This window comes from Geotrypetes seraphini, chromosome 16 (assembly GCF_902459505.1).
Source record: "Geotrypetes seraphini chromosome 16, aGeoSer1.1, whole genome shotgun sequence".
NCBI lineage: Eukaryota > Metazoa > Chordata > Amphibia > Gymnophiona > Dermophiidae > Geotrypetes > Geotrypetes seraphini.
This window is the reverse complement of record NC_047099.1, coordinates 15523702-15595790: the sequence shown is the minus strand read 5'-3', so window position 1 is coordinate 15595790 and position 72089 is coordinate 15523702. Positions and strand designations below refer to the sequence as shown.

General features: G+C 42.9%; 1 protein-coding gene across 2 annotated transcripts; it reads right to left on the bottom strand.

Annotated features, from left to right (window-relative positions):
* Positions 1–13213: 13213 nt before the first annotated feature.
* LOC117350735 (vomeronasal type-2 receptor 26-like) lies at positions 13214–49067 on the bottom strand. 2 transcript variants are annotated; one of them, XM_033925269.1, is made up of 3 exons: positions 48043–48149; positions 17949–18072; positions 13214–14895 (listed from the first exon to the last, which is right to left on the bottom strand). In XM_033925269.1, exons 1-3 carry the CDS (start codon positions 48127–48129, stop codon positions 13976–13978), a joined length of 1131 nt encoding a protein of 376 aa, XP_033781160.1. In that variant the 5' UTR covers positions 48130–48149; the 3' UTR covers positions 13214–13975. The 2 variants fall into 2 exon arrangements, 1 of the variants encoding a protein (XP_033781160.1); XR_004537284.1 differs by lacking the exons at positions 13214–14895; positions 48043–48149 and adding an exon at positions 48718–49067.
* Positions 49068–72089: the final 23022 nt, after the last annotated feature.

Below are 72089 nucleotides of genomic sequence, written 5' to 3'. Positions count from 1 at the left end.
ATTCAACAGAGGAGCAAATGAACTTTTGAATATGTTGGTGATGTAAAATCTAATTAAAATCCTCTGTTCTTATAACTATGAATGATGAATGACACTATGACCTTGAAAGTAGAACAAAACAACTCATACAAATCATTTTGGATTTTACAGAGTTCTTCATGAGAAAGAAATATAAGTAAAGCACCGTCAAAAGCTCCTGCACAATGCATCTCAAAATGCACCAGGAAGGGTAGGCCCACCTTTTTGGAGTGGTGGGCCTGCCGGCTGGAGTGTGTGAGCATCTTTCCATCTGGACTTTCAACTAAAAGTCATGAGGGGTAGGGGTAGAGTTAGGGGTTGGGGGTGGTAGGCCTGCAGCCTTGAGGGTGTCAGGGGGGTTTGGTTTCATGGAATTCATGGAGTTTGGGGGTGGCAGCAGGAAGAAGTGGGCATCTCTCCTGCTGGTCTTCAATAGGGAGGTGAGGGTTTGGTGACAGGAGGGAGTGGGTATCCCTGCATACTGCAAGGGATCAGGGTAGGAAAGAGGGGGACTTCATGGTGAGGTTCTCTGCTGATCATGGCAGGGAGATTTCCTTTCTGCAATCAGCTCAGCAACTGTGTCTATTTGAAATGTAGCTCAGCATTTTGCTAGTCTACATTTCAGGCACCTATTGTGGTCCTATGGAGATGCCTAGGCCAATTTAAGTTCACCCAAGGCCATTTCCAGGAAAAACCAGACATCAGAGGAGGGGCGGGACTGCGGCGCAGGAAGCAGCGCTGAAGCAGCTCAGGGATCGCGATCCCGCTGCCGGCTGCTTCTTGGTGGTGCAGGGAGGCCAGGTGGGCGAGCGGTCCTTCGGGGGTGGGGGGGGACTGAACGGCAAGGCCGGGAGCACCCCCTCAGGGCTTGTCACCCGGAGCGGACCGTCCCCCCGCCCCCCCTTAGTACGCTACTGTCCACAATGAACATGCATGAGAGAGATTTGCATACCAAGAAGGCAGTGCAGGCATATCTCTCATGCATATTCATTGTGGATATCCTGAAACCTGGCCTGCCTGTAGATCTCAAGGATCGGTATTGAGCAGCCCTGCTCTAGGGACACTCGAGGAAGTTACAGAGCAATACTTTTAAAACCAATAGGAGGATAGTTGAGCTCTGAAACATGTTGCCAGAGGATGTGATAAGAATAGTTAATGTTGCTGATTTTAAGAAAGGTTTAGACAAGTTCCTGGAGGAAAAGTCCACATTCTGAGACAGACATGCTGTTGAGACAGACATGCTGTTGAGACAGACATGGGGGAACCATGAGGTATTGAAAATTTTACATGTTTCTGCAGCTTCTGACACTATTTGTCATAGTTTTTTGGTTGATTGATCAAAATCTTTGGGGGTTATATAGGACATCATCAAATAGTTTCAATAAATTCTGACAGCAAGGCCACAAAGCAAGTAAAATTTCAGATCTTCTTAAAACCCCTTGAATATGGGTATGCTCACATTTATCTAATGTATAATAACGCGAGACTACCATTAGAGGTCATCTGTACCATTTTGTATAAGAAGCATCAGAAGGGTGGGTTCCACTAGTGCCTGTTTGCCTGTGGCACCCTGTTCCATCTTTGGGCCTGTCCCATTCTACATCCAGCCCAGTCCCTTTCTACCCCCAGCTCAACCCCCACAAAGCCTCCTTTCATGTTTCCTGATGAGATCCAGCCATGTCTGGAGGGAGCATGTTCAAATGCCAAACAAACCTACTGCACTTCCAGAAGGCCTTTGACAAGGTACCCCATGAGCGGCTTCTTAGAAAACTGTAGAACCACGGGGTGGAAGGGGATGTACACACAGGGCCGGATTTTCCTATAGGCTAACTAGGCTTCAGCCTAGGGCCTCAAGATCAAGAGGGGCCTACATTCAAATTGTTAGCAAAATTAAAATTACACTATTCTAAAAACAGTGAACACTAAAACACTGAACCGAAAATAAGGAGAAATTCTATGTATATGACTAATAAACATAAAAATGTATTGGTTAAGATCAACGCGTTTGGCTCATTGGGTCTGTTCGTTTGTATATACTAGATTGCACCAAAGTATAGTTCATACGTTCACTGATTTCTATGGCAAATATTGACGTGCCTTATGCTACTAAGCTCTGGTTTGTTCTTGCATAAATAAAGTGCAGATTGGTGTAGATTGGAACAGACAAACAAATAGACCTATTGATATCCCGACGTTCGGTTATATTCGTGTTACTTCGATAATATGAAACACGTGTTAATGTTATTAGAAAAGATTCTTATTTCAGGATTGCATATATGATCAAATTTAGGAAGAAGAGCTTCTGTTTATGATGATGTAGTGAAAATATTTTCCTTTCTTGCCGATCTTACATTATCAAAGGTAGAACTTCAAAAAGGTGTTGAGCTGTTAATGTAAGAATACTCAGAAGCTGTCAACCAAAATCTTACTGAAGAACTATTGCATTTCCACACATATGTGAGACAAACACATAAACCTTCAAAAAATTCCACATTGTCGCATACAGACTTGTATCAAATAATATTCAAAGAAAATATTCAAGTGGCCTTCCCCAATGTGGAATCAATCTTAAGGCTGTTTCTCAATTTAATAATCACTAATTGTACTGCAGAAAGGTCATTTTCAAGACTTAAAATATCAAAAATCAATTAAGAAGCACAATGACCCAGACGAGGTTGTCTTCACTGAGTATTTTGTACATCGAAAATGAGACCTTCAGAAAAATAGATTTTGATGAACTTATAGAAGAATTCTGTGTGAAAAAGTTTAGAAAGAAATTCTTCTAATCTACTATTTCGTTTTAAATGTATACTTGGATTGAATCAGTTCTTAAATAAAATAACTATTAACATAAAATTTAATATGATATACAATTTGATATTTTCTTTTTTGTGATCTGGATTTTGTTTGAATAAAGTTCCATTTTTGGTTTAGTTTAAGACTTAAAATTCATAATAATTCATACTTAAACTTTAAATGCGAATTATTATGAAATAAATTTATCTGAATTGAATTTGGTTTAATCTTCAATGCATTGAATATATTTAATTTGATAGAAAATATGATAATTTTTATTGCGTATTTTATTTTCTTAGTCAAAGATTTTCATTATTTAAATTTTGTTTCCTTGTAAATGTTGTTATGTTATGTTTGATTAGTTATTGTTACAAGTACTATATATGGTGCTGAGAATAAATATCCAAATCTATATATATAAAATCGGATGTATGTATGTATGTGCCGCGATCACGCAAAAACGGCTTGACCTATTTGAACGAAACTTGGTATGCAGATCCCTCACTACCCGGGGTGATATGTTCTGGGGGTATCGCAGCCAACCTGCACACCTGGGCGGAGCTACAAACAGAAAATCAGATTTCACCCATTCATGTCAATGGAAAAAATGTAAAAACTGCCTCCGCAAAACCGGCTTGCCCGATTTGAACGAAACTTGGTATGCGGATCCCTCACTACCCGGGATGATATGTTCTGGGGGTCTCGCGGCCCAACTGCACACATGGGCGGAGCTACAAACAGAACTTCAGATTTCACCCATTCAAGTCAATGGGAAAAATGTAAAAAGCTGTGGGACCGATTTGAACTAAACTTGGTATGCTGATCCCTCACTACCTGGGGTGATATGTTCTGGGGGTCTCGTGGCCCACCTGCACACGTGGGCGGAGCTACAAACAGAATAGCAGATTTCACCCATTCATGTCAATGGAAAAAATGTAAAAAGCTGCCATTCTCACTGTGACCAATTTGGACGAAACTTGGTATGCAGATCCCTCACTACCTGGGTTGTTATGTTCTGGGGGTCTCGCAGCCCACCTGCACACGTGGGCGGAGCTACAAACAGAAAATCAGATTTCACCCATTCATGTCAATGGAAAAAATGTAAAAAGCTGCCATTCTCACAGTAATTCAAAAACGGCTTGACCGATTTGAACGAAACTTGGTATGCAGATCCCTCACTACCTGGGGTGATATGTTCTTGGGGTCTCGCGGCCCACCTGCACACATGGGTGGAGCTACAAACAGAAAATCACATTTCACCCATTCAAGTCAATGGAAAAAATGTAAAAAGCTGTGGACCGATTTGAACGAAAATTGGTATGCAGATCCCTCACTACCGGGGGTGATATGTTCTGGGGGTCTCGCGGCCCACCTGCACACATGGGCGGAGCTACAAACAGAAAATCACATTTCACCCATTCAAGTCAATGGAAAAAATGTAAAAAGCTGTGGGACCGATTTGAACGAAACTTGGTATGCAGATCCCTCACTACCTGGGGTGATATGTTCTGGGGGTCTCGCGGCCCACCTGCACACGTGGGCGGAGCTACAAACAGAAAATCACATTTCACCCATTCATGTCAATGGAAAAAATGTAAAAAGATGCCATTCTCACAGTAATTCAAAAACGGCTTGACCGATTTGAACGAAACTTGGTATGCAGATCCCTCACTACCTGGGGTGATATGTTCTTGGGGTCTCGCGGCCCACCTGCACACATGGGTGGAGCTACAAACAGAAAATCACATTTCACCCATTCAAGTCAATGGAAAAAATGTAAAAAGCTGTGGACCGATTTGAACGAAAATTGGTATGCAGATCCCTCACTACCGGGGGTGATATGTTCTGGGGGTCTCGCGGCCCACCTGCACACATGGGCGGAGCTACAAACAGAAAATCACATTTCACCCATTCATGTCAATGGAAAAAATGTAAAAAGATGCCATTCTCACATTAATTCAAAAACGGCTTGACCGATTTGAACGAAACTTGGTATGCAGATCCCTCACTACCTGGGGTGATATGTTCTGGGGGTCTTCCGGTCCACATGCACACGTTGGCCGAGCTACAAGCAGAAAATCGGATTTCACCCATTCATGTCAATGAAAAAAATGTAAAAAGCTGTGGGACCGATTTGAACGAAAATTGGTATGCAGATCCCTCACTACCGGGGGTGATATGTTCTTGGGGTCTCGTGGCCCACATGCACACATGGGCGGAGCTACAAACAGAAAATCAGATTTCACCCATTCAAGTCAATGGAAAAAATGTAATAAGCTGTGGGACCGATTTGAACGAAACTTGGTATGCAGATCCCTCACTACCTGGGGTGATATGTTCTTGGGGTCTCACGGCCCACCTGCACACATGGGCGGAGCTACAAACAGAAAATCAGATTTCACCCATTCAAGTCAATGGAAAAATGTAAAAAGCTGTGGGACCGATTTGAACGAAAATTGGTATGCAGATCCCTCACTACCGGGGGTGATATGTTCTTGGGGTCTCGCGGCCCACATGCACACGTGGGCGGAGCTACAAACAGAAAATCAGATTTCACCTATTCAAGTCAATGGAAAAAATGTAAAAAGCTGTGGGACCGATTTGAACGAAACTTGGTATGCAGATCCCTCACTACCTGGGGTGATATGTTCTGGGGGTCTCGCGGCTCACCTGCACACGTGGGAAGGGTGGGTTCACCCAATAATGTACATGTTCTTGCTCCTGGAGGTGAAACTAAAAATGTTGTTTATAATCAAGTTTTGTGTTAGTTGTATTGTATTCATTTTGTCAAATATTTCACATTATAATTTGAATATTGTACTTTTTATAAAGTAAAAAAATATTTTCATTCACCACTATAAAGTATCTTTATTTGAATCCATTTACAGTGTTATTGCTATAATTAAATACCCGTGCAACGCCGGGCCATCAGCTAGTAAGTGTTATTTATTTATTATACGTGTCACATTTTTTATAAAGGTTAGTACCAATAACAACATGTTTCATTTAACATATTGATATATATCACAGTAATGATGTATTTTATTATCTCTCATGTAATTTATAAACTTAAAAATAGGAGGTGAAAGGGCTTAGTAAGTGGAATAGCCTAGGGCCTCTTTTCATCTAAATCCGGCCCTGTGTACACAGATGGATTAAACACTGGTTAGCAGGCAGAAAGCAAAGGGTTGGAGTGAAGGGCCACTACTCGGACTGACGGAAGGTCAGGGGTCGGTGCTCGGACCGCTGCTGTTCAATGTATTTATAAACGACCTAGAAGCGGAGACGAAGTGTGAAGTTATAAAATTTGCGGATGACACCAAACTCTGCAGCAGGGTTAGAACCACGGAAGAATGTGAATATCTACAAAGGGACCTAAACAAACTGGAAGAGTGGGCAAGTAAATGGCAAATGCACTTTAATATAGAGAAATGCAAGGTCATGCATTTAGGGGAAATAAAACCGATGTTCAGCTACAAAATGGGGGGGATCAGTGCTAGGGGATAGTAACCTTGAAAAAGACTTGGGTGTGCTGGTAGATACTACAATGAAATCAACGGCACAATGTGCAGCAGCATCAAAGAAAGCAAACAGAATGTTGGGTATTATTAAGAAGGGCATTACAACCAGGACGAAGGAAGTAATCATGCCACTGTATCTTGCGATAGTGCGCCCGCATCTGGAGTACTGTGTCCAATATTGGTCGCCGCACCTCAAGAAGAACATGGCAATACTTGAAAGGGTCCAGAGAAGAGCGACGAAAATGATAAAAGGTATGGAAAACCTTTCATACGCAGACTGGTTGGAAAGGCTGGGGCTCTTCTCCCTTGAAAAGCGGAGACTCAGAGGAGACATGATAGAGACTTTCAAGATCATGAAAGGCATAGAGAAGGTAGAAAGGGACAGATTCTTCAGACTATTGGGAACCACAAGCACAAGGGGGCACTCGGAGAAACTGAAAGGGGACAATTTTAGAACCAATGCTAGGAAATTCTTTTTTACTCAGAGGGTGGTGGACACCTGGAATGCGCTTCCGGAGGTTGTGATAGGACAGAGAACACTACGGGGCTTCAAAGAAGGATTGGATAAATTCCTGAAGGATAGGGGGATTGAGGGATACAAATAGAGGTAGAGATCGGTATAGAAAGAGTATAGGTATAAAGATAAGAGGATTAAAGGGCTTAGAAAAGGATCACTTTAAAGGTCATGGGCCTGATGTGCTGCCGCAGGTGCGGACTGCTGGGCGCGATGGACCTCTGGTCAGACCCAGCGGAGGCAACTTCTTATGTTCTTATGTAAATATGTGCAACATCCACACATGCTCAGAGGCCCTCCAGATGTGGCCAGAGCTCATCCAGGCTTTCCAGAACCCTTGAAAACTGCCAGGTTTTGGAAAGTCATCCAGGATCCCATACAGTCCACTAAAAATAGGACATGTCTGGGTTTCCCGGACCTCTGGTACCCCTAGATATGAGCTCATTTTAAGTGACCCAGACTGTAGCATTGAATGGTATTTTGAATCGGAACAAGGTATGCATGTATGAATGAGCCAGTGTCGGGGAAATTCCCTAACTATTTGTGGTTTTAGCAGGATCGGGGGCAGCAAAGAGCTCCTGAAGAAGCCACAAGACCACCAGGGATGATAAGGCACAGCATATGGAGGTCAAGTAAGAATCTAGGAGGGTTCCCTGATCCCCGTTCCCATGACACTACCATGGAACAGGCAACCATTACCACAGTAATACCAGGCAAGATTGACAACGTGTTCCCAGTAACCAAGGAAACAGAGAGTGAGGGTGAATGGACAATATTCAGACTGGAAAAGTATCACGAGTGGAGTGCCACAGGGTTCGGTGTGTGGAATAGACTTAGTAGATAAGGACAGGTTGTTCATCCTCTCCAAGGTAGGGAGAACGAGAGGGCACTCAATAAAATTGAAATGGGATAGATTCTGTATGAACATAAGGAAATTCTTCTACACCCAGAGAGTGGTGGAAAACTGGAATGCTCTTCCGGAGTCTGTCATAGGGGAAAACACCCTCCAGGGATTCAACACAAAGTTAGACAAGTTCCTGCTGAACCAGAACGTACGCAGGTAGGGCTAGTCTGAGTTAGTGTGATGGTCTTTAACCAGAGGGCCGCCGTTTGAACGGTCTGCTGGGCACGATGGACCACTGGTCTGACCCAGCAGTGGCAATTCTTATGTTCTTATGTACAGTGGCGTACCAAGGGGGGGGGCGGGAGGGGCGGTCCGCCCCGGGTGCCAGCCCTGAAGGGGTGCTCCCAGCCTTGCCATTCAGTCCCCCCACACCCCCGAAGGACCGCTCGCCCCACTGACCTTCCTGCACCACCTGTGAAGCAGCAGGATCGCGAGGTCAGCTATCCCTGAGCTGCTTGGGCGCTGCTTCCTGCGCCACGGTCCTGCCCCTCCTCTGACATCAGAAGAGGGGTGGGAACGCGGCGCAGGAAGCAGCGCCTAAGCAGAGCAGGGATAGCTGACGTCGCAATCCTGCTGCGGCTGCTTCATAGGTGGTGCAGGAAGGTCAGTGGGGCGAGCGGTCCTTCGGGGGTGGTGGTGGTGGTGGGGACTGAACGGCAAGGCCGGGAGCATAGGTAGTGCTGCTTCATAGGTGGTGCGGGGAGGCCAGGGAGGCGAGCGGTCCTTTGGGGTGGGGTGGGTGGGCAGGCAGGCAGGCATTCAAGGGGGAGGGGGGTGACAGGCAGGCAGGCCTTCAAGGGGGGGACAGGCCTTTGGGGGGGGTGTGCAGACCTTCAAGGGGGAGGGACAGGCCTTCAAGGGGGGGGCAGGCAGGCCTTCAAGGGGGGACAGGTCTACAAGGGGGGACAGGTCTACAAGGGGGTGGGCAGGCCTACAAGGGGGTGGGACAGGCCTTCAGGGGGGTGCAGGCCTTCAAGGGGGAGACAGGCCTTCAAGGGGGGGACAGGCAGGCAGGCCTTCAAGGGGGGGGACAGGCCTTCAGGGGGGTGCAGGCCTTCGGGGGGTGCAGGCCTTCAAGGAGGGGACAGGCTGGCAGGTCTTCAAGGTGGGGGGACAGGCCTACAAGGGGGGACAGGCAGACCTTTAAGGGGGGACAGGCCTTTGGGGGGGACCCTGGTTTAGAAGTACACGGAGGGAAGGGGGTGTTCAAAGAGACGTGCATATGCCAAACTTTGGGGGGATGAAGAAATAATGGGTCTGAAAATAGAGGAGAGGGAGAGAAATGATGGACCATGGGATTTAGGGAGGGAAGGAACTGAAAGGAAGAGAAATTGGACACAAGGGATGGTGTGGAGGAGGGATAGAGATACTGGATAGGAGGGTAATTGGGAAAAGAAAGGGAGAGATGGTGGACTCTGGGGTGGTGGGGAAGGAGGGAGAGATGCCGGATGAAAGGGTAGTTAAGAAAAGGTGGATCTGTGGAGGGAGATGAAAAAAAGGAAAGATACCAGACTTCCTGGGGAGGGAAGGGAAATGGAAAGGGAGGACAGAGTTGGCAGATGGATGGTTAGCACGCAGAAAGAAGAAAGAAGGAGACCCTGGTAAGCAAGTTATCAGAAGAAAACCAGAGCCTTGGACCAACAAGATTTGAAATATAACCAGACAACAAAAGGTAGAAAAATTAATTTTATTTTCTGTTTTGTGATTATAATATGTCAGATTTGAAATGTGTATCCTGACAGAGCTGGTGTTGGACTGCAAACGTGAGCTAGGATTTAACAGAGAGAGGAAAAGTCCTTTTTGTTTCTTTATTTTATTTACACCACAGCGCCAGTGTGGTTAGGAGAAGCCAAAGGGGGTGAAAAAGCTATAAAACCCACCAGGAGTTTTGAAAAAAATCACCCAACTGGGCAGGAAAATCGAATTGAAAAACCAATTCAATAGGCTTAATCGAATCGAAATTTTTTTTCCTGAATCTGGCAGCATTAGTTTGCGCTACTGTCTTAGACTTTAGGACCTGGGATTGGGGAGAGATGGCATCCTCAGTACTTTATAATGCAAGTGAAACGAGGATTTGGTCAGACTTTTGAAGGGTCTGCAGAAAAAAAATATTGTATAGGCTGGGGACATGAAACAGCAGGAAATGGGAACTTTTCTTCCTTCTATTTTTGTGAATGGAAAGGCTGAGGATGTCAGAGAGTTCAGTTAAAATATGTGCTTTATAAGAAAATATAATAATGTGTTTTATAAAGTTTATAGCATAGCTGGCCTACCCAGTGAGGTGTTTCTAGTGGTGGTGGTGGCAGCGTGTCAATGTGTTGAGAGGAAGAGGTGGTCTGGGAAATTCTGCTGAGCAAACTCCGGGCCCATTTCCACCCCCCAGTTAGTCCACTCCACTCAACTGGTTCACACACTGAGTGGGTCTTTGGGTGTTGTGTTGGGATCTCTTCCAGTGGTTTATCAGTATCTCCTTCTGGTCCAAGGAAGGAAACTTTGTTATCCTTAGCATTGACCTACAGAATATGTTTGTAACAGCGCTGCTTGTGTGGCATTAGGCTATGTAGTGATCGAAAGAAAAAAACAGACCTTTGCACATTTTTGCACTATATGGTGGGTGTATGAGGAGATTCACATTTCCTGCACAGCTAAGTCCATGTGAAGTTACCTTGTGCTGTATTTGACATCTAGCAAGGTCTCTGTTTGAAAGGAAAGATCTAAACTTAAAAATGAAGTGGCCAGAAGTTATGGTAAAAGCAGATAGTGTAGCTGGTTTTAAGAAAGATTTGGACAAATTCCTGGAGGAAAAGTCCATAATCTGTTATTAAGACATGGGGGAAGTGTCTGCTTGCCCTGGATCGGTAGCATGGAATGTTGCTACTCTTTGGGTTTTGACCAGGTATTAGTATCCTGGATTGGCTACCATGAGAATGGGCTACTGGGCATGATGGACCATTGGTCTGACCCAGTTAGGCTATTCTTATGTTATGTTCTCATCTGTAGGGGCCTTTGTTTTCACTTCTTATTTTAATGTATTTTTTTTCTGGGAACTTATCAGTGTTTTTTATAATGGGAACAAAAATGGAAGAGAATTAATGTGTATGGGATGAGGGGGTAACTAATTTCTTCAGCTAAATAATTTAATCCACTTCAAACAGACATAGGAGAACTCACACACCATTCACACACCCTCCAACCAAAAACGTCAAAAGAAAAAAACTGTTCGACAACCTCCTAGCCATTCGAGCTGCAACACTCGACCCCCAATCCTACAACCAATTGACATCGACCACATACTGCAAAACCTTCAAAAAGAAATAAAAACCCTTCTATTCAAAAAACACATAAAACCGAATTAACACAATCAGAACTGTCCCAAGCATCACCTGCAACTACTCCATATGTACTTCTGATGTCATGACAATTCAGACATAATTTATGTTATGTTATGTTTGAAATATAAGAAAATTTTCACTGCCTGTTTCTATTCTGACCATTTATTCCATTTCATGGTCATTACAAAAAATATTTTTTTACATGGGGGGGGGTGTCAAAAAATGATGGGCCCTGGTGCCACATACCCTAGGTACGCCACTGCTTATGTACTTATGGCACTCTATTTCATACGTGACTGAGTTCAAAGAAGCGTGGTATGAACACAGAGGATTTAGAATCAGAAAATAATATTAAATATTGAACTAAGGCCAGTACTGGGCAGACTTGCACCATCTGTGTCTGTATATGGCCGTTTGGTGGAGGGAGGGCTTCAATGGCTGGGAGGGTGTAGATGGGCTGGAGTAAGTCTTAACAGAGATTTCGGCAGTTGGAACCCAAGCACAGTACTGGGTAAAACTTTGGATTCTTTCCCAGAAATAGCTAAGAAGAAAAAATTAAAAAATTAAAATTGAATCAGGTTGGGCAGACTGGATGGACCATTCGGGTCTTTATCTGCCGTCATCTACTATGTTATGGCTCTTTCCGTGCTGTTAGGCTTAATTTTTTTGTTTATTTGTTTTATTGTTTGTATTAGGTTTCAACTATAGTTACTGAATAATTATTTTAGGCATCAATGAACTGAGAAAAAAGAAGACACCAAATTAAATTAACACCTTTATATTTATTAAACTCACTTCACGTTCAAAAAAGTAACAGAGATCTCAGAATTACGTCTGTGTTGCACTTTCCAAATCCCTCTAAAGTAAAATATAAATCTATCTTTTCAGCTAGTTTTGCTTATCAAGTTCTCAGTCTCTGGCACACTCTGTAAGCTTTTATTAGCAGTTTCCTGAGTATAAGAAAATTTTTAAAAAACTTTCTGTTTGGTAAGGTCTGGCACAGCACTCTGTAGTTGTGGGTTCAAACCCACGCTGCTTCTTGTGACCCTGGGCAAGTCACTTAATCCCCCCATTGCCCCAGGTACATTAGATAGATTGTGAGCCCACCAGGACAGGGAAAAATGCTTAAGTATCTGAATAAATTCATGTAAAACCGCTCTGAGCTCCCTTGAGAGAACAGTATAGAAAACTGAAAAAATAAATAAATGTAGGGAGAATATTTTCCTGAACTGTATAATTTGATATATGTTTTATATGCTGTCTGAGCTCCCATGGATTGTCTGGTTTTCTTGCTGTATGTAAATTTCTAAGGTATGTTGCAGAATATAAGAAACATTTGTAATGAAATGAAAAACATGTTCACATGTAGTCTTCTCCAGCAGAAAACTATTTTAAATGCTCAGGATTTTGAAGATAAAACTACAGTAGCATATGTACTTGACTGGGAATATTATTCTGCTTCTGCCTCTTCTTTCTACCTAAGCAGTTACAATGAGTCTGTCTTCCCCCATCTCTACAAGCATGATACACTAAAAAAAAAGTGACTGGAATGAATAAGAAATTGGTTCAAAACAGCCTTTTGCGGGAACATGTCGCTTATTTTATTTATTTATTTAAAATTATTTGTAGCCCCCCTACCTACAAATCTAGGCGGGGAACAATGCAAACATACAAAATCAGCAAATGGCAAACAACAAAATGCAATAGCACTGCACATCGAAAAAGAAAAAGAAAAAAGGAAAAGAATATCTATTTCTGTTGCCAAATAATATATACAGTTTAAATGAAGATTGTTTGAACATAGCTACAGTCTAGAGAATTCTTTGTCATTCCTTTATGCATCCTACTGCTGTCTAACCAGCCAATCGGGATGCACATTTTTTTTAAAAACCTACTGAGGCAGGCTACATTGGAGAAGCGCGCAAGCCTGCCTAAGCTTGCCTAAGGCTAAGCATGGGTGTTTGGCCTGGAAGTAGCTTTAGGCAGCCGTTTGCGTCTCCCTAGGCCAGCGGGAGCCGCGTACAATGTAGGCCAGCAAAATGCTGGCCTACATTGTAAGCAGACACAGCCACTGAGCTTATCATGCTAAGGGATCTCCCTGCCATAAGTTTAGTAGTCCTTTTACTAAGGTGGGGTAGTCGATTTAGCGCACGCTAAAATTTAGCATGCACTATATGCTAACGCACACTAACGTGTCCATAGGATATAATGGATGCACTGGCACATGTTAGCATTTAGCGCACACTAATTTTTAGCATATGCGAAATTGGCTTCCACGCATTAGTAAAATGACCCCTTAGTGGCTGCCCATCCCCCCCAAATCATTGCAGCAGGAGGAATGCCCAGTTTCTACTGCCCGGCACCTCCTAACGATCGTGCCAGAGCCCCTCCCCACCCCATAGATCACCAGCAGGAAGAATGCCCAGTCCCTCCTGCCCGACAACCCCCAAAGTGGTATGATCTTCAGGGGGGGGTTCTGGCAGGAAGCACTGGGCATCCCTCTTTCCATGATCGTTCAGGGGACAGGAGTCCACAATCATGGCCGCTAAACTTTTTGTGACAGGGAGATCCCTTGCTGCGATAAGCTCTGAATCAGGTTTTTTTAAGTGGGTTTAGGCGCGATTCGGTATAGGACACCCGTGTATTCTGAGACCGGGGGTCCTATACAGAATCTAGGCCTTAATGTACCATAGGGCTTATGAGACCATTTTAAACTTGATACTATCTGTACAGTGGCTGAAAATGCATGGATAAGGAATATATAAGTTTACTGGTAGCCAGAATATATGCAGAAAATCTTCATTTGAAAATAAGAAACAAGTATGTCAAGCTATTTTAAATTTTTTAATTTTCTATGCGAGAAGGAATATCACAATCAACTGGAAGAAATCTATCTTGTGGCCTTTTTAGGATGTTGTTTTCCAATTAAATGATCCTTTGTGTTCAGGTCAGGTCTGAGCAGAATAATGTAGCACTTGGGAGTGAATATACAGCCCAGCAGTCCACCACTGGAAGTCAGGATGGCAAATATCTCCACAGCCGCAATGTATTTGCCTTTGGTGCTCAGATAAACTGGGATGAAGGACACCCAGACACTGCAGTAAACCAGCATACTGAAAGTGATAAACTGAGCCTCATTAAAACTATCTGGCACTTTCCTTACAAGGAAAGCCACAATCAAACTTAGAAGAGCCAAAAAACCCATGTACCCAATCACAGTATAAAATGCAATGGCAGACCCCTCATTACACTGTGGTATCATCTTCCCTTTCTCTGACTGTGTATCATATTCAGGGAATGGAGGAGAAATGAACAGCCATATAGTACATATGAGAACTTCACCAAAAGTGCAGAGAGAGACTACATAGCTGGACACTCTTGTCCCAACCCATTTTCTTAACCTGCTGTTGGGCTTGGTGGCACTGAAGGCGATGACAACTATGACAGTTTTTGCCAACACAGAAGAAACAGCAATGGTAAAAATTATCCCAAAAGCAGATTGTCTGAGAAGACAAGTCACTGTTCCAGGCTGCCCAATGAATAACAAGGTGCTGAGAAAAGATAACATGAGGGAGATGAGGAGGATGTAGCTGAGATTCCGGTTATTGGCTTTCACCACAGCTGTCTTTCGATATTTAATAAAGATTCCCAGTAATACGGCAGTGATGCTGAATAATAGAAAAGAAATGGTTGACAAAGCTATGCCCAAGGGATCATCATAGGACAGGAAATCAATGACTCTTGGGAGACACCCATCCTTCTTCTCATTGGGCCATTGGTCTTCAGGGCACTTCTTACAGTCATCTGCATCTATGGAATATAATGTATCTTCATTATTACTTTCTACACCTTTTTATACTAACAAACCAGGCTAAATGTACCAGACAAGGACAAAAGGATCAGCTGTTGGTGTAAAAGTTTGATTCGTGATTAGACACGGAAGGTGGCAAAGGAGATGTGAAATACATTGATGATCTAATATGCTCAGCTAAACACAGGTAAAATAGAAAAGGCACAAAATTATTTGAAATGCCTGTGTGTACTTCCTGTATAGCACCTAGAGATGATAAAAATTATTTAGCATGTACTTGTTTGTTTATTTCTCACCCACCTTTATCCAGGGCGAATTACAAAATAAAAGATTTGCATTTATCGTACAAAACACTTCAGAGACACACTTCAGAATCTCTTTTGGTGAATTGTTTGGAGGTTTTTTGATCCAATGTAGGGGATGCCTACTCCCTCCTGCCTGGCTGAATAACCCTACGCCTTGCCACATCCAGATCTGCCCCCCCCCCACCCTCCCCCCACGCCACCGACTTCCCCAAAACAGTTCCCTGGATACAGAGGGAGGTGTGCCTAAGGCCTGATTGACTCAGACACCTAGGGCGGGGCCTTAGGTGACTGAATCAATCAGGGCATTTGGCCCCTACCCATGCATCACTATAACAAATTACATACATATCAAATCAAATTACATACAACATACACATCGCATCAACGACAAATTTTATTTTAAGGCCAAAACTGGCCAAACCCACACATTCATCAACATATAAAATTCCATAAGTCATACAAGATGCCTCAATAACAGACATCAATAAACCAAATAAAACAAACCAGACTATCGAACAGCTCCGTGACCAGCACTCGGTACTTGTTATATTACTATATCTGTAACATTCTGAGGCTATAACAGTGTATTAAAAAAGGGTTTTGAAATGTTTAAACAATTTTTTTTTTTTGGTATCAGTATACCAGTTGTGATCTCTGGAACCATACAAACATGCAGACTAAAGGGATTGGGTCTGGGGATTCATCAACCTGTGGTATCCCAGTAATGCAGATTGCTGAATCCTTGTCTTATTGGATTAACTCTGCTCACAAGCAGCATTATTCCTGTGGCCAGGAACATCAGTTTGTGAATACCAGGCTGAAGGGAAGAATTTTCCCCACCTCCTCCATGAACTGAACCCTTGTTCCTCTGGCCCAATCCCCCACTATGTGGGACCTCCTGGACCCCAAACCTCACTTGGAACTACCTCACAATTGGTTCATGGGGGCTCCATTGGGTTCTGATGCAGTCATCTTTACACAAATTGTATTCACATGTTTTGCTTTCAGTAAAAAAATTCAACAGCAAATCAATTGGAGACAAAATATTGCTAGTTTCATGTCATGATATTACTTAATAGTGTACCACATGATGGCATCATTGAAACCCCATTGAGTAACATGTCCCAACTGATGAATTCAGAACTATTCATGCACTGTTAATCGATAGCATCTTTTCCCTCTTTCATTAGATTCAAAAACTTGCTGAATAATAAAACATCAAATCTGACCAAAAGCATCTTTTATACCTAAAAAAAAGTTGGATCAAGGGAGCAGTGACAGAAGCAATGTGAAGTTTACTGTGATGTTTTTGTTATTTTAAAAAATTGGTGCTGGAGAGCACAACTGGAATATACAAAGAAATTTCAAACAACATTTTGAATACGTTGTTATGGTGATGTTTTGTCCTCTGTGTGCTCCAGATGTGGAGGGGCATAATCAAAAGAGCAGTCTAAGTCCGTTTTGGGCCTAAGCTGCTAGTCACCAAAAGTTGGCAGTGTCTAAAGTCCATTCTCAAAAAATACATCCAAATTAATTTTTTTTCGAAAATCATCTAGCTGTACGTCCAGCTGTTTTAATCGACCAGACTGCTAAGTTGTCTATCTTTATACCCAATTCTCATCCAAAAATTTGTCCCAAGTCAAAAATACCTAGAACAAATACTTTTGGGCGTGGGAGAGGCCCAGCAAAGTAATGGACTGTACACCCAGACATAGCAACACAATAGTGGAGTACCTTATAGGGCACAAAAAGGGTGGCATAAACCCCCCCAAAACCTACTAGACTTGACTGTCTACAACCCCAATAGTCCCAGACTACTTAATCTATCTCTGTGCAGTTCTACTAGGCTTTCCTATGCCAGGTGCTAATTCTGGAGGCAAATATGTAAAGTGTTTATTCCGATTTTTATGGTGGGGAGGGGAGTATCAGTGATCACTGGGAGAGTGTGGGGGTCTGTACTTTGTGTCTGCAGTGGTTATCTGGTCACTTTAGATACCTTTTTGGCACTTAGACCAAGCTCCATCCAGGTAGCCTCGTCAAACTTTCGGTTATACTTTCAGTATGACTAAGTTTAGATCAGCCCATGTCCCGCTCAAATACCACCCTCACCATTCCTCCCAAAACACCCCTTTTAGCTCTGATCTTTCAGCGACACTGAAAGGGCCTAAGTCGTTTTGAGATACGTCTAAAACCCATTTCGATTATCAGCACTTGGACGACTTGTCTTACTGATCGTCCAAGTGCTGATTTAGGACAGTTTTTTTAGACTTTTTTTTTATGAGCCCCATAGTATATGAAAGTGTTTTGAGTTTGTTGGGATTATTTTTGCTAGTAAATGCCACTCAATCAGTGCTGAAAAATCAGTGTGGAGTGCAGTTTCTGAATTGAAATAATTTACAAAATAGTGCTTATAGCTGATTTCCACACCAAACTTGGTCACAAGGACTTGTACCAACTGAAACTGGTGTAAATCCTGGTTAATAATTTTGGCATGGACCCTTTATAATATTGTATTCATCTTTAGTAGACACACCTGACTCATCCATGCTCTTCCCTTGGCCACACCCTCTTTCTTGTGCTGTGATGATGATAACTTGATACACAGAATGCAAATATTATTTTTTACAAACTAATTGGTCATAGCTAGGACATTACCCTTTATTCTCTAGTGTTTTGAATGTAGAATGTTTTGCTATATTTATTCAATATAGTTTCTATGTTTGTAGTATGTTGTATTTTTTGTCTACCTGTTGTATTAGAATACTCCCCTTCAGAACAAGGTACGCAGTCAAAACAGCAGACTGGCTTCTCACGGTCAATAATTTTCCTGTATCCAGGCACACAGATTTCAGAGCACACAGAGAGGGGGATCTGAAGAGACAAAGAAAGAGAGAAATAGTGATATTTTCCTAAACAGCTGTTGCTTCTCCTTATACAGGTATAAGATCCTTTATCTGACATTCCATGAAAGGAAAGCTTTGATAATCAAAATTTGACACAAACAGATGCAAGATCATACATTTGGGCTGTAAAAATTCAAGGGAACGGTACAGTTTAGGAGGGGAAGAACTTATGTGCACGACAGAAGAGCGGGACTTGAGTGTGATTGTATGTAATGATTTTAAGGTGGCTAAACAGGTTGAAAAGGTGACTGCAAACACTAGAAGGATGCTAGGGTGCATAGGGAAGATATGGCTAGTAGGAAAAAGGAGATATTGATGCTCCTGTATAAGACTTTGGTGAGGCCTCATTTATAGTTCAACAGTTTTGAGTTATATATATATATATAAAGAACATTACAAATGTGTACAATTCTGGAGGCTGTACCTTCAAAAATATATAAAAAGGATGGAGTCAGCCAAGAGGAAGGCTACTAAAATGGTGTGTGGTCTTTGTCATAAGGCATATGGGGACAGACTTAAAGATCTCAATCTGTATACATTGGAGGAAAGGCAGGAGAGGGAAGATGTGATAGAGACATTTAAATACCTACATGATGTCACATGAGTCAAGTCTCTTTCATTTACTCTGGAATTAGAGGGCATAGGATTAAGTTAAAAGGTAATAGGCTCTGGAGTTTTCTAAGGAAATACTTTTTTACAAAAAGGGTGGTAGATGCATGGAACAGTCTCCTGGAAGTGGTGATGGAAACAGAGACTGTGTCTGAATTCAAGAAAGCCTGGTTATTGCAGATGGGCAGTCTGGATGGGTCATTTGGCCTTTATCAGCCTTCATGTTTTTATATTTCTATATCTGACGGAAACCTTGGTCCTTTACAGCTCCCTACCAGGGGTTTCAGGAAACCTTTTGATGCATCTACTTTAGGTATAAAAGCAGCTTCAGCGATGTGTTTTTGTTGCACGCTTATGTCCCTCTGAACTGTGTACACTGGAGAGTGAAGCAATGGATTCTCCCCTTCAACTTCTGATAGCTGGGCTATTTCCCCATAATCTTATGCTGCAGAAGGAATCCACTCCAGATTTTTCACTCTGCCTCTGGTATACTTCACTGTGCTGTTTGGCTGTTTAGCTCCCTCTACAGTTAGTACCCAAGCAACGAGGACCACCTAATATACAGTATGTGAAGTTAGAGGAACCTGTAGCAACTGGTAAAACAAATTGTTCTGCTCAAAAGTAACTAAACAGTTCCATTAACCATCAATGTTAAGAATGTTTGGGGTAACACTAGCAAAATGCGAACAGGAAAGGGACTTGGGGGTACTGATTGACAGAACCCTGAAGCCATCGGCATAGTGTGCGGCGGCAGCGAAGAGAGCAAACAGGATATTGGGCATAATTAGGAACGGGATCACGAGTAGATCTGAAGAAGTCATAATGCCGCTTTATAGAGCAATGGTCAGACCACACTTGGAGTACTGTGTCCAACACTGGTCTCCTTATCTTAAGAAGGACATAACTCTGTTGGAGAAGGTGCAAAGGCGAGCCACAAAACTAGTCAAAGGTTTGAAAAAGTTGAGCTATGAAGAACGCCTCAAGAAACTGGGACTGTTCACACTCGAGAGGAGAAGATTGAAAGGCGATTTGATAGAGACTTATAAAATATTAAAAGGATTTGATGACATAGACCAAGAAGCAGCATTACTAAGATTTTCAGATGTGACACGGACAAGAGGTCTGAAACTGGGTGGCAGCAAGTTCAGGACGAATGCCAGGAAGTTCTGTTTCTCACAACGAGTGGTGGGCGCTTGGAATTCTCTTCCTGAGGGTGTTGTGGCGGAGACCACTCTTCGGGGTTTCAAGCACAAGTTGGATATACACCTTCTTGCAAATCATATTGAGGGATACGGTAATTTCAGGTTTTCATAATAGAGAACTAAATGGGCCGCCGCGTGAGCGGATCGCCGGGCTTGATGGACCTCGGTCTGATCCGGTGAAGGCATTTCTTATGTTCTTAACACAACTTCAAAGGAGCCCAGAAACTATTCCCCAACAAATGGAACATATATACAAATTCTTCCCAGCCCTCAATGAATTCAAAGTGTGCTTTAAGAACTCTACGTCGTCTAACATCTTCCAGCAATATGGTGTCCCCCAAGCTTCCATACTCTCACCTCTCCTATTTAATATTTTATTAGCTCCACTGCCCAATCAATGGACTTTACCTGCTTCACCCCCTGAATCTAAGCGATAAATCTGAGATCTTAAAAATCAACATTAAACTAACCACAATCAGTCTGTGGATTCATCAAAATATGCTGGCACTAAATGTCAATAAAACAAAAATTGTTCTAGCCTCTCCTATTAGTAAAGACTCAACACCAGTTCAGATGGACACATAGGTTAAAATACTAGGAGTCATCTTGGATCAAAACCTTACTTTCATGAGCAAATCAGCTCAGTAGTCAGCAGATGTTTCTACAAATTGAAACTCATCCGGTCTATTGCTTCTTTACTCAATCCCCATTCATTAAATATTCTTATCCATTCCTTAGTGATCTCCAATATTGATTACTGCAACACACATTATCAGGGTATCAATCAGAAAAATTTGTAGATTACAAGTATTACAAAATGCAGCTGTAAAACCTATATACCGTGCAAAAAGAAATTGACCATGTCACTCCTCTTCTTTGTGATGCATACTGGCTTCCAGTCCCTCACTGAATAACATTTAAAATTCTACTCCTCACTTACAAAACAAACTAAACTAAACTATAGGTTGTTGGATCTGGATATTTTGTCACCATAGAAGTTCTTCCTTGCTTTTTTTAGTGCTGTATTGTACAACTTAATATTGACTCTCCAGGACTGTCTGTCTATAGGGGATTTAATATTGACTCTCCAGGACTGTCTGTCTGTAGGGGATTTAGATTTTTTCCATTTGCGCTCCAGAGCTCAACATTTCTGTTTTAGATCTCTGTGATATGGGAGGTACCAAGGGGCCTTACGGGAGTAGGAGATGGTTTTAGTGGAAAGAGGGGCGAGTGAGTGGAAGGTGGACTCGGAGAGAGCGACCCAGTTGTGCCATTTGGTTTCTGAGTCTGCAGGCTTAGGAGCAGAGGGGCATAGGCTGAGAAATTTAGTCCAGAATAGATCGCTTGTAATTTTTTTGCGGAAGGTAATTGAATTGGAAGAGCGGGATGGAGCCCCAAGATACGACATGAAAATGGGGAGGCAGAAAGTCCCTAAGATGTGGTCAGACCAGGGGACATGTTCCCAGCGAGTGTCATCTGTTGAAGTTTTGTAAGCGGTAAGATCGAGGAAACTAATGAGGTCAGGTGTGTGTCCCTTTTTGTGGGTTGGGGATGGTGCAGGGAGGGGGAAGCCAAGGTAGGTGAGGAAGCTAATAAATTCAGTCGTATTCTTGCTGGTATTGTCGTCTAGGTGGAGATTGATGTCCCCGATGATCAGTAGTCTTTGAAATTTGAGGAAGGCGTTTGTTATGGTCTCGAGGACGAGTTCGGAGGATTTGTTCCAAGGGGTAGGTGGGCGATATAGAAGCAAGATACCCAGTGGGTGAGGGTGGATTTCATAGTTGACAGAGGCTAGCATGTATTCTAGTGAGGTATGGATACCCTTTTCGAGGAGCTGGACATCGAAGAATGATTTGTAGAGAAATGCCAGGCCACCTCCTTTATGGTTAGTTCTGGGAGAGAAGAGGCCTTGGCAGCAGAGTTCATTTTGTGTGAATAGGTCATCTTTTGTAATCCATGATTCCGTGATGTATAGGAATCCAGGTCAGAATCCTTGAGTAGGTTCTTCAAAATTTGGATCTTGTTGCATGCGGATCTGGCATTGCAATAAAGTGTTGGGACTGGGGTGAGAGAGTCAGAGGCAAGGTTGGGGAGATTGGCAGGGGAAACAGGCTTTAAAGAGGCATGGTTGATTCTTCGAGGGTTTTTTTTTTTTTTTGAGGGATGAATTCTGGTGCGAATCAGCGTGGGGATTCTAAGGCCAGGGCAGATATTATTGACATTCGCGGAATTGAGGAGGTTGGGAGAAGGAGGTATTAAGCAGTAGGTGGTGTTGAGAGAAGAGCAAAGTAGGAGGAGAAAGAGCCACGAGGGTGGCTTCATGGTGAAGGTTGGGGAGCCTTTGGGGGTTGGGAGGCAGGGCCTGTTGAAAACGCGTGAGAGTAATTTCGGAGTGGAAGAAAGGCTCTCCTTAGTCCTAAAACTTAGGACTATGCCCAACTGATATCTGGTAGTTTCATGGGGAGTAAAGCCAGGGAGGATCTAAGCAACTATATAGGGAGAGGACTCAGACAAACTAGCAAAACCAGGGTGGAACTTAGCATAAGGTAAAGGAGACTTGGTACTATGCTCGATCCTTAACATTGAACGCACTTAGCAACTGGATAGTGTCCTGTAAGAACTTTGAACAAGGTCAAGCATAACAATAGGTCCTGTCGAGGTAAATCAAAAGCAATCCTCCATGCTTAAGAGGAGTGAGGCGGAAGAAGGAGAGAACAGGTAGGAGGAGAGCCTACTACCTCCTCTGCCTCGGAGTCGCTGGGGGAGACTTTTGGCGGCCCTCAAAGGGCTGAAGAAGAATCTGACACTGGAGTGAGTCCGACGCTGGAACGGGCAGAGTCAGCCCGAACAGTCCTGCGTAAGCAGGAAGCTTTTTCTGCAGTCCCGGAGGACTGGAGGAAAGGAGGGGCTCTAAGAGGGCAGATGCAGAGCCCTCCTGCTTGAGCGGCGCTGGGCGGATGAAGGAGGGACAAGATGGAGGAAAGCTTTCTCCTTCCTCTGCCTTGGAAAAGTCGCTGGGGGAGAGACTTTCAGCCGCCCTCAAAGGGCTGAAGAGGAATCCGACGCTAGAGTGAGTCTGACGCTGAAACGGGCAGAGTCAGCCCGAACAGTCCTGCATAGGCAGAAAGCTTTTTCTGCGGTCCCGGAGGGAACAAAACAATCAAATCCAATATTCCATCCTTCATAGACAAACATTTAATCCCTTACACAGCAACCCGTAATTTATGCTCAAATCATCAAGATCTCCTAGTAGTTCCTTCCACTAGAGCAATCTTCTATGATACTATTAGAAAGTCTATATTCTCAGTTATGGCACCCTTATTCTGGAATGCACTTCCCCTCCACATTAAACTTATTTAAAATTATGTAGGCCAATACTGAAAGGATGCATATAATTCTTAATACTAGAGCCTCTATTTCCTTCTTTGGTTAAGACTAAGGCCGACCTCCTTATCTCTTTTTACTGGTCATTCCCTCCTCCCCCTCCCATGCCCTCCACTCCCTGGTTTTGCCAAGTCTGAAGTAGGATTAATTTGAGTCCACCATAAACTCAACATTTTACTTCATCAGCCCCAAACTCTGGAATGATCTTCCCCCTTCTCTTCACCTAGAGCCAACATTTCCTAAATTCAAGACCCTACTGAAATCTCACCCTTTATTACAGTTATCAGGCTTGTCTGAACACAGGTATCAAAGAATTGTTTTTATCTTTAGTCTGGAATGAACATGGTCTGCTCTATCCTATCCTTTTTAATGGTGTTCCTTTGACTTATGTTAATTTTAACTCTGTAAACTTCATTGACCCACTCATAAAAAGGCAGTAGTATATCAAGCCTCAATAAACCATAAACCATACACCATGAAAGGTTGTCCTAAATTTATCTACTGCATTAAGTGGACACACGTCTCAGTATTGGCCAGTGTCTGATTCATTTGAGTATGTTTTTAGCAAAGAACAATAATAATTTATAATTACAAAAAATGTGAATGCAAACTTTAACAAGTTCTTTATCTTCCCCTGTTTTTCCTAAACTGCATTCTTTCCATTCTCTACTATAAACAGAATAGAAAATTTCAAGCCTTGTTGAAGGGAGTATTCCATTTCATGGCAGTTTGGTTCACAAAGAGTTGCTTGTCCATGGAAGCTGAGGGGTTGAAACTTCCAACATGGATTATGGAGGATGACTCATTGGAGAACAGATGTAATTGTAAGATGTCATAGTGAGTTGAAGCATGCCTTTTGTCATCAAAGAAGATCTCCTGTCCATCTGGGGCTTTAAAATTAACCTCCTTAAGGTACTGGTTGAGCTAGAAAGATTTTTTTTTAAAAAGATTATTTTTTCTTTTCACTTAGGTATAAATCACTTTTAATTTATCCTACAACATGTGAGACTCAGTCCTATACTGGTTTTACCCCCTTTCATTTTAGTTGCCGTATGTCCTAGATACTTGTATAAACCATAGCAGAAGTCACTCTGAAATCCTTCTCACTGCTCCCCAATGGCACACACAACTTAGGGATGGGAACACTAAAAATATATGTGTTTGTGTTAGTACTTTTTAAAAATTTTCAATAAATGTTCATCATAGCAGTACACACTCTTCTTCAAGAAGGCACGTTTGCCCATATTCTATAAACAGTGTCCCAATTGTAGGTGGCAGTAGACCTCATAACGCTGTCTAAGCAGCCAATCAGGATGCACATTTTTTTAATAAAAACTCCCAAGGCAGGCTGGCTACATTGGAGGTGACTCTGGGAGCCAAGGGAGGAGGTACGCAAGCCCACTTAAGCTCGCCTAAGGCTAGGTGTGGGCATGGTTTGACCTCGAAGTAGCCTACATTGCAAGTAGACGCGGCCGCTGAGCTTATCCCAGCAAGGGATCTCCCTGCCACAATAAGTTTAGTGGCCTCGACCGCCTGTCCCCCTCAGTGATTACGGCAGGAGGGATGCCAGGTCCCTCGTGCTCAGCACCCCCCTCCCTAAAGATCATGGCAGGAGGGATGCCCAGTCCCTCCTGCCCAGCAACCCCCCGTAGATAGCTGGCAGGAGGGATACCCAATCCCTTCTGCTGGAACCCCCTGCCCCCCATAGATCACTAGCAGGAGGGATGCTCAATCCCTCCTGCCAGAACCCTCCCCTGTAGATCACCCAGCCCACCCCCGGGACCCCCCTCAACTCCTACCCAAACCATAAGCCAAATAATAGTTACCAGACATCCACATTGTGAGTTTGTGACAAAGAAAAAGAATACGGTGAAACCTTCTACCGAATGTGTGGTGGCAGACAAAAAAGCAAACAATATGCTAGGAAAAGGGATGGTTAACAAGATTAATAGGGGCCACACCATCATCAGACCTATCCTTAAAGACATAAAGAAACCAACCACTTCGAATGATAATTACAGACTCATTGCCCAGCCTTACTGGGTCAGACCATCAAGTCCAGTAGCCCGTTCTCATGGTGGCCAATCTAGGTCACTAATACCTTGCCAAAACCAAAGGAGTAGCAATATTCAGGGCAAGCAGTGGCTTTCCCCATGTCTTTCTCAATAACAGGATATGGACTTTTCCTCCAGGAACTTGTCCAAATTTTTCTTAAAACCAGCTATGCTATCAGCTCTTACCACAACCTCTGGCAATGATTTCCAGAGCTTAACTATTCTCTGAGTGAAAAAAAATGTCCTCCTATTAGTTTTAAAAATATTTCCCTGTAACTTCATCGAGTGTTCCCTAGTCTTTGTAAGTTTTGACAGAGTGAAAAATTGATCCACTTATACCCATTCTACTCCACTCGGATTTTGTAGACTTTAATCATATCTCCCCTCAGCCGTCTCTTTTCCAAGCTGAAGAGCCCTAACCTTTCTTGGTCGCTCTTCTTTGAACCTTTTCTAGCGATACTATATCTTTCATGAGATAAGGAGGCCAGATTTGAACACAATACTCCAGGTAGGTCACACCATGGAGCGAAACAGGGGCATTATATCATTCTTAGTCTTGTTAACCATCTTTTAAAAAATAATCCATAGCATCCTGTTTGCTTTTTTGGCCACCGCAACACATCGGGTGAAATGTTTCATCGTATTGTCTACAGTGATACCCAGATCCTTTTCTTGGGCGCTCATCCCCAAAGTGGACCCTAGTATCCGGTAATTGTGATTCAGGTTATTCTTCCCAATATGCATCACTTTACATTTGTCCACATTAAATTTCATCTGACATTTGGATGCCCAATCTTCCAAATTTTCTAAGGTCCGCCTGCAATTTTTCACAATCCACATGTGTTTTAACAACTTTGAACAGTTTAGTGTCATCTGCAAATTTAATTACCTCACTCGTCATTCCAATTTCAGATCATTTATAAATAAGTTAAATAGTACTGATCCCATTACAGACCCCTGCAACACGCCACTATTTACTCTCCTCTATTGAGAAAAATGACCATTTAACCCTACCCTCTGTTTTCTATCTGATAACCAATTCCTAATCCACAACTGAACTTTGCCACTTATCCCATGACATTTTAATTTCCTCAAGAGCCTCTAGTGAGGTACTTTATCAAAAGTTTTCTGAAAATCTAGATACACTATATCAACCGGCTCACTTTTATCCACATGTTTATTCACACCTTCAAAGAAGTCAAGCAAATTGGTGATGCAAAACCTCCCATGGTTGAATCCATGCTGACTCCATCTCATTAAATCATGTTTGTCTACGTGTTCCACAATTTTATTTTTCATAATCTTTTCTATCATTTTGCCCTGCACTAAAGTGTAATTTCCCAGATCTCCTCTGGAGCCCTTTTAAAAATTGGTATAACATTGGCTACCCTTCAATCTTCAGGTACTACAGATGATTTTAGCGACAAGTTACAAATCACTAACATCATGTTAGAAATTTCATGTTTGAGTTCTTTTAGTATCCTATATATACCATCTGGTCCAGGTGATTTATCACTTTTTAAGATTTGGTTTAGTACATCTTCCAGATTCACTGAGATTTCTTTCAGTTCTTCCACATCACCCTTGAAAAACCATTTCCGGTTCAGGTAGATCTCTTATAATTTTCTTCCGTAAGGACCGAAGCAAAGAATTCATTCAGTTTTTCCACTACGGCCTTATCCTCCCTGAGCACCCCTTTTGATCCTTGATCATCCAATGGTCCCACAGATTCTCTCACAGGTTTTCTGTTTCTGATATACCTAAAAATATTGTTATGAGTTTTTGCCTCTTTGGTAAGTTTCTCTTCATATTCTTTCTTAGCTGTCTTTATCAATGTTTTGCATCTAACTTGCCAGTGCTTGTGTTTCTTCTTATTCTCATCATTCAGATCCCTTTTCCATTCTTTTTAAGGATTTTTTTTTTGGCTCTAATAGCCACTTTCACTTCCCCTTTTAATCACACCGGCTGTCATTTCCTCTTCTTTCCACTTTTGCTGATACGTGGAATACATCTGGTCTGGGCATCCACAATGTTTTTTTGGTTTTAATAGCCTCTTTCAGGTTCATATTTTAACCACACCGGCTGTCGTTTCTTCTTTTGCTGATACATGGAATACATCTGGTCTGGGCTTCCACAAAGTTATTTTTAAATAACATTCACACCTGGTTTACAGTCTTAACCTTTGCAACTAATCCTTTTAGCTTCTTTTTAACCATTTCCTCTTCCTCTGTCTAGTTCGATTAAAGCTGTAATTCTGATAAATAATTGTAATTCTGTAATTCTGTAACTCTGATAAATAATTCTGTAATTCTGTAATTCTGATAAATAATTGTAAATCTGCCGTTCTATGTAGACCCTAATCTAATTCGATGTAAACCGCCTTGAACTCGCTGGGTATGGCGGTATATAAGAATAAACTATTATTATTATTATTTTCCTCATTTTATCATAGTTGCCCTTTTGAAAATTAAACACCTGTAAAGTAGATTTCTTTTGTGATGTTGGTCCTTGTATCAGCTCAAATTTGATCATGTTATGATCACTGTTTCCTAGCGGACCCAACACAGTTAACTCCTGTACTATGTCTTGCATTCCACTAAGGACCAAATCTAAAATAGCACCCTCTCTTGTCTATTCCCAGACCAATTGCTCCATGAAACAGTCATTTATGACATCTAGGAATTTTACCTCCCTAACATTCCCTAATGTAACTCCACTCTTCATAAAACTAATGGAAGGACAAGTTCAATCCCAACTAATGAACCACATAGAACAGTTTCACCTACTTCATGACTCCCAATCAGGGTTTAGAAGACATCATTCAGCACAGAAACTGTAATCACCTCCCTCTTAAATGACCTATTGACATATTGAGTAAAAGTCTAAACACACTAGTGGTACAACTGGATCTCAACAGCACATTTAACCTAGTGGACCATGACTTACTGCTGCTTTGCTTAGACTCTTTTGGATTATTGAGAAATATCCTCTGATGGTTCCAATGCTCCTTAAAATGTCACAGCTACCAAGTATAGGCTGGAGAGGCTCTATATGATAAATGGACCAGCAAATGTGGTGTCCCCTTCTTTTTAATATCTATCCTCCCCAGAAGCTCATTTAAAAAGCTTAAATGTTACCATTATAGCTATGCTTATTACATTACTATTGTCCTTCCTGTCAGCTGCAGAGATTCAAAGAATAGACTCAGTCTTATCCACAATTGAAGGGTGGATGTCACACTTCAAGCTAAATTATTTTCTAGCCACCTCTATACCAACTGCACCTTGGATGCCCTCTGAGAGAGAATAACTTTCCCATTACCCATTTACTTAGAAACCTGGGTATTCACCTTGATAGATAGCTGATATCTCAAGTAGACCAAGTCATATGCAAAGGCTTCAGAATGTTTTAGAAACTAAGATCCATAAGAAAATTATTTGAACTTGCACCTTTCTGATTACTAATCCAATCTCTAGTGTTAAGCCTCTGGAACTACTGCAATATTTCATACTTAGCAGGACAATGCAGACATTTCTGAAAACTAGGTATCATCCAAACTACCACAATAAGATTAATCTTTAACCTGAAAAAATTTGACCACTTAACTCCAATCTACCAAAAACTATATTGGCTTCCTGTCAAAGGAAAAGTTCTCATCAAGTTTGGATGCCTCTTTAACAAAGCCCTGTATGGTCTACTCTCTAACTACCTAACTGCTCAGTTCTTGTTCTTGTCTCCAAGCTGCTCCACATATTCCCAATCATGTTGTACCTTCCCTTCAGTCAAAGGCTGTACTCAGAAAACATTCATTAACCAACTTTTATCATACCGATCCAAGATGGCCGCTGTCTATGTGATTGGGTAACACGCACCCGACTGAAGCTCCTAGTTTACCTGTTCTCTGGCAGGCAACACTTGTTTTCAGCCTAACTGTGTTTTTCGTTGGGACGTGATGCCAACTCATGTTGTATGGAACATATCCGCCTAAGTCACAAAAAATTGTCCTACAGTGATATTATTCCTCAAGTGTCTAGGATGAAAATTGTCTTAATGCAATTGATTATTTCTGTCTGTCTCTTTCCTATAAATGGTGGTACTCAATCTCTTGTTCATACAAATCATCAAATCAAGAAAAGATATCAGCATCTGGTGGATGACAATGAAAAATTGCAGGTGTGGATCGCATTTGTTCAACCAATCCATAAATAACTCCAGTTCTTGTCGCTGTATAATATATGTGCTTCCAATAAAGGTATAAAAAAACCTGCAAAGTGTATAAATATTTTTCCTTAAACATTTCCACATATAGACATACCAGTGTGGGGGACAACTTGGCACCCATAGCAGTGAGAGTGTGGTGCAGTGGTTAAATCTACAGCCTCAGCACCCTGAGGTTGTGGGTTCAAACCCACGCTGCTCCTTGTGACCCTGGCCAAGCCATTGCCCCAGGTACGTTAGAAAGATTGTGAGCCTACCAGGACAGACAGGAAAAACTGCTTGAGTACCTGAATAAATGCATGTAAACCGTTCTGAGCTCCCCTGGGAGAATGGTATAGAAAATTGAATATATAAATAAATAATTTGAAATAATTGTATTTCAGCTCTATAGTGGCTACATACACCAAAAACTGAATCCGAGCTATTGACAATGAAGAGATCTCTAAATGGTACCTGACTACTTCAAAGGCAGTGTGTTGAGGAATATTAGTATAGTGTTGTGATATCCATCATCACTAGAATGGCTTGAGCTGGAACATCATGACAGGATTCTAAGAAATTGATCATGCCTCTGTATGACTACATGGTGTGACCTCACCTTGAATGTTGCCTGCAATTCTGGTTGCCTTATCTCAAAAAAGATATAGTGAGATTAGGAAAGGTTCATAGTAGAGCAACCAAGATGATAAAGGGGATGAAATTAAAAAGATTAGGGACAGTGGTGTAGTAAGGGGGAATGGGTAGACCACTGCAGGTACCATCTTGGTAGGAGGTTCTGGCACTTCTCTACCTCCCCACACCATGCTTGCACCCTCCTTTCTCCAGTACGTCTTTAAATCTTTACCAGCACGAGCAATATCTCCAGCCTGCTGCTTGCACTGGCCTGGTTCCCCTCTGAAATTGCTTCTGTGTCATGAGGCCAGGAAGTGACATCAGAGGGAAAGCCAATGCTGGTGCAAGCAGCAGGCCGGAGAAGTTACTTGTGCTGGCAAAGATTTGAAAAGTACAGGGGGAAGAGAGGGCATGTTTATATCTTTTTCCTTACTGTATAAATTTATTAGCTCATCATATATACTTATTATGTAAATCCTTTTTTTTTTTTTTTTAAATTGTACTCATTGCATAAATTGCTAGTTTTTTAATATCTTGAATGTTATTTTTTATTTTAATATGTCTAATTATATGTTACTTTTATATATTGTAATTCGCTTAGAAACAATTTTAATTAAGCGATTAATCAAATAAAAATAAAACTTGAAACTTGGTGTTGGGTTGTGGAAGGAGATGGAGCAGAGAGGCAGGGGGGAACTATCATCCTGGGCACCTCCAACCCTCACTATTCCACTGGTTAGGGCTCTTCAGCTTAGAAAAGAGATGGCTGAGGGGAGATATGATTGAAGTATACTCTATCAAAAATTACAAAGACTAGGGGATACTCAATTAAGTTACAGAGTGATACTTTTAAAACCAGTAGGAGGAAATATTTTTTCACTCAGAGATTTGTTAAGCTCTGGAACACATTTGCCAGAGGATGTGGTAAGAGCAGTTAATGTAGCTAGTTTTAAAAAAAGATTTAGACAAGTACCTGGAGGCAAAGTTCATAGCACTGCTTGCCCTGCATCATGGAATGTTGCATGGAATGTTATTACAATTTGTTTTTTTGGGTGCAGTAACACAAGGCAATCCAAAAAATTTTTCAGAATCATCGGACAACTCAGCACATTTTTCTAAATCAGTTTTTCATGCTGATTTCAGATAGGTTATTAGTTTTTTTTTCAATACAAAAGGAAGTGGGAACAGACAATAAACATTCCACTGAAGATCACTGATGTAAAACCAACATGTTTATTTCATAAAAAGACACAAGCAGAAGCTCTGGACCTGACGCAGCACTGTGTTTCGACATCTGAGGAACGCCTACATCAGGGGTCACTGTGGCCTATTGTCACACCCCTAGCCTTAAAGCTCGGCTTGTGCCAGGCTGGGGTTTGACTAAAACCAACCCAGCCATCAGAAGGGCTAACCAATGTGACAAGCCTGAGGTAAAGGATAGGGGAAAATGATATATTCCCCTTTAAGTCTCAGGTAGCTGATCTCCAGGGAGGGAGAGGAATGTGAGGAGAATAGCCTGGAACAGCCTCATATCTCTTCCACCTTCCCTGCTGACCTCTCAGCTGCAGAAGCTGATTGCAGCTCCTAGGAAAGGTAGGCAAAAGTTGCAGGCTGCTCCTCCCCCGCAGAGAACTGGGCATGCCTGGCTCAATGTATTAGAGGCTGCTCTGAGGAGAAGAGAAGCAGTCCTGCCCTGAGCAGCTCAGGAAGGAGGTGTTCAGGACAGGGCTCCTGACCCTCACTGCTCTACTGATATTAGAGATGGTGGGTTTTGACATTGACCCTGTGGCTAACAGACAGCAGAAGTAGAACCCATGGATTGCCAGGAAACTGCTTACTTTCCTGAAGGTATGCCTATGGAGGACAATTAAGTTACTTGTTGGAAGTTGTGTTTGCTCTTCATGCTCAGAATAGCAACTGTTAACTACTTCTCAGCAGCTGTGTGCATTTGAATGAAGAAGGCTAGCAGTGCTGAACTTTTCTTTCTGGTGCAGCCTGAAAGAAAAGCATTTTTTTTGAAGCTGAATTGAACTGCACTGCTTAAGTTTATATTTTGTGTTTTGTTGTTTGAATACTTTGGAGTGAGAAAGTAGTTTGGGGAATGAATCCACTGGTCATCCTTGGTAGGAATTGTGGGGCCATTTGTGGCATTCTGTGATAACAGAAATAATTAGTGGATTCAGCTACTCCCCTCCCCCCACCAGCTTCTTTCAAGTTGGCTGGGGCCAAGCCTGTCATAACCTAGGCTTGGACACCACACTGCTTAGGCACTGGAAAAGCAGTGGACTTATGTTAGCTGCCTATTTTCAAAGGCAGAACTTGGAAGTTGATTTACTTTTACTTACCTGCATAAAGGTGGGAGCTGTGGGACACTGTTCTCAGCTCATCTTATTTTGTTCCAATTTTTCTGTTTTCTGTTTTTGTATGACAAAGAAGACTGTTCAGAGGTATTTACCAATAAACCAGATTTGAGTTATTTTTGGGAATTAACTCTTTTGAATCCTGTTTCACTTTATGGAACTTGGAGACCAGCAGGACTTCCAGCTTTATGGAAGCACGTCGGAGATGAGCTATCTTGTGCGCTAGCCAGACCCAATCTTATCCACGGGTGCCGGCTCCGCCACAATTGGTATCAGGAGTGGGATATAGCGCCTCCTGCTGGACATTTGTGGAACTTTGGGGAAAAAAAAAAAAAAATTTGGATTGTTGAATTTTTTTTTTTTAGTTTGATATTTTAGTTTATTATGTTAGCTCCTGTCCTGAAGGATCCAGTGTCCTGACGCTTCCGTTGGTATACCCAGAGGGAACACAAGACCAGGGCGATCCAGCCGTGATGTAGGGAACCTGAGTTGGAGGAGGACTGGATGCTGATATAAGAGGACAGAAACGCAGACAAGCGACTGGGGGCCAAGGAGGCCTACAAACAAAAGGCGCAGACTCACCAGCAGCTCTGGTAAGGTACCTGAGCTAAGGGGTTGGTGAGGGAGATTGGCTAACCTATTTTTGAAGTATCGCACTTGGGCTGGTCTTTCTGTTTGTTTCTGTTTCAGGCCTGGGAGAAGATGGACCAGCAACAGCTGATGGCGTTCCTGGCAGCTGAAAGACAGAAACAAAGCGAGGACTTGCAGGCCGTGTTGAAAACCAATCAGGAACTGTGGTACAGGTCCCAGGAGATGTCTCGCAGACAGCATGATGAAATGGTATTGGCAATGGGGGAGCAGACCAAGGTACTATCTCAAATTTTACAGAAACCCCCGCCAGCCACAGGCAGCGAGCCAGGACTAAGCCACACTCAGCAACCAGGAGGAGTAGCTCATCCACTCTCAATGCTGAATCTGTGTAAAATAACTCCAACAGATGCTCCGGATGAGTTTCTGTCAGCATTTGAGAGGGTTGCTACTGCTGCTGGTTGGCCTCAGGGTCAGTGGGCTCTTAGGCTTCTACCCTGTTTAGCAGGAGACACACTGTCAGCTTTTCAAACGTTATCTCCTGAGTTGGCCAATGATTACCACGCTGTTAAGAATCATATATTAGAGTACTTAGGTTACACCTCTGAGAATTCAAGGCAGCGTTTTAGGACTACCATAATGCAGGAGAAAGAGAGGCCTAAGGCACTCATGCAAAAATTGTCCAAACTGGCCGAGCGATGGCTAAACCCTTGGCTTGGAGACCCCAGGGCTTTGGTCCTGGAAATTATTAGGGAACAATTCCTGGAATCAGCCCCTAAAAATTTGAGGGGTTGGGTAAGGAAACAAGGATGTAAAACCCTGACCCAGACTCTAGAGGTGGCTGAGGCGTTTTTAGATGCCCAAGGCGCATCTGAAGCGGAACAAGCAGCCTCTACTCAGAGTCTGACAAAGGGGAGGTCTGACCGGATACAGGACCAACTTCACAAAACCTCAAGATACACCAAGCCGAAAGAACCTCTTGTACAGAAGGGGACCCCCCGATGTTTTCGGTGTGGGCAACTAAGGCATAACCAAAGGTTTTGTGACGACAAAAGGGACCTAATGGTAACTCAAGGGGACCCCACTTCGATTCCGGAGGCCTATCGGGTGGTAGTCTCGGTGGCAGGAAAGGAAGTATCGGCCATAGTAGACACAGGGGCCGATCAAACCATGATATCCACCCAGTGCTTTCAGCAGCTATTCCCGACGGAGGGGTGGCGTGAAAGGAGGGACACAGTTACTATTAAATGTGTTCATGGGGATAGGGTGCAGTATCCTCTGAGGTCGACGACTATTCTGAAGGGAAATAAAGTATATAGGGTAAAAATTGCCATTGTACCGGGCGCTCCCTATGACATTATACTAGGAAGAGATTGGAAAGGCTTGGAAGAATGCCTCAAACCCAAGCAGGGACTGGTGGGGTCTCGCTCTCAAGGTCTGGTAGTCCCGCCTGAGGAAGGGGAGCTTGGCGCAATATTTCCCTTTGAGGACGGAGTGGTAGAAAAGGGCTTCCGAGCTCCGAACCCCCACTCTCGGGCTCAAAACCAGAGACAAAAACGGCAAAGAAGCCAAGCGATGAAGCAGGTTAGGGTAGCTAAGGAAATTCCCTGGCTTCCTAAAGAGGTGATAAAGCTATTCCCCACCTTCCCGGACGAACAGAAAGCTGATGCGTCCCTGTTAGAACTGTGGAGACAGGCCTCAGTACCCACTAATAGCTCCAGTTACTTCAAAGTAAAGCAGGGATTATTATACAGGTGTTCCTCAGGGAAAGACCCCCATGCTAACACAGAACAACTAGTGATTCCCAGAGGGTTTAGGAGGATAATCCTACAGACAGCGCATGACTATCCTATGTCAGGGCATAAAGGGGTGAAGGCTACGGAGATTCAAGTGGCCCGTAGGTTCTTTTGGCCAGGAGTCTTACAGGATGTTGCAGATTTCTGTAAGTCTTGCCCCACGTGCCAAAAGCTCTCGTTAAGCAGGCCAGCAAGGGCCCCGCTTATACCCATCCCTAAGGTGGGTGAGCCATTGTCCCGATTAGCTATGGATATAGTGGGTCCATTGGAAAAGACTTCCTGGGGGTATAACTTTATCCTGGTAATCATTGATGTAGCTACCAGGTACCCTTGGGCCTTCCCTGTGAGGAAAACTACTTCATCGGCCCTTATGAAAGAGCTAATGGGACTTTTCTGTATGGTGGGTTTCCCTCGTGAGGTCCTGACAGATCAGGGAAGTAATTTCCTTTCGAAGGACATGGAAAAGTTCTGGCAGGATTTTGGAATCCGGCACCTGAAAACTTCAGCATACCACCCTCAGGCCAACGGGTTGGTTGAACGTTTTAATCAGACGCTAAAACAAATGCTGAAGAAAGTGGGGATTCAGGACAAGAAGGATTGGGACTTATACATTCCTTTAGTTTTATTTGCAGCACGAGAAAAGGTCCAGGACTCCTTAGGAGTGAGTCCCTTTGAGATGCTGTTCAGTAGGGTTCCCCGTGGAATACTGGACATAATCAAGGAACACTGGGGGTCCCAAGAGGGTGAAGAGACCAACGTAATATCATATTTGGCCCAATTAAGGAAAAGATTAAGTCAAGTGGCCCAGTTAGGGAAACATAACTTGGAATGGAGCCAGGAAAAACAGAAACGGTATTATGACAGGAGATCCAAAGAGCGTCACTTAAAGGTGGGAGACAGGGTGCTCATATTAGTGCCTTCAGATCCACATAAGTTCCTGGCGGAGTGGAAGGGGCCAGCCACCATCATAAAAAAAATAAATCAGGTAGACTACCAAGTTAAAGATGGGAAAAACCGGATACAAACTTATCACATCAACTTGCTTAAACCGTGGCGTGACAGGGAGACATTAGCTCTAATGGCAGAGCAGAAACCGGACGATGACTTAGGCCCACAAATAGCAGATATGGACCAAGTCGAAGGGGTCAATATAGGAACAGAACTGTCCAGCGAACAGGCAGGACAGTTACAGGCCCTGGTGGAGGGGTTCGAAGACGTATTTTCTCCAATACCGGGCCGTACTGAGGTGGTCACTCATGAGATTGTGACTATCCCAGGGAAAGTGGTAAGGGTGAAACCTTATAGGCTTACAGAAGGAAAAAAGAAATTGATACAGGATCTAGTGGAGGAGATGCTGGCACTAGGGGTGATTGAACCATCCCAGAGCCCCTGGTGCAGCCCTGTGGTTATTGTTCCTAAAGCAGATGGCACTCCCAGATTCTGTATCGATTTCCGTCAACTGAATGAGGTCTCGCAGTTTGACGCCTTCCCGATGCCCCGGGTAGATGATCTATTGGACAGGCTGGGACAGGCTCAATTCCTCTCAACGTTGGATTTAACAAAGGGTTACTGGCAAATTCCCCTAGCTCCCGGTGCCAAGCCTAAGACTGCCTTTAGCACGCCTTATGGGTTATACCAGTTTAAGCGAATGCCCTTCGGACTGCATGGTGGTGCTGCTGCTAAATGTCAAAGAGGAATTACGGAGGTTCTGCGGGGGCACCATAGGTATGCAGAGGCCTATTTGGACGACATTGTAGTATTCTCCACCGACTGGGCACAGCACCTGCAGCACGTAAGGGCAGTTCTGCAGTCCTTAAGGAAAGCGGGTTTCACGATCAATCCCAAGAAGTGCTATTTGGGGCAGAAAGAGGTGAAGTACCTGGGGTACGTGGTGGGGAGAGGGCAGGTCAGACCCCTCATTGATAAAGTGAGTTGTGTGAAGGAATACCCTCTACCCAAATCAAAAAAACAATTGAGAAGTTTCCTGGGTCTACTCGGGTATTATAGGCGATTTATTCCGGCGTTCTCCACAAGGGCTGCAGTCCTGATGGACATGCTAAAAAAGAACAGGCCTGACAATCTTCTGTGGGAAGATAAGGGGAGGCAAGCCGTGGACGACCTTAAGGAAGCCTTATGCACTAACCCGGTTCTGGTATCCATTGATTTAGCGAAGCCCCTAGTCTTGCAGACGGATGCATCCGGAACTGGGTTGGGGGCTATTCTGAGTCAGGAGGTTCAGGGGGTGGAACACCCAGTATTGTTCCTCAGCCGTAAGCTGTTCCCCAATGAGAGGAACTATGCTACGGTTGAGTTAGAGTGTCTAGCGGCCAAATGGGCGATGCAGACATTAGAACATTATCTGCAGGAGCGGGAATTTACTCTGGTAACGGACCATGCTGCGCTTAAATGGCTCAATACCATGAGGAATAACAATGCCCGTTTAACCCGTTGGTATTTGACCCTCCAGACATTCAGGTTCAATGTAGTGCATCGCCCTGGCAAACTAAGCACAAATGTAGACACGTTATCTAGGATGCAAGATGAGGTAAGCCCTCCTCAGCTTGGGGATGGGCAAAATCCAAGGGTGGGGGTATGTCACACCCCTAGCCTTAAAGCTCGGCTTGTGCCAGGCTGGGGTTTGACTAAAACCAACCCAGCCATCAGAAGGGCTAACCAATGTGACAAGCCTGAGGTAAAGGATAGGGAAAATGATATATTCCCCTTTAAGTCTCAGGTAGCTGATCTCCAGGGAGGAGAGGAATGTGAGGAGAATAGCCTGGAACAGCCTCAGATCTCTTCCACCTTCCCTGCTGACTCTCAGCTGCAGAAGCTGATTGCAGCTCCTAGGAAAGGTAGGCAAAAGTTGCAGGCTGCTCCTCCCCCGCAGAGAACTGGGCATGCCTGGCTCAATGTATTAGAGGCTGCTCTGAGGAGAAGAGAAGCAGTCTGCCCTGAGCCAGCTCAGGAAGGAGGTGTTCAGGACAGGGCTCCTGACCCTCACTGCTCTACTGATATAGAGATGGTGGGTTTTGACATTGACCCTGTGGCTAACCAGACAGCAGAAGTAGAACCCATGGATTGCCAGGAAACTGCTTACTTTCCTGAAGGTATGCCTATGGATGACAATTAAGTTACTTGTTGGAAAGTTGTGTTTTGCTCTTCATGCTCAGAATAGCAACTGTTAACTACTTCTCAGCAGCTGTGTGCATTTGAATGAAGAAGGCTAGCAGTGCTGAACTTTTCTTTCTGTGCAGCCTGAAAGAAAAGCGTTTTTTTGAAGCTGAATTGAACTGCACTGCTTAAGTTTATATTTTGTGTTTTGTTGTTTGAATGCTGTGGAGTGAGAAAGTAGTTTGGGGATGAATCCACTGGTCATCCTTGGTAGGAATTGTGGGGCCATTTGTGGCATTCTGTGATAACAGAAATAATTAGTGGATTCAGCTACTCCCCTCCCCCCACCAGCTTCTTTCAAGTTGGCTGGGGCCAAGCCTGTCATAACCTAGGCTTGGACACCACACTGCTTAGGCACTGGAAAAGCAGTGGACTTATGTTAGCTGCCTATTTTCAAAGGCAGAACTTGGAAGTTGATTTACTTTTACTTACCTGCATAAAGGTGGGAGCTGTGGGACACTGTTCTCAGCTCATCTTATTTTGTTCCAATTTTTCTGTTTTCTGTTTTTGTATGACAAAGAAGACTGTTTCAGAGGTATTTACCAATAAACCAAGATTTTGAGTTATTTTTGGGAATTAACTCTTTTGAATCCTGTTTCACTTTATGGAACTTGGAGACCAGCAGGACTTCCAGCTTTATGGAAGCACGTCGGAGGTGAGCTATCTTGTGCGCTAGCCAGACCCAATCTTATCCACGGGTGCCGGCTCCGCCACAGTATATGTTCAGAGATGACAGTCCAACTAACATGCCATAGTAACTAAAAACACTAAAAAGCTATGGAAGCATTTTTTTGAAAATAACTGATTGCTTCTAGTAAATTTTTCATATTCTCATAAGACTCCTTTAGATGAGAAGAATACGCAATTGATATACTTGGTTTGGAATTTCCGTTGTGCAGTAACACTGCCTTCAAGCTTCTCTGTGAAGAATCAATGAAGAGATGCCATTCATCTGGACAATACACTTGTGACAAACTGTTGAAGAGCCTGTTGATGTCATGACAAAAGCGCAATGAGCCATTTATAGTGAAGAATGTTAAATTATGATTCCTTTTTCTATAATGAGTTATATTAGCATCTTTTGCAATCAAGTACTTTTGCTTAAGCCTTGAAGCAAGAAGTTCTGCTTTTTCTTTTGAAAGATTTAGATCACGAATAAGATAATTGAACTCAGCTTGTGTAAAGGTCTCTGGTTCTGAATCTTCAGATAATTCTGGATTGTGACCAGCTGCTGCATCAACATCACATACCTCATCATGTTCCAGAGAAGCAAGTCCATCTTGTGGAGGTACAGGGACAGGCAATGAGTCAACATGAGGAACAGGCCTCTGGATAGCAGAATCCAGAGTAGGATATATAATTTTGTGCTTAGTTTTAGCTGAGAATCCACTTGTGTTCCCAAGGCAAAAGTAGCATAATAACATAGTAACATACATAGTAGATGACGGCAGATAAAGACACGAAGTGTCCATCCAGTCTGCCCAACCTGATTCAATTTTAATTTTTTTTATTTTTTCTTCTTAGCTATTTCTGGGCAAGAATCCAAAGCTCTACCCAGTACTGTGCTTGGGTGCCAACTGCCAAAATCTCAGTTAAAACCTACTCCAGCCCATCTACACCCTCCCAGCCATTGAAGCCCTCCCCAGCCCATCCTCCACCAAATGTCCTTATACAGACACAGACCATTAAAACATACTACAAAACCCACCCAACATTAACTCTGATGAAAATGATGTGTTGACCTGTGTAATTGTGACCTGCATTGGCAACCATGAAGATGGGATACTGGGCTAGATGAACCATTGGTATGTTTCATGTTTATTAAAATTTGATACAAACACTTATAACATAGTTTCAAAGTGACTTACAAATATATAAAGAGGTAACAGTATGACCCAGTTAGGCTATTCTTATATTGTTATGAAAGTTGTGTGTGCCAATTAGTATCCAATCCTTAAATTTATATACTGGATCATCCCAGAAATAAGGACTCAGCTTGGTTTACAGATAGATTCTAAGCAAAAAGGAAAGGAATTTAGTTAAAGGTTAAGTTAAACAAAGCATCCTTGTTAAAATTCAACTGAGCAAACAATTTGTGACTGCTGAAACAATAAAGTTTTCAGAGATTTTTTAAAATTTTGAAGAGAGAGAAAGAAGTTATTTGATTACTGCAGCACTCTCTATTTGGGGTTGCCCAAATATGTGTTGCAGGCCATGTAAATGGCATAGAATGCTGCTGCAAGCATGATTGTATGGACCTCTACTTCTGATCATATCTCGCCAGTTTTGCGTGATCTACATTGGTTGCCAATCGACCTTGGTACTGAATTTAAGATCTTATGTACAATTTTTAGGCTATTGCAGAATAACTGCCCAACAGTGTTGTGCTCTGGTCTACAAGTCTATCAACCATCACACATGTTATGTTCCATGGTCAGGGCAAGTTTGATGGTGCCACCCTTGACCTTTGTGAAGCTATGTGTAACTCGTAAAACTATATTTTCCGTGCAGTATTCAGTTTGCTAGAATTCTCTTCCTTTGGAGCTAAGGCAGACCCCTTCTTTGATTCACTTTATGAAAGGTTTGGAAACAGCCTTATTTACACATCAATTTATGAGGTTATATATTTATTTGAGATGGGTCTAATTGAATACCTTCTTTGAAAGTTGTATAACGTGCTTTTCTTATTAAGTAGTTTTTATGATGTTTTAAATTTATGTTACTGTGTGGGTTGTTTTTTTTTTCTTCTTGGCTTTTCCCAAGAGATTTTGTCTAGTAATGGTTTGTTATTGAATGTGTTGTATTTTATTTGATTATGTATGTAACTTTAGAACCTGCTTAGCATTGTTGGATTTGCGGGATATAAATGTTTTTAATAAAATAAATAAAGTTCTAATATCAAAAGGAAGTCCATTCCAAAGTTTTGCAAATAAAAATATAAAATATTGGGACATTGAAAATATTGCAAATGAAAATATACAATATTGGGACATAAAATATTGTAACCTAATATCATTACTTGTTAATTGTCAATTGTCAGCATTGATTAACTTGCTATACAATTAAATTACATGAACAAATTGCTAATGTGTACACATTTGTGCATACAACTTTAGTTGTACTCTATAGAATAAGGCTTGCAATATGTAAAAAGGATCATCTAACACTTTGGGCTAGATTCACTAACCTGTCTTCTGTGGGCGATCCGTAGCCAATCCCAGCAGGCCCGACAAATTCACAACAGGAAAAAATTCAAATGAGAGCAATCTGAGGAATGCCCTCATCTGCCAACATGAATCGCTAGTGTGCGATCCCGCACATGCGCAGACCATCTGTAGAGGGTCTGAGCATGCATCTAAGACCCCTCAGAGCTGTGACTTTTTTTTTTTTTTTTACTTTTTTGTCACCCAGCGAGCCCGTGGTTTTAACCCACTTTAAACCCATGGGTCAAAATTACAGGCTTGCAGTGCAGGGAAGGGCAGAAGAGATTTGGGGCGGCAGGCAGGAGAGATTGGGGAAGAGCAGGGCAATGATTCAGGGCAGGAGAGATCCGGGAAGAGCAGGGTGGCGATTTGGGGCAGAGCAAGCAGGAGAGATTCAGGGAAGAGTATCGGGACGGCAGGCAGGAGAGATTCGGGGCATGCAGAGAGCAGGGCTTCAATGGAGCTGGAGAGTCGGAAAGACTTTTGCGACTGGTCCCCAGCAGTCGCTTCTTGGATTGATCAGCCAGCCCAGTCAGTTTCAAAAATTTCTTTGGTGAATCATGTCCCTGTCTACTTTTCATGCATTTCCCCTCATTTGCATGCATGGATTGGAAGCGGAGAGATTAGCAAATCGGGCCGGAGGGAAATCTGGTCGCAAAGGGGTCACAAACCGATTGGTACATGATCGGTTTGCTTAGTGAATCTAGCCGTTTGTGTTTCTCAGTGCTGCACTTTAGGCAGGAGGACTTTACACCTGTTTCATTTGAGATTTTGTTTGTTTTATCCATTTGGTTACTCTTTCTCTACGTATTGTACAGCCGGGATCCCTGAGGAAGAAGTGTTTTTCGAAACACGGACCGTGTTGAGTCCGGGTCCACAATATAGGAAAAGGAGGACCAGCCTTTGGATATAATTTTTATTTATTCTGCTTATATATGTCTTTATGACTTTTATTGAATAAACTCCTGCACCTTGTACATTTTCCTGCAGTTTCGTTTTGTTTTCAGCTTTGTATTCCCATTGCAGCCTTCGTTGGTTTCTTTTTGCTTTACAAAAGGATACACTATTACCAGACTCTATAAAAGGCACTTAACTTGGTAGGTACCTAGGAAAACATCACCTAACACATAAGAACATAAGAATTGCATCTGCTGGGTCCATCGTGCCCAGCAGTCCGCTCATGCGGCAGCCCTTAGGTCAAAGACCAGTGCTCTAACTGAGTCTAGACTTACCTATGTATGTTCTGTTCCAGTAGGAACTTATCCAACCTCGTCTTGAATCCCTGGAGGGTGTTTCCCCTATAACAGCCTCTGGAAGAGCGTTCCAGATTTCTACCACTCTCTGGGTGAAGAAGAACCTCCTTACATTTGTACGGAATCTATCCCCTTTTAACTTTAGAGAGTGGCCTCTCGTTCTCTTCACCTTGGAGAAGGTGAACAATCAATCTTTCTTTACTAAGTCAATTCCCTTCAATATCTTGAAAGTTTTAATCATATCCCCTCTCAGTCTTCTCTTATCAAAGCTAGGCACCATTTGTAGAATTGTCCATACTGTACCTAAATTGACTTAGGTGCTGGTGTGCATGTATATATTTGATGCCGGTTTATTAATCTAGGGTTCCCTTGGCTTAATATACTGATTTTTAAGGTAGGCATCTACTGGTGCTTATCTCAATCAATGCCCTAACCTTGCCTATTAGCTAATTAGTTTTTAAAAATTGTTTTAAAATTGTATTTTTAATGGAGCTTTCAATTAATAGTGCCAGTTAAACCAATTAAAAAAAAGAAAAATAAGCTAGTCTCCTAGATCGGCATAGTGCACTTTCTAAGAAGAGGGCTTTGTAAGGAGATTGTAGGAGAGAATCTTAAAACAAACAAACAAAAAATTATTATGTAGCCTTTCTTTGGCTTTTAAATTTTCTCAATTATGGAATGAACTTCCTTTAACTTTGAGATGTCCTAGTCCTTTCCAATTCTTCCGTAAGTCTTAAAAAAAACTTTTCAATTTGCTAAACATTTTGAAAATTAATTTCCTTGCAATTTTAGCATACTTTTATTAATTACTAGTATTTTAGCCCGTTACATTAACGGGTGCTGTCTGTCTTTATTTCGGTCTCTCTCTCCCTCCCACTGTCTTTCTTTCTGTCTGTCTCTGTCCCTGGCCCCCTTTGTCTGTCTGTGTTTCTGTGTATCTCCCTGCCCCTGTGTCTTTCTTCTTTTCTTTCTGTCTCCCTTCCTCCCGCTGTCTGTCTTTCTATCTATCTGTCTCTCTCCCTGCCTCCTATGCAGCAGCATTTTGCTCCCACCACTTCACTGTGCAGCAGCCAAAGCTGCTTGATGACATCATCAGAGACGCGGCAGAGCAAATCAGGGCAGTAGAAGGGCCCGAAGCAGCATGTGAAGACTGCTGGAATCACCAGGTTCATAGTCGGGTCCGCGGGAAGGGAAGGGGGGGCAGCAAAGGATTAAGTGAACCGTCAGACCTTGGGAAGGGATGGGAGGGTCAGACCGGCAAAAAAACCTTACCAAGTGGGGAGCCGGCAAAGTAGTGTTTTCTGCTGCCACGAGCAAGGGGTCTGTTAAGCGTGCATGCGCACTCCTGCAGCCACAGACATACGGAACACGCATATAGGAGTGCGCATGCGCAGCTAGCATTTTATTATATAGGATTGGTAACTGTGTCGAGCTTTCTCTAGTTGATGACCCGGTATATAAAGCTAAGTTTTAGTTTAGTTTAAAGTGGTCCAGTTTAGTGCCATTGTATATAAGGGGTTAGACAGCACTAGGTGATTTATGTGGGCAGGAGCCACTGTAAAGAAAATGAGCATTATACTTGCTAGAAAAAATATTCTAGGAGACTTTACCTGCCATGGCTGAAAATCCATGTTAAGGCTCTGCCCAAGTTCAGACTTGGCTGTGAACATGTTGTGTAAAGAATGAGCCAGGGCATAGATCATGTTATAGAGATTATAAGAGAACCAAAAATGGTCCATATCAAAGGATAAAAAAGGTATATTGGACAGTGTCTCCTGTCCTGTGCAATTACGACCCCATAATAGACGCTTATATGGTAATTCACAATTAAAGGCAGCTCTCCATATATCCTGTAGGAAAGATGGCTTTGGGAATGTGGAGGGCGTGAGCGTTTGGAGGAAATGCTTGAAACCTGGAATGTCTTTTAAAGGGACTGTAAACATTAGAGAATTATTGAATTTAGTACAGATAAAATTCACATTGAAGGTATCTATGTTCAGATTGGAAGAAGACTCCACAGAGAAGATTAATATTTTGCTGTCAGGAATGTTCAAGACATAGAAACACAATAAAAGTTCCATTTCATCATTGAGACTGTGGATAATAATCACACTGGCTTTTGACTTGTAGATCCTGCCAGAAATCTGTTCAATTCTTTTTTTGTAATTTGCAAAGGAAGACCTTGGCATTGATTCCAAATACTCTACACAGCTCCCACTCCTGATAATCGCCATCTTGAGTTCCTCACTGCTAATTTTATCTTTCTTATCATCTGAGGTGAGAATCCCCACCCAATTCCATCCAAATCTTTTCAGAAGCTGAATCATACCATACCAATGAGAATAATCATTTAGAAAAGTGTGATAAAAGGATGGCAACTCAATTTGGTCATTCAACAATGCTTCTGTAATTCCATAACTGATCTAGGATTAAAAAGGTCAAAAGAGTTGATCTGTTTTAGGATTTTAATTTTTGCTTTGGAAATTTCATACAAAGCATTCAATTTTTGCAATGGATTCATCAGATAATCTAATAAAATGTCACACAGAAAAAAATATAGCACCCCTCATTCTATAACTTGGTACCCAAATTAATACATGCAAAAGCATTATAGTACTTACCCTTACTACATATGGATATACACCTATTTGGTTAATCTAATCTAATCTAAACCTTAGGTTTGTATACCGCATCATCTCTACATTCATAAAGCTCGACACGATTAACAAGAGTTAGGGTAGAAAGGAACTCCAGTGGAGGGAAGAGGCAAAATGAAGAGAAAAATTTTGAGGACTAGAATAACCAGAGGGAGGAAGAGTTACATTTTTGAGAATAACCAGGTTTTCAGGTATACCATTTTGAAATGTACCATTTTTGCAGAACATTTCAGATTGATTCTAAGCTAAATAAATTTAGGGGCTTTTTTTTTTTTAATACGGCACAAACATCTGCTATGCATTTTGCTATGTATGTGGCCAATTTATGAAGACAAAAGGAGAAAACTATGCCTTAGAAGCATCTGCTAAGATGTACAATGCCTGTTGGGGATCAAGACAAACCATGGGCACCTCACTTCAAGTAAACACTGCAAAAAAAAAAAAAAAAGTCTTGAAGGAAAGGTAATCTTCTTTCTTACCAGGATGGAGAAATTTTATGCTATAAAATTTCTTAGAATGTTTAATTTTAAAAATATTGATTTTTACATTTGCATTTTTTTCTGAAAATATATCATATATAAAACAGCTTAGAAAAGGTGGAGCTGCATAAATAATTCATAAGGCAAAAGGAGAGTTACCTTCTCTTTGCAAAATAGAAATATCTGTAGTGAGTCCAGTCCAAGCCAGCTAGAGGTATCTTAAAGAACTATTTGCAAAGATAAAAAAAGGTTTATTCTAGTATCATGGCATAAACAACAATAGAAACCAACCTGGCAGACACCCACCTAGCCAGTGAAGTGGGCACGATCAGAGAAATAAGAATACATACTTTTAATGAGAAGGTTCAGGAGAACTACAAACTAGAAGTATAAAAATACCTCATGACACTAGAAAGCTTATAGGCCAGAGTGACATAGCAGATAAATGGAATGGCCCTAGTTAGTCAAATAGAATGAAAACAGCAGAAAGCATACTCAAGATAGTATGGCCCAGTCTGAGAGCCAAAGGACCATGGACCAGGCATAGCAGGCCATAGAAAAGGATGTTCTTAGAGACAAAGCAGCCAACAGAGGCCCCAGATAAAGACACTGAATTCCAATACTTAGGCAATTCTAAACACTCCATGAGGAATTCCAGAACCAGTAGAACACATAAAACAGTAGATCATCCACAGTCTCCATGTTTGTTAAATTGAAAATGGTTGCAGAAGCTGCAAAAACAAAAGATTGTTATTGCCAGAAAGAAGCAGCTATAGAGACACAGAAGTTAAAACTAGAAAAGCCAATGGCAGAAGCAGCAACTGAAAAGGCAAAGATAGATATCACCTTGAAGGTGCTTCAACAAGAAAAGGAAATGGCTGCCATTGAGGCACAGCTTAAGGTGCTAGAGGAATCCACAGAGGCTGATGGCAGGGCGAGTCAGTTTAACCATATCAAATGGGAAGATCCCACACAGCGTATATTAGAACACATAAAGGCCCACGCTTCAGAGCAAGAGAGAAAACAATTGCATTCTGACTTAGAGGAATCACTTGATGAAGAGTAGGCACATTTCTCAGCACCAGAGTCAAAATCACCAGAGAGAAGCAAGCTTAAGGTGGAGCATGCCATGAAAACACAATGCCATTACAGTGGTCCATATGCAAGTATGCACACAGATGCACTGTCACTGACTCTCACTCCAGAAAGGCTCACCAAGAAGAACGCTTCATCTCAAGTAAAGACTCAGGTGCCATACTGGAAATTGGCTCCAGTGGATGCTGAGCAGCCCTATCCCATACTGTGATTAAACAAGAGGCACCCAACACACCTTACTCCGTACCTGTCTACAGGCAGATGGCAGCAAGTAGTCAGCCACGGTTACCCTCCACCATCATTATTGGGATCTCAGAAAGAGAAGTTCTAGCAACATACATGGCACACAAGAAAATAGTGAGCATGGGACTCATCCAATACAGTGACTACCCAGAAAGGTACCTTGGGCAGAGAACTGACTTTCAAGATACCATTGCAGTAATAAAGCCAACCCATAAGCAAGAAATGGATCTGATGATAATTGATCTGAATCATCAGGAAAGATAGAAAGACTGAAAGTTACATTCCAGCATGATGATGCTTAGGGCCTGAAAGAGATGTGGGAGAGACTTGAGAAGCAGTAGGCATCCAGCAAGCATTAATGATGAAAATATATAACTTTCCAAAACTTACTAGTAAAGACCATGGCAAGCTGCTGGATTTGGGAGACCTCCTCCAAGAACTGGAAACACTGAAAACCAATCTGAATCTTCCAGACCTAAGCTACCAGGCACATCTTGTGGCATAAAGCTGCCATATATCAATGAGTTCTAGGTATGCAATATAAGAAAGATAATTAAGAGACGTTCCCTCCATCCATAGTATTCACTGAGTTTATTAGAAAACTGGTAAAAAGAAGAAATGATCCCAGTTTTAGAAATGATATGCCTGATTAGGGGAAGACAGGCTACTTCCATAATGAGAAGTCAGTCAAGAGGTATGGCAACTCTGCTAGAAAGTCTGTGGCAGTGCAAAAGATGACCATGCTACCCACAGCAGCTCAACCAACAGACCATCCTCCTACTATAGAAAAAAAATAGAGACCCCAAAAAGAGAATATCCAATACATAAGAAACCACTTCCTCTTCAGAAATTTCAAGGGTTCGAGGAGAAAACCTTATGAAAGTGAAAAGAGCTGTTAAAAAAAATACTGAATCTGCTATAAGTGTTTCTCTTCAACCACACATATGGCTAAAGCATATAAAGCAGACATTAAGTTCATAGTGTATGATAGTGACCAACATGTCAGTGCCTTACATCCTGGCAGGAGGAGACAAACCTCTCGGAGAATCCTTGTCCCAAAGTCAGGTCATGGCGAAGACAAGGGGACAGAGCAAATAACATCACAGAACATCACTAGAAACTACACAGAAGTATGTGGATAAGGTCTCAGTAGAAGATATATGCAGCAAAAGTATACCCTAAATAGTGTGTCCGGGTAAAACCTGGACTGGAGTAGCCCGAGCCCTGACCCGGGTCATCCAAGCCTCAGCTGAGCGGTTGAATGAGGCATGGAAGGGTGTCTACATCAAAATAAAAGGTCCAGTACAGGTGTTTAGTGTGAATTTTATGATGAGTTTATTTTCTGGTCTTATATTGTAGTGCAATTCAAAAACATACAAAACAAAAACTCTCATTGGTGGCTAAACAGCCTGTTAGCCCACCATATTCTATTCATTACTAAAGTTCAATAAAACACAAAAATAACTTCAATTTTCACTCCTAGAACCTGCAACCTGCTTGCACTACTTGAACATGTTCCCCACAGTTGTCGTGTGATTATGGAAATTCAGAAGCAGTGATTCTTAACTCTTCTGTTACCCTTAATTACATCATAAGCAGCAATTCCTGATCCTTTTGGTATTCATAATTCAATCAGAGGCAGTAATTCTTAACTATTCTGGTGTTCTTAGTTTTGTGAGGCAACATTACCTTATCAGAAACAGCATTTTTACTTTCCCCAAACTTTACTCTGTAATCATGTTCTCAAACAAGCATGACTCCTCAGGTTCCATTTCAACATCATTTGTAAGCATTTCTTCTGGCATATCTGTATCAGATTCATTATTACTTTCCAGAAGAATGATTAGAAGTTTCTGTCCAGAGGTTTACTCCTTGCTTTCGATGGGGAATGCTGGCTTCTGTCCTCTGAATCTTGGCTTGCACAAGTCTGCTTCTGTCCTCTGAATCCTGGCTTGCACAGGTCTGCTTCTCTCCAAGGATTCAGATATCCTGTAAGCTTTTGGCTGCCGCTGCCTCTGCCTACTTTGGTCTAGAGAACACACCCTTTTCCCTAGTATGTGCTGATTGCCCCTCAAAACACCTGTGGTTCTCTGGTGCTTTGCTAATGAGCCTGGATAGCTTCCCTGCTCATTAACCCTGCCCCCATCAGAGCTGATTGCAGGAGCTAATCCCTTTGTTGGTTTTGCTATCACCTGCCTGTTGCATGCTGGTCCTTATAGTTCTTTGTTTTAGCATTTCCTACATTAGAACTAGGCAAGTATAATTGGGTCCCTTTTAGGTTGCCTTTCACTGGGGATAAGTTCTGTAGGGCAGTTTCCCTAACCTATCTGCTTCTAGGGGTAGGTTTAGGGATAGTTTTAGAGCACTACAGGGCTTCTTCCAGCATGACAGCAACCAGAAAAGGCAATAAAAATTTAATTTGTCAATGATAAACAAAGCAACCAGTCCATGGCAAGAACAGACTTTTATTATGTTTAACATCCAGGGAGACCACTACCCCTACAACCTTAGAACTTGTTCAGGGAGGACCAGGAAGACGGGTAGAAAAGTGAGTGGTTACATTATGGAAGCAATGGATGGCAGCATCAAGCTAGATTTTTCAACTCTAATTAAGTGCAACCAGATATCAGAGAAGAAATCCCTACACCTGCACAACAATACTCTCATCTGCAACCAATAGCAGAACACCTGCAGCCAGTGGATCCAAAAGCCAGCTTGAATAGGACGGGCTGGTAGAGTGAGAAGATTCTGTGAAAGTTGAACTGCCTTGAAGTCATCAAATGTGTTTATTCGTTACTTCAAGAATTACAGAGAAAGTTATTCAAGAATTACAGAGTCTGGCTGATAGAACTAAGGGCTTCTTTTACTAAGCTGTGCTAGACACTAACGCCACCATTGAGCTGGCGTTAGTTCTAGCCATGAATAAGAACATAAGAATTTGCCTCTGCTGGGTCAGACCAGAGGTCCATCCCACCCAGCGGTCCGCTCCCGCGGCGGACTTCCAGGACCATCACCTGTGCAATGGTCCCTGACTATTAATATAACCTACCTCAACTCTTATCTGTACCCCTCAATCCCCGTATCCTCTAGGGACCTATCCAAACCTGTTTTGAAGCCCTGTAACATGCTCTGGCCTATCACGGCCTCCCGAAGCGCGTTCCATGTGTCTATCACCCTCTGGGTAAAAAAGAACTTCCTAGCGTTTGTTCTAAACCTGCCCCCTTTTAATTTCTCCGAGAGCCCCCTTGTACTTGTGGTTCCCCACAGTGTGAAGAATCTGTCCCTGTCTACCTTTTCTACCTTCAGGATTTTGAAGGTTTCTATCATGTCTCCTCTAAGTCTCCGCTTTTCCAGGGAGAATAGCCCCAGCTTTTTCAACCTGTCAGCATATGAGAAGTTTTCCATACCCCTTATCAGTTTAGTCGCTCTTCTCTGGACTCCCTCAAGTACCGCCATGTCCTTCTTGAGGTACGGCAACCAGTATTGGACACAGTACTCCAGATGCGGGCGCACCATTGCACGATACAGTGGCATGATGACTTCCTTCGTCCTGGCCGTGATACCCTTCTTAATGATACCCAACATTTGGTTTGCTTTCCTTGAGGCCGTCGCGCATTGTGCCGACGCCTTCAATGTTGTGTCTACCATCACCCCCAGGTCTCTTTCAAGGTTACTTTCCCCTAGCAATGATCCCCCCATTTTGTAGCTGAACATCGGGTTCTTTTTCCCTACATGCATGACCTTGCATTTCTCTGTTAAAGCTCATTTGCCACTTTTTTGTCCACTCTTCCAGTATCATTAGGTCCCTTTGCAGGTCCTCGCAGTCTTCCGTGGTCCTAACCCTGCTGCAGAGTTTGGTGTCATCCACAAATTTTATAACCTCACATTTTATTCCCGCCTCCAGGTCGTTAATAAATATATTGAACAGGAGCGGGGTTAGAGCGCGCTAATATTCTAGGTGCGCTAAAAACGCTACCGCAGCTTAATAAAAAGAGCCCCAAGGTTACAGAATTAAGGTTTAACTGAATAAGAGCAAATTACAATTGCCAATATAATAGAAGGAGTTCAATAGTGCTTGGCCATTCAGGAAAGTCATTGTTTTTCAATGCAAAGCTTGAGGAGATTTCAGTGAGGAAATCTATAAAGACTGTTCAGGGAAGCTGTAAATTGTTCAGTAAAGCTGTGATAGTCAGCACAGTAAGCATTTTTCACAATGCGTGGATGTGTATTGTCATGTCCAGGTTTGGGTCTAGCAAAACACAAGAATGTTCCAACAAAGCTGCAGTGAAGAGTCAAACGAAAAAAGAAAAAACTGCAGATACGATGTATAAGGTACAGAGTCTCTATTGGAGAAAATTCAATGTAGCATTCCAAATAATGGTTCTCATATATGAAGATACAGGACCCGACACAGTCCATGTTTTGGAAAACACTCCTTCCTCAATGTAATTATGTGCAAATTGTTTGTGAAAACAGCGGGGTGAATGTGAATGAGAAGATAAGTGAATTATTATAGGTAATGGTGAGTCAGTGAGATATGATTGTTAAATATAAAAGAGTAAAGCATTTTTAGATGATCTACTCCCATGAGGTGAATACCTAAAATAAATATACTGTGCACCCTACAGAGCTCATAATAATAAAAAAAAAAACATTCCAAAAGTGGCCTAAATTGGTACTTGGACAATCAAAAAAACAGATCTTCCAAGTACCGATAATCAAAGCTGGTTTTAGACATATCTAAAACCAGCTTAGGCCTTTACCCTGCCTCTGAAAGCCTAGAGCAAAAAAGAGGCATTTTTAGAGGAGGGGAAAGGGCGGGATGTGGGCAGGAGGTGGGCCGACCTAGACTTAGTCTTACTGCAAATATAACCAAAAGTTTAACAAGATTGCCCAGTCGGAACTTATAGATTTTGACTTAGACCAAGTCAAAACAGGTATAAGGTCCGAATAGGTGCCACTGAGCTGATCGTGGCTGCTGTGATCAGCTCAGCAGCCCCGGCAACCTGCCCACCCCCCACCACAACAATCATGGCAGGAGAGATACCTAACCTCTCCTACCACAATAGCGATCTCCCCCCAAATTGCAATGAACTGGCAGTAGAGATGCCAAATCTCTCCTGCCAGCATCCTCTCAACAAACCTGAATACCAGCATGAGGGAGCCCAGGCCCAACTGCTGAAGAAGCACCCCGATACACCCCATGAATACTGGCAGGAGGGAGTCCAAGCCCTCCTGCCAAAAACACCCCCCGATACCCCCGTGAATACCAGCAGGAGGGATCCCAAGCCCTCTTGCTGAAGATGTACCCCGACACCCACCCAACCCCGTGAATAGTGGCAAGAGGAATCCCAAGCCCTCCTGCCAAAGGCACCCCTCCAAACCCCCCAAACCCCCAAATGCCCCCAAACCTCTGAATGCCTCCCCACTACCCTTACCCCCCCATAACCTCAGATACCCCCCTACCCCAGACACCTCTAACTAACCTTAAAATTGGCCAGCCGGATGGGTCCATCGTCCGGCCGGCAGGCCCACCATTCTCGGAATATGAGATGCATTGTGGGATGCACTGGGGAGGGGCCTAGGGCCTGATTGGCTCAGGCACCTAAAGCCCCTCCATAGGAGGGCCATAGGCATATGAACCAACTGAATTTTGGTTGGCCCATGTGCCTAAGGGCCTGCCTTTAGGAGGGGCCTCAGGCAACTGGGCCTCCTATGGGCAGGCCTTAGGCACCTGGGCAAATCAGGCACCTAGGCCCCTCCACGGTGCATCTTGCAATGCACCGGAAAGGGACAGGCCCACCATTCTGAGGATGGTGGGCCTGCTGGCCGGCCGAAGGACCCAGCTAGCCAACTTTAAGGTTAGTTAGGGGGGGTGTCCAGTGTAAGGGGTGTCCGGGGTAGTGGGAGCATTCAGGGGTTTGGGAGCATTCGGGAGTTCATGGGGAGTGCACCTTCAGCAGGAAGGCTTGGGATCCCTCCTGCCAGTATTTGCGGGGTTGGGGTGTCGAGTACGTCTTCGGCAGAAGGGCCTTGGATCCCTCTTGCCGGTATTCGGGTTTGTCAAGGGATGCTGGCAGGAGAGATTAGGCATCTCTCCTGCCGCAATCGTTGTGGGGGATGGGGGGATTCTATAACTGGTGTTGTTTTTGATAGACGCCGGTTATAGAATCATGCTTTTAGGTGAAAGACCCTCCTTCACCTAAAAGGTCTTGTTTTGGGCGTTTGGGACTTGGGCAATTTTTTGTTTGGGAATGTGTTTTAAGTTAGATGTAGTGGTGGTCTGGGCGATTAAACTGCTGAACGCAGAAGTAGGTCATTCTCCCAAAAACCCTCAATTTGGACGTTTTTTTTGAGAATAGACATTTCCCTGCTTTCTACTTTCAATGTTTAAGAACTTAGGCCAAAAGGGGACTTAGACTTTTATTTTTTATTATGCCCCTCCACGTGTAAGAATGAACTGATGTGAGAATAAGAAGATAAAACGTGCTAATGTGAAAAGAAGGAAAAAAGAAGGCAGAAAACGAAGAAATTTAAGAAATTCAAAGAAGAGATTCTATGCAGAGTACATATCAGGATGTAATGGTGATTAAATATAGAGAACTTTATTGATAAAAGGTTCTCTAAACTCAAGTAAACCTAAAAAACAAATGGAGGGAATGAGTAAAAATGAATTAAATAGGATTAGATTAAAATAAGATGTCACATTGTTACAATAATGAAAATATGACCAAGATGATGATGCACAATACTGAGTGAGGAGAAATATTAAAACGGTGAATTGCTGAGGATGAAAAAAACAAGAATATAAAACAGCAGGAACTGCTGGGAGACAATTAGAAGACAAGTCCTAAAGCAAATAAGGATTGAAGAAATAAAAAATAATAGTTAAAAAAAGAGACGGACTCAAGATAGAGCTGACAAAAAAGGGCTAAAAACCAACGTTAAAAAATGGCAGGAAAAAGGCTTACAGCTAGTGGCAAGGCTAAGATCCAAGAATCACTAGTGTCGCAGAGCTCAAGACTGAAGGGGGACTAAAAAACTAAGAAAACTACTGGTGCTATAAAAACGTAACACATAAAAATGAAGTGTAAAAATAATGCCTTGACTGAGAGCACTAAGAACCGCATTAGAAAAAACATTAAAGGAATACATCTCTTCAGGAAAAAATGGCACTGGATATATAAAGTACATAAACTTGAGGCCACCAAAAGTCTAATGGAGCACAAAACCCTAAAATAAAATGAAATTGGGTGCTTACCTTAAAAGACTTGCAATGTAATGCTCCTGTCCAGCTGCATCACTGTAGACTTGCAGATAGTGAAAGTGAAAGAACGATGCGGGAAGCTACTACATGAAAAAGAAAAACATGAAAGCACAGGCGGAAGAGCAAATGGCTAAAAATGTCAAAAAGAGAGACAAAATTTTTTCAGATATATCAGTGAAAGGAGGAAGATGAAAAATGGAATTGCTAAACTAAAAGATGTAGAGAGTGATGAAAAAGCAAACGTGCTAAACAAATACTTCTGCTCTGTGTTCACGGAAGAAAAACCTGGAGAAGGACCGAGATTGTCTGGCAAAGTTACACTAGAAAATGGAGTAGATTCTGCTCCGTTCATGGAGGAAAGTGTTTATGAACAACTTGAAAAACTGAGGTGGACAAAGCGATGGGACCGGACGGGATCCATCCCAGGATACTGAGGAAGGTCAGAGAGGTTCTGGCGGGTCCTATTAAAGACTTCTCTGGAGACGGGATTGCTTCCCGGGGATGGGAGGAGAGCGGATGTGGTCCCTATTCACAAAAGTGTTCACAGGGATGAAGCGGGAAACTACATGCTGGTGAGCCTCACTTCAGTTGTTGGAAAAATAATAAAAGTGTTGCTGGTAGAAAGAATAGTGAACTTCCTAGAATATAATGAGTTACAGGATCCGAGTCAACATGGCTTTACTAAAGGTAAACCGAACGAACCTGATTGAATTTTTTGATTGAGTGACCAGAGAACTGGATCGAGGACATATGCTAGATGTGATTTACTTAGATTTCATAAGAATATAAGATAGCGTTCTCAGAGATCCTGCCAGTGCTGAGGGCAGATGTGAAGAGACAGACCGAGCTACAAGCAATAAACGCATGGCTGAGGAGATGGTGTGAAGAGGAAGGTTTCCACTTTGTGAAGAACTGGACAACTTTTTTGGGGAAGAACAAGCTCTACAGGAGGGACGGACTGCACCTGAGCATGGCAGGAATGAGACTGCTGGCGAACAACGTCAAGAGAGCAATAGAGAAGACTTTAAACTGAGCAGAAGGGGAAAGCCAAAAATCGACCTAACGTTGACGTTTCGGACAAGAGTATCCAATGAGGATGCTGAGCGGGAAAAATGCTGGGAAGAAACTAAAGACAAACTACAGGGATCACAAGAGCAAGTGGAACTAGAGGGCAAAAAAGAAGAGCGAACAGCAAGAACTAGAGGCACAGGAGGAAAGGGGGAAGCAGGCACAAGACAAAGAAGATGCACCACAGGAAGAGGAAGAACAAAACGGAACTCAGGGGCTGGCAGCCTGCGAGAGGGACGGCAAAAGAAATAAACCACAAGAAAAAACTGCAGGAAAAAAAAAATAAACCAGGACTTAATCTGCTTATACGCAAATGCAAGGAGTCTAAGGACCAAAATGGCAGAACTGGAAGTTACGGCCAAAAGAGAGGACCTAGACATTATTGGAATCATAGAAAAATGGTGGACTGAGGACAACAAATGGGACGTAGTACTGCCAGGGTACAAACTCTATAGGAGAGACAGGACTTGCAAGAAGGGTGGAGGAATAGCACTGTATATAAAGAACACCATTCACTTGACCAGAATGGATACGGCAGCAAGGGTGGAAGGCTTAGAATCATTATGGGTTAAATTACCAGGAAGAAATGGAGCTGACATAAAATTGGGACTGTATTATCGCCCACCTGGACAAACAGAAGCCAACGACAAAGAACTGGAAGCGGAATTGAGGTGGGAAAGCAAAAGCGGAAATGTGCTGGTGATGGGGAATTTCAACTACCCCGGGATAGACTGGAATATTGGAAACTCCAACAATGCAAGGGAAGCAGAATTCCTAGAGGCTGTAAGGGACTGCTTCAAGGAACAACTTGTCAAAGAATCAACACGAGGAGATGCCACTCTCGATCTAATCCTCACTGGGCTAGGGGGACCTGCAAAGGAAGTGGAGGTGGTAGGACCACTAGGAAACAGCGAACACAACATGATCGGGTACAAATTGGAAGTAGGAGCATCGAAAGTAAAGAGAACCACAGCGACAACTCTCAACTTCAAGAAAGGGAACTACGATGCTATGAGAGCAATGGTGAGAAAGAAACTCAATAACAGCTCAAAAAGGATGAAGAGCTGTTAGGTAAGTCGGGGGAGGGTACAGGCACAAACAACATACCAGGCGAACTAAAATGCCAATACATTTATGAGGCTGAGGAAAGTAGACACCGAAATTCTGGGTCAGGGGTGAGTGCACACACTTTTGAGTCAGGAGTAGGGTCCCATCATATTTATGGGTCACATTGTAATTCCGGGTCTAGGGGGAGTGCACACTGTAGTTCTGGGTATATGGGGAATACACATTGTGGTTCTGAGCCTCAGGAAAGCACAAATAACACAAATAATGCTAAAGGTGTTCAAATAGCTCAAACAGGAATATCCCCACTGAGACATAACAAAAATATAACATGGAGGGCTATGTACTTCAACGCACACAGTTTAGGAAACAAGATCCTGGAATTGGAAACAGAAATAAGGAATGCCGACCTGGATGTGGTGGCGATATCCGAAACCTGGCTCACAGACTCCCACGGGTGGGACATGGTCATACCGGGTTACAACTTGCTTCGCCGGGACAGAGAGGGTAGGAAGGGAGGGGTGTAGCATTATATACTAAAGATGACATTAAGGTCACGAGAATCTCAGATGTCCAGTATACTGGGGAATCCCTTTGGGTTAATTTGGCCAGAGGGAAGGACAAATGCTTGTATCTTGGCGTAATTTACAGACCCCCAAGACAACAGGATGACCTGGATATGGAAATAATCGAAGATATAGAAAATATCACCTTGCGTGGGGACACAGTATTGCTAGGTGACTTCAACATGCCTGATGCGCACAAAATATTACATCGCAGCGCAAAGTTTCTCTTCACAGCGCACACACGCGTCGGTAAGGTAAGGGGACGCATTGGGGGGATTGCACTTCCCCACAATTGCCATGCTTCGGTTCCTCTTCTTCCTTCCTTCCTCCCCCCCCCCCCCCGCGGGACCCTGCGGCACCATCAACTCTTACTCCCTCTAATGTCGGCCCTGCAGCTCCAGACTTCCTCGCACCTTCTCCCCTCCCCCTTTGGATCGCTATTATTTTAAATGTTATAGCCGCGGAGCTGTATCCATCAGTGGAGATGTCTAACCTCGGCCTGCCCCGGAACTCTTACTGCAGCAGACGCCCGTCTAGGCAGGAACAGGAAGTCACTGTTGCAGTAAGAGTTCCGGGGCAGGCCGAGGTTAGACATCTCCACTGATGGATACAGCTCCGGCGGCTATAACATTTAAAATAATAGCGATCCAAAGGGGGAGGGGAGAAGGTGCGAGGAAGTCTGGAGCTGCAGGGCCGACATTAGAGGGAGTAAGAGTTGATGGTGCCGCAGGGTCCCGCGGGGGGGGGGGGGGAGGAAGGAAGGAAGAAGAGGAACCGAAGCATGGCAATTGTGGGGAAGTGCAGAGCTGCAGGGAAGAGTGTTGCGGTACCCAGCTGGAGGGAGAAGGAAGATGAGGGAGGGAATTAAAGGAGATGCCAGGGCTTGGAGCGTAGGAGGAAGGTATGCCAGTCTAAGGGAAAAGGAAGGGGGAGATGTGAGAGCATGGAGGGGGAGCGAAAGATGGAAGAAAAGGAAAGGAGAGAGATGCCAGAGAATCAGGGAAGGGGAGATACCAGACTATGAGGAGAGGTGTGGGAGAGGGAAGGCGAGGAGAGAGATGCCAGACCAATGGGGTGAAAGGAGAGATGGAAGGGGGAGGCATACAGTTTCTGGAAGGGGCATAGAAGGAGAGAAGATGCCATATAGGGGAAGAGAGACGGCAGACAGTGGATGGAAGGAAGAGAGTTACAAGAAGATGAGGAAAGGAGAAACCACAGAAGACAAAGGTAGAAAAAAATTTCTATTTATTTATTGCTTTAGGAGACATGTGTCACTGTTTCTGTGAAGCATTGTATGCAGAGTCCAGCTTCTTGCTGGTTCAATTTAACCTTTGTCTATGTATTTTTATTTTATCCCCCCTTTTACAAAACTGTGAAGCGTTTTTAGCACCAGCCTTGGTGGTAGCAGCTCTGATGCTCAGAATTTTATGAGCATCAGAGCTGTTACCTCCGTAGCTAAAATCCACACTACAGTTTTGTAAAAGAGGGAGGGGTTAGTTTGTGATTACATATTCCTTACTAGGCGAAGGTGTTTTCTGTGTTCTGTGTGTTCGAAAGACATGGTTTTCTGTTAGGATTGACGGTGTAGGATTGATCTGTGCTGGTCTGGCTTGTTTAGTTTTACAATGGGTGTATTGATGTACTGCTCACTGCAATATGTAAGATGCTGCCTTTTCCTAGGTACTCATGTGTGACGTGTGGTTTGTTACTAAAAATCATGTTTTTCTTACAGATGGGGGGGGGGGGTGCCAAAAAATGATGGGCCCCGGATGTTACATATGCTAGGTACGCCACTGTATGTAAAGATACCAGAAAGCTGGCGTAGCAAAAACTTCTAAGTTTTGAGTATTTAACCCTCCCACAATCTCACGGGCACTCGTTTCAAGTTTATTGAGATTTTGATTTAAACGCAATATCAAATATTTTCAATGCGTATAACAAAAATAAATTTGGGGAAATAAATAAAACCATTTGAACCAGTGTTCCCGCTAAGCTGCGCTGGCGTGCGCTGGCGCACAAAATATTACATCGCAGCGCACACGTTTCTCGTCACAGCGCACGATCGGAAGAGGCGTACGGCAGATGGCAGGGCGGCGAGAGGAGAATCGGGCGAGTTGGCTCATAACTTGCTGGCGCCCGATATTTTTGGCTCACGGTGAAAAAAGTTTGCTCACAACACCCGCCCGCTTAGAGGGAACACTGGTTACACTTACCTCTGCTTCCGGCAGCAGCAGGAGGCTATTAAACTCTATGAAAGGAGCAAGCCTCAGGCAACTGGTGTTGGAACCGACAAGGGATCAGGCAATACTGGACCTGATACTTACCAATGGAGAAAGTGTCACAGAGGTCTCGGTGGGCGACACATTGGCCTCCAGTGACCACAACATGGTATGGTTCAATATCAGGAAAGGTTTCACTAAATCTACTACACTAACCAAAGTCCTCAAATTCAAGGACACAAATTTCAAAGAAATGGGAGACTTCGTTCACCAGGCGCTACAAAGCCAAGAAGAAACCGATAACGTGGAAGACATGTGGTCGACTTTGAAAGCAACCATACAAGAAGCAACAAACCGCTATGTAAAATCAGTAAGTAAACAGCGAAGGAACAAGAAGCCACAGTGGTTTACTGCGGAGATCTCAGACCTGATCAAGGAGAAGAAAAAAGCATTCATCTCTTACAAACAATCAGGGAAGCAGGACTCTAGAGCAGACTACCTGGCCAAATCAAAAGCCGTCAAAACAGCAGTCAGGGAGGCTAAATTCCTCATGGAGGAGTCTCTAGCAAAGAACATCCAGAAGGGAGATAAATCCTTCTTCAGGTATATCAGTGATAGAAGAAAAAACTCAGGCGGGATTGTACGTCTTAGGAAACCAGACGGAGACTATGTGGAAAAGGATTCGGAAAAAGCCCAACTATTAAATGAATACTTCTGCTCAGTCTTCACCCGAGAAGCGCCAGGGCTCGGCCCTCAGCTACAGACAAGGGTTGGCTCAGTTGACCCGTTTAGTAACTTTGAGTTTACGCCCAGCAGTGTCTACGGTGAGCTGTCAAAGCTCAAGGTTAACAAAGCAATGGGGCCGGACAACCTGCACCCCAGGGTGCTTAGGGAGCTGAGTGATGTCTTGGCGGAGCCACTGTCCGCGCTCTTCAACCTTTCCCTTAGTACAGGCAGCGTCCCGTTGGACTGGAGGACGGCTAACGTCATTCCACTCCACAAGAAAGGCTCAAAGATGGAGACAGCAAACTACAGACCAGTGAGTCTAACATCGATAGTGAGCAAACTAATGGAAACTCTAATCAAACACCAATTAGATAAGATCCTGGATGAGGAGAATCTACGGGATCCCCGACAACATGGATTTACTAAGGGGAGATCCTGCCAATCCAACCTGATCAGCTTCTTTGACTGGGTAACGGGGAAGCTGGATATTGGGGAGTCCCTGGACATCGTGTACCTGGACTTTAGCAAAGCATTAGATAGCGTACCACACCGCAGGTTACTGAGCAAGATGAGTTCTATAGGATTAGGTAACACATTGACGAAATGGGTTGGGAGCTGGCTTGGAGGTAGGCTCCAAAGGGTGGTGGTGAACGGCACCCACTCCGAAATGACGGAGGTGATTAGTGGAGTACCACAGGGCTCAGTCTTGGGCCCAATCCTATTCAACATCTTTATAAGAGACTTGGCAGAAGAGTAACGAAAATGATAAAAGGTATGGAAAACCTTTCATATGCAGACAGGTTGGAAAGGCTGGGGCTTTTCTCCCTAGAGAAGCGAAGATTCAGAGGAGACATGATAGAGACCTTCAAGATCATGAAAGGCATAGAGAAGGTAGAAAGGGACATATTCTTCAGACTATTGGGATCCACAAATACAAGGGGGCACTCAGAGAAACTGAAAGGGGATAGGTTTAGAACTAATGCTAGGAAGTTCTTTTTCACTCAGAGGGTACTGGCTTCCAGAGGTTGTGATAGGATAGAGTACACTACGGGGTTTCAAGGAAGGATTGGATAAATTCCTGAAGGACAGGGGGATTGAGGGATACAGATAGAGGTGGAGATAGGTTATAGAAAGAGTATAGATTTAAAAAAAAAGAGGGATTATGAGCTTAGACATGGATCACCTTACAGGCTATAGGCCTGATGGGCTGCAGCGGGTGCGGATTGCTAGGCGCAATGGACCTCTGGTCTGACCCAGCGGAGGCAACTTCTTATATTCTTATGAATGGTCTAAAGTCAGGCAACTAAAATTCAATGCCACGAAATGCAGAGTAATGCATTTGGGGATTAATAATTGTAAGGAGCCGTAAATCAAGTTTCAAGTTTATTAAGTATTTGATTAATCGTTTACTCAAATATCTAAGCGATGCTGGGAGGTGAGAGGCTGATATGCACGGATGGGGAGAAGGACCTTGGGGTGATAGTGTCCGAAGATCTAAAGGTGAAAAAACAGTGCAACAAGGCAGTGGCTGCTGCCAGAAGGATGCTGGGTTGTATAAAGAGAGGCGTAACCAGTAGAAGAACAAAGGTGTTGATACCCCTGTACATGTCATTGGTGAGGCCCCACTTGGAGTATTGTGTTCAGTTTTGGAGACTGTATCTGGCGAAGGACACAAAAAGGCTTGAAGCAGTCCAAAGGAGGAGGTTTGATAGGAGGTTTGCAACAAAAGGCATATGAGAAGAGACTGGAAGCCCTGAATATGTATACCTTAGAGGAAAGGAGGGACAGGGGAGATATGATTTAGGCATTCAAATACTTGAAAGGTATTAACGTAGAACAAAATATTTTCCAGAGAATGAAAAATGGTAAAACCAGAGGACATAATTTGAGGTTGAGGGGTGGGAGCCTCAAGAGCAATGTATGGAAATTCTTGCCTCACGCTTAATGTAAAGGGTTTGAATAATTTGGTTAAAAGGAGGAAGATTCTGGATTATATTTCTAAATTTGTTCCAGATCTTGTATTGCTGCAAGAAACACACCTATCTTCTACTGAATTTATTAAACTTAAAACATCACGGTGTATACCTACTTTATTTTTACCAGCTGATATTAATTCGCAATCATCCAGATATTACAATATTATCATATCAAAATGATTCATGTGGTAGATGGCTTAAAGTTAAATTGCTCATAAATGAAAAATCCATTTCTGTTGTAAATATTTATGACCCTAATGGAGACAATCCTTCATTCTTTGATGCTATTGCTGAAAATCTATTTCTAGATGGTGATTGGGGGAGATTTCAATAACATACTCGATCCTAATTTAGACAGAAAATCTCATTGAACATTTGTTAAAAATCATTCTTGGCATAAATTACAAGATTTACTACTATAATTTAATCTGATTGATCCTTGGAAAAACTACTTAATCAGGAGAGAAGAATTATATGTTTCATTCTATCCCCCGTGCTACATTTTCAAGAATTGATTTTTTTTTTAACTAAGCAATTATCTCACACAGCATATTGAGGTAATTGATATAAAAGAAACGTCTATTTCTGATCACGCATTGGTTGTATTATGACTTAGCAACCTCTGTAAATTATATTAATGATTTGATACAAATTATGATTTGATGCAAATGATTTGATACAAATTATATTAATAATTTGATACAAATCTGTTGCTTGAAGAAGATTTCAAAGTTTAAATTAAGGAGGCTATTCAGTGTTTTTTTTTTTTTTTTTAGCAGAATAAGCCCTCTGATTCTTCCTGGCACTATATTTGGGATGCGTTTAAAACATATATTTGTGGAATAATTATATCTTATTCAGCACATTGGTATAAAAACAAATTCATAGCATGAAATCTAACATTAAAACCTGGGAGGGAATCTGTGGGACTGTTGGATGATCAAGGAGCAAAAGAGGCGCTCAGGGAGGATAAGGCTATAGCAGAGATTGAATGAATTTTTTGCTTTGGTCTGAACTGGAAATGGTTTTCAAGGGTGATGATACAGAAGAACTGGAAGAAATCTCGGTGAATCTGGAAGATGTACTAAACCAAATCGACAAGTTAAAAAGTGATAAATCTCCTGGACTGGATGGTATACATTCCAGGGTACTAAAATAACTCAAACATGAAATCTACAGCGGTGAAAGCGGCAGTCAGAGAGGCCAAGCATCAAGTTGAGGTAAACCTAGCAAGGAACATCAAGAAGGGCGACAAATCCTTCTTCAGGTATATTAGTGACAGAAAAAGAAACACTGATGGGATAGTGCGCCTTAGGAAATCAGATGGGAAGTATGTAGAATCAGATTCAGACAAAGCCAAACTACTAAATGAATATTTCTGCTCGGTCTTCACCTGCGAGGCACCGGGGTCCGGTCCACAGTTGCAGGCAAAGCAAAGTTCAGAAGACCCGTTTCGGGATTTTGAGTTTACTTCCGGAGACGTCTACGACGAATTATCAAGACTCAAGCTGAACAAAGCAACGGGGCCGGACAATCTACATCCCAGGGTGCTCAGTGAGCTCAGGGACGTCCTAGCGGAACCGTTATCAGTACTCTTCAATCTGTCCCTGAGCACAGGAATAGTGCCCTTGGACTGGAAAACAGCTAACGTCGTTCCTCTGCACAAAAAGGGTTGCAGGACAGAGGCTGCGAATTACAGACCGGTGAATGTCACATCGGTAGTGAGTAAACTCATGGAAACACTCATCAAATGCAAATTAGACATGACACTAGACGAGGAGGAACTACGCAATCCCCACCAACATGGATTCACCAAGGATAGGTCCTGTCAATCCAATCTCATCAGTTTCTTTGACTGGGTAACAAGGAAACTAGATATGGGAGAATCCCTGGACGTCGTGTACTACTTGGACTTCAGCAAAGCCTTTGATAGCGTCCCCCACCGCAGGCTATTGGGCAAGATGAAATCGATGGGATTAGGTGAAACACTTACAGCATGGGTCCACGATTGGCTGAGTGGAAGACTTCAGAGGGTGGTGGTTAATGGTACCATCTCTAAAACGTCGGAGGTGACCAGTGGGGTGCCGCAGGGCTCGGCCTTGGGCCCGATCCTTTTCAACATATTTGTAAGAGACATGACTCAGGGGCTTCAAGGTAAAATAGCATTATTCGCCGATGATGCCAAACTATGTAACATTGTGAGTGACGGCATTCTGTCCGACAGCATGACGCAAGACCTGCTTTTATTGGAACTTTGGTCCTCGACCTGGCAGCTTAGCTTCAACGCTAACAAATGCAAGGTCATGCACCTGGGCAACAATAATCCATGCAAAACCTTAGCAAGGACTACAGCAGAACGGGATTTGGGGGTGATCATCAGTGAAGACATGAAAACAGCCAATCAAGTGGAGAAGGCTTCATCCAGGGCTAGGCAAATGCTGGGTTGTATCCGGAGAAGCTTTGTTAGTCGGAAGCCTGACGTCCTAATGCCCTTGTACAGAACCATGGTGAGGCCTCATCTGGAGTACTACGTACAATTCTGGAGGCCACATTACCGTAAAGATGTGCTGAGAGTCGAGTCGGTACAGCGAATGGCTACCAGGATGGTCTCAGGGCTTAAAGATCTATCATACGAAGAAAGGCTGAACGAATTGCAGCTATACTTTCTCGAAGAACGTAGGGAGAGAGGAGACATGATTGAGACGTTTAAGTATGTCACTGGTCGTATCGAGGTAGAAGATGATATTTTCCTTCTTAAAGGACCATCGGCCACAAGAGGACACCCGCTGAAAATAAAGGGCGGGAAGTTTCATGGCGACACCAGGAAATACTTCTTCACCGAAAGAGTGGTTGACAACTGGAATAAGCTCCCAGTGCAGGTGATCGAGGCCAGCAGCGTGCCGGATTTTAAGAACAGATGGGATGCTCATGTCGGATCTCTACGAGGGAAAGGTCATCAGAGAGCGATTAAATAGGGGGGTGGGTCAGTGGTGTGGGCAGACTCAATGGGCCTCGGCCTTTTTCTGCCATCACTTTCTATGTTACTATGTTTCTACCTGAAGATTGGAGGGTGGCCAATGTTACGCCGATTTTTAAACAGGGCTCCAGGGGAGATCCAGGAAATTACAGATCTGTAAGCCTCACTTCAGTGCTAGGCAAAATGGTAGAAACAATTATAAATTTAAACTGTAGAATATGTAGACAAACATGATTTAATGAGACGGAGTCAGCATGGATTCAGTCGAGGAAGATCCTGCCTCACCAATTTGCTTGACTTCTTTGAAGGTGTGACTAAACATGTGAATAAAGGTGAGCCAGTTGATGTAGTGTACCTAGATTTTCAGAAAGCTTTAAATAAAATTTCTCATGAGAGGCTCCTGAGAAAATTAAAGTTATAGGATAGGTGACAAAGTTCAGTTGTGGATTTAGGAATTGGTTATCGGATAGAAAACAGATTGTAGGGTTAAATAGTCATTTTTCTCAATGGAGGAGAATAAACGGTGGAATGCCATAGGGGACTCTACTGGGACTGGTGCTATTTAACTTATTTATAAATGATCTGGAAATTAGAACAATGAGAGAGGTGATTAAATTTGCAGATGACACTAAACTATTCAAAGTTGTTAAAATGCATGCAAGCAGAATTTTAACGTCTCTGTCTTGGGTGTCCAGGTGGCTATTTGTGGTGGACTCGCATGTCCTTGACCATGAGTCTGATGACTGGTCCTTGGTGGATCAGGAGGTGGCAAAGATTGAGATGGTAGCCTCTTTCCTCTCAGCCACCCTCTATGACTTGGTGTGGACATCTGCCATGTCTATGCCTTTTGGGGTGACTGCACATCATACCTTGCGGCTTCGTGCTTGGTCGGTGGATGTGGCATCCAACACTAAACTCACTAAATTTCCCTTTCGGGGGACTTTTTTGTTTGGAGAGGATTTGAATAGGTCTCTTCTTTGGAGGTGGTCACCCCAGAGGAATAGTCTGGATCATCCTGTTCCTCTGAGGGGCTTGGCTCACTGCAGTCTTTGTTGGTGGCTCCATACCTCTCATCTAATGCAAGGGGTGAGTCTTGATCAGCCACAGTGGATGGTGCTTCTCACGAATGCCAGTCTCCTTTTTGGGGAGCTCAGTGTCTAGGTCACTCAGCTCAGGGCACCTGGTCCACAGAGGAAGTGACCTGGCTGATCAATGTTCTGGAGACCAAAGCCATTCACCTGACACTGTTAGCCTTCTGATCTTTCTTGATGGGCAAGTCAGTTCGGGTTCTTTCAGACAATGCCACAGTGGTAACCTATGTCAATCGTCAGGGGGGGCACCAAGAACACTCTGGTGGTGCAAGAGGTGGCTCTGCTCATGGTCTGGACAGAGTCTCATCTTTGGGACATCTCAGCCTCCCAAATAGTGGAGTGGAGAATGTTCAGGTAGACTTTCTAAATCATCATGTACTAGATCTCAGAGAGTGGTGTCTAAGTCACATGGCTTGGGATCAGCCCCTCATGGACCTGATGGCCATGAGTGTCAACGCCAAAACACCCCGCTTCTTCAGTCATCTCAGAGACTGTTAGGCTGAGGGTCTGGATACTCTGGTCCAATCTAGAGCTTGTATAGGTTTGTGCGACCCACAAATAGGTTAGATTAGATTAGATTATGAAAAATTGCAGGCAGACCTTAGGAATTTGGAAGACTGGGCATCCAAATGGCAGATGACATTTAATGTGGACAAATGCAAAATGATGCACATTAGGGGTTAGCACCCAAAAAAAGAATCTGGGTGTCATCGTAGACAATATGATGAAACCTTCTGCCCAATGTGCGGTGGTGGCCAAAAAACAATAGAGTGTAAGCCCCTTTAGTCACTAGTCACTTATTGTTTGGAGTGAAATCATGTTTTCACAGATTTACACTGTTGCATGGTTGATCAAATCCCAGAGGATTTGATCCTAACAGATCACAACTTTTACTGCAATCAGAACAGTTTTAGATTCACATTTTGAACAGTGAAGAACCAGAAGGCCTTAATCAGGGACTGGAGTGGAATCAATTTTTCTGAATGTCTGTTTTCTTTTCTTTCTTTTCACTTTTTCTTTTTATTATTTTTTGTAGAAACATAAACACATTTTGTACATATTTTTGATATATAGATAAATTTTGCTCTATTCCCATTTGTTTTGTGGAGCGCGAGCAAGCTAATCTGTAGTCTTTGATGAAGCAACAGCATCGTAGCAATGATGCGTTGCCACTTCTGGGTATAATGTTGTTCAAATTCATGTTGAGACTGTGGGGAGACATCTTAATGTGTAGGGAGATGCAGTAGATATCTCCCGCTTTAAAGGTATGTTTTTAGTTTTATTTTTGCTTTTGAAAATAGCGACTGGATGCTATTAAGTTTTTTCACAATGTTTCACGTTTGTTTGTATTCCAGTCTGATTGGCATCATTACACCCTGAGGCAGCAGAATAGTGAAACGCTGACCACCGTTGGTGTACCAATCAGCTAAAGATAAGTTGATTTGTTTCAGCTATATTTTCAGAGTTTTCACCGCACAGCACAGAGCTTCTTTCAATCGACAGGAAAGGTTTTTCAGTTTCAGGCAACCAATTTTATGTTAATTTCTATGTTTTAAGGACCACTGAGGAAAGTCTAGTGGCAGAAACATGGATTTTCAATCAAAGAGAAAATTAAAAATAAAGTATTTTACATCTGGACCATCAGTTCCACTTTTGTTTCTTTCATATAATAAACACCTTAATCAGCATGATAACTTGGAAGTTAAAAAGTGATAAATCAAAGAAATTGCAATATATGTAACAGGTGGAGATAGAAAGTCTAGTAGTGCTATAGAAATGATAAATAATAGTAGTACTTTGAAACAGATCCTACGTTAATTTCCTTCAATAAAAGTGCTAGCTGGATGATAATGAATTGAGGAGATTAGAGTTTAAAGAAAAGAGCAACCCAGAAAAGCAGACACTCATGGTATTTTTCTTTTTAATAGCTGCATGTGAATGGCAATATTACTGCATATATATTGATGGAAAAAACTGAAAATGGGCAGTTTTCCAGCTATGGTAAAAAATAAGCTTAGCTTACATGATAAATTTATACACTTCCCCCTCCTGTTTTGTGGTTTTAGGACTCGCGATTTTGATTATTCGCGATTTCCTAAAACCAGAATCATGCCCACCTTCCTCCTGCCTCCTGGACCTCCCCGGACCTTACCTGGTGATCTAGCGGTCTTTTGGGGCAGGAGCAATCTTCCTACACTCCTGCCCCATTCAGATCACTCATACAAAATGACTGCCGTGAGTTCCCGTCATAGTCTCGAGAGACTATGGGAACTCACGGCAGCCATTTTGTATGAGTGATCTGCATGCAGGAGTGTAGGAGGATCGCTCCTGCCCTGAAAGACCGCTAGACCACCAGGTAAGGTCCGGGATGCTGGGGAGAAGGCAGGAGGGAAGTGAGGGTGATTCTGGTGCCGGCCCAAAAGTTATTCACAAATTTTCAATATTCGTAGGCTGGCTCTGCCTCTAACCACCACAAATAATGAGGGAGGAGTGTATAAGGGCACGCTAAGGCCAGTTTTTACCACAGTTTAGTATATGGACACATATTATTGCAGCAAGCTATCAAAACAATACAATCAACAGCAATAATCCAGGTCAGCACAAAATGGACAGACAAAAGGAGATTCTAAATTGAGACTGGTTCTTTCTGTACCTGAGGGTATCCATAGATCCCTGTGAGTCTGGCAATTGTATGTGATATCACTGATGAGAAGCTTCCAATAAATCCTGCAACATGGCCCTGACGATGACATGAATAGCCAGGAATGGGTTCTTCTTGTCCTGATAATATGCTCAAAACAGCAGACAGTGAAAAACAAGCATCAGAGCAGGAGTCATAGATATGAAAGCCCAGCGTGATATTGGGTAAGATGTCTGTGTTTTGGTTGATCTCCTCAATTGCAAAAAAAAAAGGCCAAGAGATGCTTAAAACAATGTAGAGAAATTTCACTGTGAGAAATACAACATAGATATAAAACATTATACTAATTCTCTATAATCCTGAACTGCAGAAGCCACTCCTTATCCAATATTAAAACCTACCAGCCGATTCTGTCAATGAACCTTAGCATACCCTGCAGTATCTAATGTTTTTCTGGTGCTGAGAGCCCCAAAAGATCTGCTGAGGCACATTAATTTTGAAAACTATATATGAATTCAAGAAAATTTGGTACACATACATGGAATCCCTAAGGAAGAGGAAGAGATAGTTGATGGCATGGATGGACAAATTGGGTAAGACATTGGAGGGGCATAATAAAAACACATCTAAGTCCTCTTTTGGCCTAAGCCCCTAAACGCTGAAAGTAGCAGCATGTCTATTCTCAAAAAAAACGTCCAAAATGATTTTTTTTTTTAGAATGGCCTACCTCTATGTTCAGCAGTTTAATTGCCCAGACCACCACTATGTCTAACCTTAAAACACTTTATCAACCAAAAATTACCCAAGACCCAAACGCCCAAAACAAGACCATATAGGCAAAGGAGGCCGTGAAGCAGGAGGCCGTGAAGCAGCGTGTTTAGAGTGCTGCGGACGCTACTAGAGTTGGGAGGTTTGTAGGTCGTCTCGCGGTGGAAGGGTCGAATGGGAGGGTCAGTGGGGTCAGATGCACGGTGGCGGTAGTGGCGGAGGGGGGCAGATGGAAACATGCTGCTCAACAGTTCTACTGTACAGGGGGATGGGAGGGAGGGAGGGATAGAAAAATGTCGGCTTCTACGGTACGGGGGATGGGGTAGAAATGGAAAGATGCTGCTCATGGGTTCTACTGCACAGGGGGATAGGAGGGAGGCAGGCAGGCAGGTAGATTGGTTTCAGGGGGTGGAGTGGGGGTGGGACAAAGACTGGAAGGCAGTGAGGGGGACATAGGAAGGAAGCACTGGGGCACTAAGGACATAGGAAGGGGCACTGAGGGCAGTAAGGACATAGGAGGCACTGAGGACACTAAGGACACAGGACAGAGGCACTGGGGGCACTAAGGACATGTGAAGGAGGCAATGGGAGCACTAAGGACATGATAAGGAGGCACTGGGGGCACTAAGGATGTAGGAAGGGGTACTAAGGATGGGAATGAGGCACTAGGGGCACTAAGGACATAGGAAGGGGCACTAAGGGCATAGGATGCACTGAGGGCACTAAGGACACAGGAAGGGGCACTAAGGACATAGGAAGGAGGCACTGAGGGATCTAATGATCTAGGATGGGACAATAAGGATATAGGAAGGCGGCACTGGGGGCACTAGGGACATAGGAAGGAGGCACTGAGGGCACTAAGGACTTAGGAAGGGGGCCACGGAGAGACAGGCAGGCATGGCACAACAGAGAAATACAGGCAGGCAGGGGGCCAGGGAGACAGAGACAGAAAGACAGACAGACAGGTTGCCAGGGAGAGACAAAGACAGAAAGAATGATAGACAGACAGCGTCCAAGGAGAGAGAGACAAAGAAAATAAAACCAGACAGACAGACATCTACTCTAGCACCTGTTAATAGTAATATTATAAGAGTTTAAAAAAAGGTTTCTATACTGACCCAAAAGTCCACTATCCATCACACTCCCCAAGAGTCATGTCGCTGAATCGAGTTCAATCAATAAATATGAGAAATATCTGATAATCTGATATGTTCTAACCTGTTGTAATGCTCAGTATTTCCATGAAATCCTTAACCAATCTTTGTTTTCATACTAATTGCTCCATTGCCTGTTTTGAGAACTGAAGTTTAAAAGCAGGGCTAGAAATTTCTAGTGTGACTACTGACAGCATGGTTGCATGAATCAACAGCTCCCAATGCCTTTCTTCAACATTGATTATTTACTAAGCAGTTTTCCAACAAATCAAATATTTCCAACATACTTAATTGATTCTTCTGTTTGGAAGATGAAGAAGAGTAAATCTGAAGCATAAATGGACCTGCCTTCTACCTTGAAAAGACTTAAATCTAATAAGCCATCTCCATACAAAACCAGAAGGCCAGAAAACACTGCACAGAGTGAAGACAACTTAATGACGAAACTACGGTCTATAAAAGAATTACTTAATAATCATATGGCAATATCCAGAGATATGCAAAAAGAATTAGAGGATAGCCTTGCACAGTTGGCTAATTCTTAACAAACAATGGATTCACTGTCGACAAGAACATCTAAACTTGAAGATACAATTCTGCAAGTCAAAACTAATGTGACCAACATAAGCAAATTACAAATTGATTTGGAAGATCTTTCAAACCAGAGTAGATGGATTAATATTCATATTCTTGGTATACTAGAAGGAGTGGAAGGTAATGATATGATTTATTTTCTACTTTCCAAAGTTTCTGGGCATTGAATTTTCACCTTTGCTTGTGTTTGAGAGAGCCCACCTTCTAAAGTAATCAGTAGTGCAAAACACAAGCATTCCATATTTGCTAAGCTTCTCCGGTACCCACATGCTCTACAAATTCTATTATAATCTAATCTTCTATTTGTGAGTCACACAAACCTATACAAGCTCTAAGCAACTGAAGAGTATAACAGGGAGGGAAGGGGGAGAAGAAGGGGGAAGGGGATATATAGGAGAAAAAGAGAAAAGGCAGATATTAATTAATTGTCAAAGAGGTAAGCCAATGGCAGCCAAGAGCAAATCTTCATTGATATTCCAAAGCAGAAAAATTATATTTGTTCAGATCTTGTGTCTGCTACAGCTTCTAAATACAAGGAATGTTTAGCTTTCAGACAAGATCTAAAAGATATTGGTGCTCAGTACGGCCTATTTTATCCGTATGAGAGTTACATATTCTACTGCATCATCCAGTTCTTAAGACCTGGCTTCATCAAACTAAAATGGTCTGATGATTTCTTGACTGTTCTTCCATGGTTTTATCCAACACAGCTAACTTTACAATTGGATCCAGTTCTACCAGTCCTCTACACATATTTCACCTATTATACCTCACTGTGAATTTAGTGATCCTAGTTCTCATTGATATAAGGCCTATATATTATGTGACAGATAAATTTAATGTCTTTGCTATTCTTTTAATCATCTCATACTATTTGCTATAAGAATAGTTACATTAAGTGATTGGTCTTAGGATGTCAGACCAGGTTGAACCATAAGACCTCGCTCAT

Coding starts and splice junctions, on each gene's coding strand:
- LOC117350735 (XM_033925269.1), bottom strand. CDS start 48,129: ATGTTATTTGCTCTGTCCCCTTGTCTTCGCCATGACCTGACTTTGGGA. Junction 18,073..48,042: donor TTGTCTCCTCCTGCCAGGAT/GTAAGGCACTGA, acceptor TTGTCTCTTCAG/ATCCCCCTCTCTGTGTGCTC. Junction 14,896..17,948: donor GGAGTATTCTAATACAACAG/GTAGACAAAAAA, acceptor TATATTCCATAG/ATGCAGATGACTGTAAGAAG.